Below are 53318 nucleotides of genomic sequence, written 5' to 3'. Positions count from 1 at the left end.
AGCCACTGGAAATACAGTCTCATGCCACTTCTTATCACTTCATAGTATCCTTTGAGGAATAATTTCTCAAAAAAAACCCAACCTGTGAGCCATGCTGCATTGCCAGAGCAGAGTGGTGTTACCTGTCTGCTTCTTTCATGGGAGCTGGACCACCAGCTCTGCAATGCTGTTTTCCCAATGGGAGCCGCTGAACAGGCAAGATGAGCAGCAAGCTGAGAGGATTATGCAAAATCATACAGTGACTTGCAGCCTGTTAAAGTGCTGCAAGTCACAGCAAACCCCATCCTGGCTAATTCTTTCTGAGATGCAAAGCTGGCAATAAACTTCATCACTAAGACTCCTTTCTCCTTACAGAAAGATCTGGAAAATTTTTCAGGACAGGGTATATCTACCTCAGGAAGGTAACTCACCTGCATTGGTCACTTGTTTCTCTCTGGGAAGCAGCGTGCAGGAAGAGGCATGAAGGCACATGGGAAACCAATGGGCAGCACAAGGATGAAGGCAGCTAACCCTACACTAAGGCCAAGACATATATTGTCCATGGGAGTTAAGACATCACACTGGGATATGCTCCTTAAAGTGTGGTGCCCATCACATTAGGCTCTATTGTAGTCAGATCCCTAAGACACAAAGTCAAATGGGAGTACCTTGGGCTGAGTTCACACCTCCTTTAACTTGGGATGCACAGAAGGGACAATCAAATGCCCATGTCTGAGGTTTTTCATCCCCATGAGCTCTAAACTCCAACATGTGGCTTAATAAACACATTCCCCCCAGGGCTTAGTATTATGACCTGCTATAGACCAAACAGGATGTAAGGGAGCGGGAGGGAGCAGAAGTACAAATAGAGTAAAGCCAAGGAAACTTTTTTCTTTTGGAAACAGATAAATGCCTAAGGGCAAAATCAGAATGAGGGCAGTTGGCTCAAGTTCTCTTAATCTTTGTTTTCCAAGTTCTTTTGGGCTCCTAAACACCTGTCTGAACCTGAACCACCACTAAAGTTACAGCCACCATTCCCTTGGATTATTTCCTCAATCCTGGAAAAAAATTAATATTACTAAAATAAAATTGCTAAGAGTTCCTGGTTTTACTCTTGGATTCCCAAAGGAAACAACAAATTTTGAGGGTCACACCTGGTCAAATCACATACTTGTTGATGTAACAAATTCTCCTAGGATAAATACAGAGTCTGGGCAGAGCAATGACACAAAATCAGCTCTGTTAGAGGTGACAGGTAATAATAAAAACCCCCATCTCCAACCTCCCAGTTCCTATTTCTACCTCCTGATCTCTTTTAGAACAGACCCCTGTTTCAATTAAAATCACTGTCACGGTCTATTTTAGGGCGAAAGCGTGAGCTAAGCAGCTACAGGTGAGCAGAGCCTTGCTCCTGAGTGGGAAGGGAACCTGGGCAGACAGAGCCAAGGAGCACCCATGCAACACCGAGCAGCGGAGCTGCAGTGTCGCCCGCTGGCCGCTCGCAGCATTGCCACCTGACAGCGCTCCGACCACAGCATCCCTCAGCTCCCACTGCCCTCTTCTCCTTCCTTCCTTCCTGCTCTCACTTGGAGGAAACGTGCCCAAACAGGCAGCCCTGAACGTTCAGCACCACAAAAAGCCCCTGCTCAGGAGCAGACCAGGGTACCACGGCGCTCCTGGAAGAAAACGAGCAGCCCTGGAGCTGGTGTGGCCCAAGTGGGGGTGCAGGTAGGACCGTGAAGTCCAGATCAAAATAAGAATCATCCCACATCCTTATCTTCTCTTCCTATTTCCCCCTGCCCATCTTCTGCCCTATGCAAATACTGATCTCAAAGGGAATCAATAACTTTCTCGGCAGGAACAGAAGTCACCTCAGCTAAGATAGCTGGACAATCACCCTGGGATACCAACATAGTAAACACATAGGCTCACCACCTGTTAATGAGGGGCTACTTCACAGCAGTTGATCAGTTCTTCTTTAGTTAGAAGCTCATACTTTAATTAGGACCTCTGCATTAATGAAGAAATTAGAGAGGCGTGCAGTTATATCTCAGCATCCAGATCTGGGAGGGGAGAGGTACATGCAAACATGACCCAAGGAACAAAAAGCAAAGCACAAAGCAATGCTATCCTGCTTGTGAAGGGCCCTCATTTCCCAAGCAGCAAGAGCTGGTAATACACACCTCCACAGGGCAGCTGTCACAGGCAGCTACCAGCCATCAAGAGAGCAGGTAAATCCAAATTTACCAGAAGCATACTCACCAGCTTACCATTTAGATTTGATTTTAGCAGTTCAGGAATTCCAGAAGAGAGCAAGACCTATTTAAGCAGGGTACATCTGCAGCTATTCCACAGACTGAGCGGCCCATTTCTCTCAGATGAGAGGCAGAGCAGTGACTTTCCTGAGGCACATGAGCCACAACCATGGCTCTCATATCACGGCACATCCCTGTGAAGTTTTGCTCCAGTAAAACACCTCATGCAGATGGTGCTGGAGTTTTGGACCTCTTCTACAGCTTTACTGAAAACAGCAGTCCCACCTCTCACCAAGTCGACTGCTCGGGAAGTTGAGGTGCTCTTTCCAAGCTGTCAGGTCTCCCCTGCCTCGACTGACCACACAGTGCCTCCCAGTGGAAACTCTGACCACTGCAGAGCAACCCACGGCCCCCAGAGCCCATTCTAGAGGCAGTACAGTACAACCACAGCACCACAGAAACCCCGCAAACACATCATGTTTTACCAACAAAGGCTGTCACATGATGGAGCAGCAGGCAGTCATCAGTACTCATGTGCTTCCATCACGATTTCCCAACTAAAGGCCTCACATTTTATAGTAAGAAATCTGCAGTATAATGGAAACTTTTTTTTTTTTAGCTTAGTATCTGCCATCCTTGCTCTGAAACCTTCTCCAAAGCACTCTCTTAAGGCAATGCACACATGTAGCCAATACCTCCTGAGCTCTCTCACCTCCACACAAGCTGGCAACTGGAATAGATCCCCCCCATCCACTTCACCCCTTTTCCTGGAGGTCCAAGCAGGACAGAGCTGTTTCTGGACATCCAATCAATGCAAGCTCCCCAGCACTTCCTTCTTGTTAAAGGGTTCCCTAACAAAGCAGTTCCTGGACCACACTTCATAAACCTGTGCAGGAAGGTAACCCAAAGTCTGGGGCAGCACCTTTATAAACTCACTGAGACAGGCAGCAGCTGTTTCTTCAGACAGCAGTGACATCCCCACAGCAGAAGCCAATCCCAAGCAGCTTCCACCCTACCTTCAGGTGAAGCAGAAGCCAACAGGAGAAACACTGTCTCCTGGAACTGTTCCAGCTATCCACTCATCAGCAGACAACCACCCCCAAGGGAGCAGGAACATCCTACCTGAAAATTCAAGGCAGTCTGGAGATGGCATCCAAAGAAATCTGGGACCAGCAATAGCAGAGCTCAGGGCAGCCAGCCTGACCAAGCTGGGAAGTCTGTACGTAGAGAGCACTGCTGTGGTCACGAAAGAAAAGTAGCAGCAAAAGTGAGAGAGCAGTTTCTAGAAGCCATGGGCTTGCTCGTAATCCTGCCCACACAAATGTGTGCAGAAAGCCATGATGGTGGTTTTTTTCAACATTCTCAAAAACTACTGCTAAGGAGAGCCACCCATTGCCACCTCAAGTCTGTCACACAGCTTTCCCCTGCTAAACAAGGTATGTGCATAGATGAATGTGCATCATCTCTCCCACAGAAGGTGGAACACAAGTCCCAGGGAATGACCTCATCACTGCTGGGAGGTCATGAGCACCATATGCACGTTGGTATGAATTACACTGGATACCTGAATACATGCACTTACTTCAGTAAGAGAAGTTTGCAGCACTTAATTGAAAAAAATAGTTCAGGAAACAAGTCTGGGGACTTCTGAGCCACAGGTGTTTTACATCTAGAAAAAAAGATCCTGCTTAGGTCCAGTTCTGGATCTAACTTTCAAACATGTCAGGCTCATTACTGACAATTACCATAGCTCATCACTACCAAAATCCATTTGAAGCTTAAGCTGGAGCAAGAAAAAGCAACCACTATGTAAACCTGCTTACTATTTTTCCTGCAGCAGCCACAATTACCAGGACTCCTATTTTCTGACCTCAATCAGGGGTGACTCGGAAATTATTAATTCAAACATCAGCTTCTCCTTCAAGACTGAGTGTTCCAGTTGTTCAACATCAGAATTTATTGGCTTTAGTAGATTAGGAACTTCAATGTACAGACATGGGAGCCTGCCACCAGCCCTAGGAAATCCCAGAGGTGCAAGCCAGAGTGCATTCAGGTGGACTGACCTCAAGATCTGCACACAACAGAACTCCACCACACCTATTGCCCATAGCTGGGGCTGGAAAATTATCAAGACAGTAAGAGATGGCAGCTGCTGCTCTTGTACCATTCCAACCCCTGCCCCCCATGGCAGTCACAGTGCTCTTTCATCCTCTTCATCCTGCAGTACAGACCCTACTCCTCTGAGCTCTCTCCAGCAGCAAATAGGAAGAGGCAGTGATATTTTCCATGTTCTCTCCTCCCCCCCTATTTCAGTCCATACCTCCACTCATGGAGCTCTACTCTATTCCTTAAGGCACAATCATGAAGGACAACTCAAGATGCACCAGGCTTCTTCCAGCTCTCCTCTGATTCACCTCAGCACATTTAAGCAACAAAGCATGCAATTAACTGGAAGGAAACTGGCTTTTAATGGCTTCATCAGTAACAAAGACCACTCAAGTACTGGATGCTGCTACTGTCTCTATAGTTATAATAAATACACTAAAGCAAGACAGAAATGACATTTTACAGGAAGATTAACATGATTCCACTCCATTATCACCTTTTTATTGTTAAAAAGACAGATCTTGTCAGAGAGGAAAAAAAAGGATGTTTCACAAGGATAACAGGATGCAGCTTCTACTGGTCCTTCAATTCCTTCAGTCTTCTGATTGCAGATTTCACTGTCACTGCAGAGGTGGTACTGCAAGAAGAAACACAGTCATCTGCACAAGGCAGTAGAAGAACAACCCGCACCAATGTTTTTGGAGAAAACACAAATCAAGTTGTTATTGCCTGACTGCACTAACAGGGAGCTGATTGCCCTTTGATTTTCACAAAAACACAGGCTGCTGTCCACAGAAGCACACTCAAGTTAATAATCCACATCTCATGCCCAATTATCCACTCATGTCTCAACTGCACACAAGCACCATGTGGGCTCAGATTCCTTCTGACTGTTACATGCGGGACAACTTTGCCTTCTACCAGAACTGTGGGGTGTTCTCTACCAGAGCACCATTGCACTAAGGATTATGATTCAGGGCTTTAAAAAAAAAAAAAAAAAAAAAAGGGGGAAATAATTTTTCCTAGGACTAAGCCTGGTTTTGCCCACTGTATCTGTGTTTCTGAACTAAAAAGGCTGGTGCAGTAACAACAAAAGAATGCTGCTTAGTCTTTGACACAAGATCTAAGAGTTCCGTTACACAATTAAGATTTTTATACACTTAAAAGAATCAAGGAAAAATAATCCCTAGGTCAGAGAGCCAATTTATTAGAAGATGTTAAAGCCCTTTTGAGAATAGGTTGGAGGGAGAGCTGTCAGGTGTCATCAGTATGGTTGATTCCACCCTACAGCTGAATGAACCAACCACCCTCTCTGCTCTTTTTGTTCCAACATCATGAAAAAACTGCCCCAAGTGCAGTAGCTCACGAAGCAACAACTGCAGTTTACATCTTCAGTAAGAAACACTGCTAAAGGCCGGGCAGAAAATACTTATAAAAGTGTTTCAGCATTTGCATGTTTCAATTTCTTTATCTGAAGCTTGGAAGATGCAGAGCTTGTGTTTCTGAAGAATAAAAGAGCTACTTTGAGAAAGCCCAGAGAAAGAAATTTTGGAGGGACCCACCAAAACCAGCAGCAGCAGTAATATGATGGATAAAGTACAATGTCCTCAGAAGCTGCACCAGCTGGGAAGATTAGCAATGAAATCCAATTTGATCCATTCCAATCAAATTTTAACACTGCAGGCAAAAAGCTCCCACATATCACTAATGTGAGACAGATCTACTTAATGGTTAGTAGACTGAAATTTAAAAACATTAAATAAAAACCTGTATTATGACTCAGCTCTATCAGAATAAATGCTGATAGAAGCTGCTTTATTTCCTTACTTGTAAGTCCAGGCACCACCTGCAACTGTCTTCATGCAGGATCCACAGTGCCAGATACCCACGGCCTTTCTCTTCATTTTGGTCTGTAAAAAAAAAGTAAAAACAAATTAATTAATATAAACCCTGGAATGCTACATCAGCTGAAAAAGCCAAGAGAACTTTTACTTTCATCCAACAACAAGCTTCAGGTGAGGATATCAGCCTCACACCACAGCATTACCTACAAGCCTAGTTAAGACAGGAAAAGACCAGGGAATATTTTAATGAGGATTCTTCAGAATAGGGAAAGTCCTTCTGAAACACCTAATAGGAGCCTAAAACATGCAATAAACTAAACTACAGTCATTGTCTCAAAACTAACTGAGTTACCTATTAAGCAGAAAAACTACCAAAGCATCACATTGCATCTCTAGCATCAGTAACAAAGTTATCAGACCACTTCAGGGAAGGAAGTTTCTCACCTTGCCACAGAAGGAGCAGGTATACTTGGCATGCTGGCTAATTTCAATCTTCTTCACCATCTTCCTAAGGGACGCACCATAACGGGTCCCATATTTACCCACAATCCCAACCTTCTTGGTGCGCTTAGCCTATGGGAAGGCAAACCAGAATAAGCTTAAACTTTACTGGGAACGCCATCTCCTCGACTGCCCCCCCCTCCTCTCCCGACACGACAGCAACCCGCTCAACGGCCCTACAGTCCCCCGAACAGTGATAGTTACCAAACGATGAGACACTGACGCCGCCTCCCAGCTGCAAATGGGGCCCTTCGGGCAGAGGGCCGTAGTCTGGCAGCCAAACGCGACCAAAGCTCCGTCTTTCTTCACGGGCAGCCGCTCTCCCACGGAACGCTGCCGCCAGCCGAGCCGCCCCCCAGGCCCCGCCACCCCCTTCCTTACCGCGGACTCCACTCTACACCCGAGCCCTGCCTCTCACCGGGACGTCTATTGCCTTCCACGGCCTCCCCGTCACCCTCCCCGGTCGCCGCTCCCCTAACTCGGGCCGCCTCCCACCGGCCGCCCAGGAGGGGCCCCTCTCGCCACCGCCTCCCGAAGAGGAGGCAGCGCCCACACGGGGCCCGGGGGCGGCTTTAAGAGCGCTCTGCCCTGACCCTCACCGCACCCCAGGACCCCAGCACGGCAGCTCGGGGGCGGATGGCGGCGGATGCACCGCGGTGCCCCAGCTTCGCTCACCATCTTCCTGCCCGGCGCCGACGTGGAGAGAGGAGCCCCAACTGCGCAGGCGCTACGAGCTGTGGCCGCCGGAAGTGAGGGGGAGGGAGGAGCGAGCCTGTCTGCACCGTGGTGGTGCTGAGCTCTATGGTCGCGCTGGGAATTCTGTATCTTTATCCCGGGATAACGGGGTTATCCTAAGCCGTAAAACAAACACAACGCGCGCAGTCACAGCCTGAGGCGGGAAGATCATAACACACCGTGTATCAGTGGGAAACGCAAGCGGTACCTCAGCCCCTGCCGCGCCGGGTGGGAGATGGGGGACAGGAGCTCTGATTCCTAGATTTCCACCCAAGGAGGAATAACCGGAGAGGAGGTGGAACAGTTAGATTCACGCACCTGTTTTTTTAAGGAGAATAAGCCAGGTAGATGTAAGAACTAAAAAAAGGAACAGCAAACCAGACCAGAGCTGCAGAAGGACTAAAATTTTAGGTGTGTGTATGCATATATATATATATGTGCGTGTGTGGAAATCAAGGAGGATGAATTCTCATTTTAAAACACACCAGCCGTAAATCAGAGGTTCCAAGAGAATCTAGATGGTCAGGTTATCCCAAGAGCTTTTTAATCACAGAGCTGGCTGCAGCTCAGCGCCTCCCGCCCAGCACACCCGGAGAAACCCTCCCCGGGTCATTTTCCAGGCTTTTTCCTTCCCTGGCTGCATTGCCCCACAACAGCTCTCACCCTTACTTGGGACCTGATTAAGTAACATGAATTAATAACTAAAGCTCTGCCTTGGCTGGGGTCTGCACTGTTGGAGATGTCCATGGGCAGACACCATAGTCCCCATGGCTCCATCTTTGAGGGTCTGAATGCTCACATTTTAATTTCCTGGTACCCACTCATTCCTGAAAGCTCTCCTCCCATCTGACTGGGTCCTTCCCAGCACTGGTGAGCCAGCCCTGTGTATATCCCTCTGCTGATTCAAAACTTAATTCAGTGCATCCTAGGAATCCTTCTGCCCTTTTCAGATCCTCATCATAATGATGAATCACAGGATACATCTCCAATACTAACATATTAGAAGAAAAAAAAATATTAAAAGTTCCCAAGCTCCTATGGCTGCTTTGTGACTATTTTCTTAAAAAACAAAAACAAAAAACCCCAAACACACACCACCACCACCACCCCAAAAAAAAACCAAACCCAAACTAAAATTGCCAGCCAAAATATCCAGGATAGAGTATCTACAGCTACTCTCTAGTCTGTCCCTACTGAGTTAAAGTTTGCCATAACACTACAGTCCCTGTATCTACCTGTATCTACCTACATCCTTCATCTACCAGTGCTACAGCTCTAACAACCAGTGCCCACACTGCCCAAGGAAAGGAACCTTTGCAGCTGACTGGAGGTGGATGGATGCAGACAGGTGAGCACAGCTCCGGAAGTCTCACAGCATCATTCCATCACCTGAAACTTCTGCATGCCCCAGGCTGGCCAGGTTCAGGTGCTTGAAGACATAGTCTGAAATGCTCTTGTTCATTGTTCTGGTTTTTTTACCTGTTGCTCCTGGCAAGAACATGGCTTTCTCTAACACGAGAGCACAGATGCAGGTGTACAACCAGACATCCAGTGACAGCAAGGCACTCAATAATCCAGCAAGATAGGTCCTTCTCTTTACTCAGCTGGGCTTTAGACAATGCCAGCAAGTTACAGCAATACCATCTTCATTGGGAAGGTGTGAGAGTCACCAAGAGCACTGCAGGTTCCTGAGCCTGCCTGTGGGCCTAAGTGGAAACCTGCACACTACCTTATGCCAACCCTCATCATAAGGGCTGAGCCTGCTGGCAGCTTCCCAACCACTTCGTAATTTTAAAGATGAACTAATGGTGTAATTGGGCTAAGGCCTGCACAGTCTTTCCAATCCCTTGATACAGTGACTGAAAGCACTTTCCTGCAAGATTCTTCTCCCCTTTTTCATCCAATAAGGATAAAGTGAATTTCAAGTGTACCTGAAGTGCCTTTAACGCTGCAGCAAACCAGTTAAGATTCCATAGGTCCTAACAAAGTGTACACCTAGCATTGCTCTCATTGCTCCCTGACAAGGTTGGGATTTATCAATATGCAGATAACATAAACAGTTTGTGAGAAGCTTTACCTTCTCCAAAGGTACTTTCAGCAGATTTCACAAAAATATTATTCTGAAGTAGCTGTTGCTTTTCGTGGAGGAAGAGAATTACTCCTATAGGGGATGGCTATCAGTATACAAATAATCTCTTTTAAAAAAAAAATAATTAAAAAAATCAGTTGACAGAAACATTTCTCACCCTTTACTCAGAACAACCCCCTCTCTGCAATTAGAAAGATCATGTGCCCTAGAAACAGATTCAATAATCTGTTAAAGAAGACAGACATTTAAAAATGTGTATCTCCTGACCAGCTGTTGGAGCAAGAGAAAAGATGTTTAGCACTTGGTCTCAAATCCAGAGCCAAAGCCTTTCCTCCAGTCAGAGAATTCTTGGTCCTGCCCCTCTTCAGATGTACACACTCCAAAGCACCTTCTGCAATCATGAATGAAGAGCAAGCCTCCATACAGCACAATTGTATACACAGCCCATAGGGCATTTCCATGACAACAACTTGCTGAAAATGGGATAATCAAATATTTTGATGCTGGGAAAAAATCTCACGGTTATTATCTGGCTGATGTTGTATCACCAACTTTTTCCTTCTTCACTGCATGTCTTTGTCTCCAGAAGCTACAAGTAAGCTTTCAGTTTGCTTTTCCCCCATCCTTCTCTGCAGATTATGGGTGTAAAACTGGTACCTCTGTGAAATTACATCTTCTCCTGTACTCCCTTAACACTAGCTCATTTCCAAGAGTAGTCTTGGAACTCTTCTAGTACCAAGAGAGAAGTGTGAAAGACATTAATTTGGGATCACACTACACCACACTGAAACAAAAAAAAGGAAGAACAGCCAAGCAGAGAGCCAAGCCAGCCTAAAAAGACTGGCTGTGATAAACAAAGACATTTGCCTCTACATCAAGCCCACATTAAAAGTGGCCTGTAGAGATTTTGCAGAGGCATCACTGCTGTGAAATGGAATCAGGCTGCCCATGGGACAGCAACTGTGTCACAGGCTCCAGGAAGGAACCAAAGAGCAGGTTTGCTCAGTGAAAGTCTCCCAGTTCATAGGGCTCAGAGCTTGATAAAGACTAACAAGATCAAAGCCAGGCCTTTTAATCACTGCATCAAGTAACAGTACTGCTGTTGGCATTCTCAGTGTAACCTGCACAGAGCTGTAATGGCCATAAGCAACAGGGCCTGGTATATCAGCCTAAATGTCTTACAGAAATAGTTTTTGGTTCATCCATAAGTATCATGAGAATTTCCCTTTTCAAAGTTGATGCATTCTAGAAAGCATAAAAGGAAGCATCCCCCAAAATACTTGTATTTCAGTGGTTGCAAATATATATTGAGAAGGCTAATACTTCCACTGCATCACATATTTCTCAAGCCTAGGGTCCAAATGGGAGATGTCTAAAATGGAAAAAGTACCAAAAGCTTGCAAACAACCTAAACCAACTTTTTATTTAAACAGCTCATTTCAGAATTGGTTTCTTACTGAAGTCCACACATGTGCCCCTCTCCTCAGTCATGTATGGAAATTAATCTCAAGTCGTGAAGAAGAAAAACCCTCTTCCTCCTTTGTGAGCAGCCAGGCTTAATTCCTGACAGCTAGCACAATCCACTGAAGCAAGAAGCACATGCCACGGAGCAGGTTCTAAGGTTTAGCAGATGAGGCCAGAGATCACTGTGCTCAGGCAGACAAGTGCCAAACAGGCAATAAACATCTCCTGGCAGACAGCTATACTACTTAATTTCAAGGTACTGACTGCTCTGCGCAAACAAAAGCCTGTGGCTCTCCCTCCTCTACCCCACCTCCACCAAAAGTCAGTATCTTTTGGTGACTGATACTGAAAAATCTGAATTTTTTCCTCACTGCCAAACTGAGTAACAGAGAGCCAGTTTGTGAGGGACCCAAGTAAGGGCCACGTTTGCCAGTGAACTGACTCCTATAAATAGAGACAAAATTCTTGGAGATGGAAAACTGATTGTTAAGTGCTCTGCAGCTGCTGAGAAGTTAAGATTTCACTACAGTTCAGCCTTGTGGACAGACAGCCATTATCTGCTTTTTAAACAAAACAACTGTGGAAGCTGACATGCTGAAACAAAGCAGTATGCTACTTGCCCACGGACACTCAAGTCATCAGCAAAACCAGGACTGCAAAACCTGCAGGCTACCAGGTGTGTGCTGCTCATCTTCCACACCAACCGACTGCCCTCTTGTTCTTTGAGATGAAGTACACTAGAGATACAGAAAACTGGAAGCCTTTTATTTTTGCAAACTCAAGAAAGAATACTTGATTGCTTTTGTTTTCTCTTGTTTAATAAAAAAACCAATCTCTTAGCTGCCTTTTGCTGCCACCATTACACTGTTAAAAACTCCTCATTACGCCGCTTTTTGGGAGGGCTCCCTGAACACATCTCTCCTTCTGTGTCTTGCAAGGCACTGCCAGAATCAAACTCACTGCAAGCATCAACCGCCTCCAAAAGCAAAGCTTCATCACTGTCACCTTCTTTCTCAGAGAAGGTCCTCTGGAAAAGGTCATAGATGGTCTTCTGCTTTGGATCTGCCTGAGAAATCAGAACAGACAGAATGTGCATACACATTGCCATATAAAAACACACAGTCAGAGGGCACTCCCCAGGACAATGTACATGTGTGTGTACCTCCTATAATATCCCATCCGTACATACATATATATATATACACACACATGCTCTGGAGGTTAACATGTCTCCTTGCATGTAGCAGGTTTGGGAACTCTCTGTCAAGAGACCAAGCCAAGGTGTGGATCTTGGGAGGAGTTGGAGAATCTTGGCATTAAATGCAGAACAGGCATAAACTCAGCTCAGCCATCACCTGCCAATCTAAATGTACACAAACCAAAGCCCATTCAGCCTCTCCTAGGGACCATCAATATTCTTTCAAGTCAATTACCTTAGGGAAGTAATTAGTAGATTCAGCTGTATCAGAGAAATTGGTTTCAGAAAGACCAGCTTCCCCCAGTACTTTAATTTTCTCTTGAATCATTGGCCTAGGAGAGATAAACAGATAATACTGAAAGGAAGAAAATATGCAAGGACACTGTGACATTTACTGTGCATAAATGAAAAAAAAATACAACAGGTATAAAGATGGCTTTTCTACCAAAGCTTGTTAGTTCCTTAACCTGTCCTGCTTTTGTTTATGATGACTATATGCTGTCTTGAGATATCACAGAATGGTTTGGATTGGAAGGGGCCTTTAAAAGTTAACTACTCCAACCTCTTACCAATATCAGTCAATCCAATTTAAATAAGTATTAATCCAATTTACATAACAAAAAGAGGATTTCAGGCTGTATTTTGAGAATGCACGTATCCAACAGGGAAACCACTGACTCGATCTCTGAGGTCCTTTCCAACCCAGCCAATTCTATGATTCTATGACTGAAGCTGCACCAAAGGTATGAAGTCAGAACAAGATGCTGCTAGAGAGGCCCAACAGCCCCTGCATTCAGTCTTCAGGGCAGGCAATAGTAATTCCCATTAATAAAACAGCATTTCTAGGGTACCTCCCAATGCAGAAGGAAGAATCCATCACTGGTCCTAAAGGTCCCAACTGCACCTGCAGCATGGACACTTTGAAAGAACCCAAAGGCCACAGCAAAATTAAATGCACTTTCCAAATAGCCTTTTCTCCTTGTTCTTTTTCTTGCCTTTAAAAATGATGCCACTGTCCTCTGAAGAGCCATATTTCCTTCCCATTAAGCATTAATGACTGCATGGACAGCATTTCACAAATAAAGGCAGAATTACTGTCATTAACTTCCCATGAAACGTGGGTGATGCATCACGTTTCTAGATCCCTGCATTGTAGGGTTATAATTATTTGCCATCATGATATTCTGGGAAGTGCACAAGTTCACTTAGTTCATTCGTTCCTTTAAACGAGGTAATAAAGATGTAATTTAGGACTTTCAATTAACCAGCTGGTGGATAATTTCTACTCATCATTTGCAGGTCAGTTCCCTTGCAGCACTAAGGATTCCTCAGACCCTGCCTTCCCCTGGATGTCAGATTCTCCAGCTTTGAGGACCAGTGTCCATGACAGCTCTCACTGGAACCAAAAAACCTCAGACCACAACTATCCACTCAGCAGCCAGACTGCTCCTCAGACCTGGCCCACAATACATTGAACCATCTCCAGTATTTGTTGACTTTGCTTGAACATACTTAAGCACTTTACCTTACCCCAGCACATGAATGCTCTGGGCTGTATCTAACGCAATTCCTTCTCCTTATATAGAGGCTGTGAAGTTTTTAGATGCATCAGCTCTCCCAGAATTTCTCTCAACAGCCCTCTCTTTGTCAGATAACTACTTTTATTCCTCCTGCTTCTCATCCACTTAGTTATGGTCCACTGTGGCCAGGCTGTGTCATCAGCTCACAGCAGCCCAGTTGGCAGCTACTGCTTCTCCCCTTGCAAGCTGTGGAAATCAGCATTAACATTAAGCACCTAGGATCACATATGTGACAAACAGTAAAAACAGGTGACAGGAGAGCCAAAGTGTCTTTCTCACTTCATACCATAAGTAGTCATCTGCTGTGCCTCTGGCCACCAGGTAGTGAACATTAACAGAGCTGGTCTGTCCAATTCGATGTGCCCGATCTTCTGCTTGGATCAAAATCTTTATGTAAAAACATGACAAAGAAGAAGTGAGAGTTGCAACATCTAAGAAAAAGCATAAGAACCAGAGAACAGAGAGACTGCTCTTGTACTTAGTGACTATTTCTCCTTTTAACATCTTCCTCAAACACAGACTAAGCCCAGATGTAATCTGGTGCACCAAGTTCCCAAAAGCCACTGAGCACTTTTCAGAGCTGAAGGGTCAGCACTGATGACAGTGATGACATTTCAGCTCTTGGCTGGGTAAGCTGTTGAGAGCTCTGCCAAGTTAAGAAATAGGAACACGTTTCCCTTTCACACCATCTTCTTCGGCCAGCAAGCCGTGTAACCATCCCCACTGGTTCAAGCCCAGGCACCTCAGGATGCACAGACAAGCAGCCATCAGAGAAGGTAATAAAAGTTCTACAGAAAGTGTCCTGACCATTACATCTTCTCCCAAGCACCAACATTTCTGCTCTCCAGGACCCCCGTTCCCTCCAGGACACATACCCCTGGATTCCAGAAGAGCTCTGCAAATACCACCAGGTCTGCAGCAGACAATGTCAGGCCCATGTTTGCAGCAGTGAGGGACAGGACAGCCACAACCTGCTTCTCTGAGAACTGGAACTTCTGGCACAGAGACTGCCGCTCTGCTGAAGGTGTGGCCCCATCAATGCGAATGTATTCAACGTGCTGTGAAAAGGTAGAACATACTTTTCAGAGGCCTTGTGTTCCCATTCTCATATCCTCCCTGTTGTAATGGATTCTGTTTCCCTTGCCCCTGGAAGAACCATGAAAGTAAAAAGGCAACAGGTGTATTTTTAAGACCTGTCCTCATATCTAAGACAGAGGCAGAGTAGCTCAGCATACAGGGTACCCCCTCTTTGTTTACAATGCATGACTTGCTCAAATGTCTGTTGCTGTCTCATCAGGCCAGAGCAACAGGAAAGACAGCAACAAGCTGGCAACTCAGGCACAGTGCAAAAGCAACTGGCTTAATATGAAGCTGAACAATACCTGTGTGCTGACATTACAGCTGATACAACCTCAGCCTCCTTAAGTCTTCCCCTAATTGAGATGGGAAAAGATGGGACCCAACACATCTCAGTTGCTCTGTGGTAGGCTCAGGAGAACCACAACAAACCTGGGTGATGCAGGGCCGTAACTCTGCAGTGTCCAAGCTCCTTGCTCTAAAGGAAGAGGCTGCCACAGAGGCAGCAAAATATCACTACTGCTGTGGTTTATAGTTTGGAATATTAACTTAAACCATCCTTGGCACTGCTCCTCAGCATGACCCAGAACTCTTCATGGAAGTCTTTTGTGAATGATTAGCCAAACACTTCTGAAGTCAGAAGAATTATTAGAGGTTCTATCATGTTGCATTACACAGTTTCCCTGTTCAAAGATGTGAAAGCATCAGAGACAAAGGAAGGCAGACATAGCTGGACTAGTTACATTCTCCCTCTCCAAGAAAGGCCTGAAGAACAAAGCAGAGATGGCCACACTGAGTACCACTCCTCTACAAATTCACAAGCTCAAGGGCAGATGATAAAGATTAAAGAACATAAAATAGTAAAAAAGCTAACACAAAGTGCATCTGTGCAGCATTCACCCTGACAGTTCAGCTCCCTCAGTGAAGGACACGTTCAGAAGCACAAGTAGAAATTCTCTGCCACTAACTTCCATAAACTCTCTGACCAGCCATAACTCTGGGGAGCTCTTAAACAGCTTTGAAGCTGCAACAGTGATACAGTTAAGACAACTCAGTCAATTACTTACTTTCTTGTCCAGCTCTGCAACTATTGCATCCAGCACTATCTTGTGATGAGCAAACACCAGGAATTTATCATTCCCACTTTCCAGTAATTCCAGGATGTATTCTCTACATGAAAGAGGAAAAAAACCCCCACAACTCTTAAGTTATGTGTTGATAGAATACAGGCTTGCTCACAACAAATTTCAAAGATACTGCTCATCTCTAAACAGAAACTAGGAAATAGGCTAGCATAAATAATTGTCAGTAAAATGCAAGTAGCAAATCAAGCCTCCTAAAGATTAAAAGACATTGCAGGAAATTAATTCTTCTTTGCTGTAGCTGGACAGCTGCCTACATTTATTTTTGCATCAATCAAATATAACATCCCAGTCTAATCAAGTGGACATCATCTACACCTACTTGACAATTTCATTCACCTTACTGTATTTCTAACTTTTGCACAATCACAATACAGTAGGCTAATCTGTATATAGCTATTCCTTCTATGTAAAGTTAGAATTGGTTTTATTTTAGAAGAAAATGTCTCTAAACACTTGCATCGGGTTATCCTAAAAGTAGCTTTTCTTTAAAGGGTTCACATTGACCATTTACTATAGCTTAACAATCTAAATATTTCAGTCAAAGCAATGGAAGACACTGTCATCAAGGGTGAGACACGGGAGGTGCTGATGATCAAAGAACAGTACCGTTAACTAGATGGTACTGTACATTAGCAGCTTTTAATAAGTGGTATTTTAAATGCTACTCAACTGCAGTGAAAAAAAATGGACTAGCTCCTACCAGAGAGTCAAGTAAACAGTATTTCATGGTTTTATATTCAGTTCACACTTGCAACTGAACATAAAAGGAAGAATGTCTTCTAACTGTTCGCCAACATAAAAAGAAAACTCTTCCACGAGCGCTGGGACTCTGAAGTGCAGTCCTGTACCAAACAGGCAGATTCTGCAGCAAGGTCTGAGACTATGAAATCACACAGCACACATCAGCTGGTCCTTACATTCAGAAGGCTGTGGAAAAGTAAACTCTTTCTGTGTTATTAGCAATCCCAGCAAGAGGTCAAGGATGAAAGGACATGGAAAGCCACAGAAGAAAGTTATTCCTAGGGAAGACCGAGTTAAAAGCACACCTGTGATAGAAAACTTTCGCTACTGAGGTCCCATGTGAGCTCTGTGGAAGAGTCAAGAACTTCAATAGGGGCTGTGACATCATTAAAGCATGCTACAACTAGAACTTGGCTCATCTCGTAAGCCTTTTGGCTCAGGGTTCCTGCTGCAGCAGGACTGCAGCATTTTTTTTTCTTGAATTTTGTTGCTGCTTTTAGTTTCACTACTCCCCCCCAACCTTAAATTGAAATAAGGTCCATACCAGGGAACGTGATACAAGTCCCAAACACCGAGTAATTTTAGATGGTTCAAATGACAGTTCAGATCCATATCTGGACTGAAATCAGAAGGCTTACTCAGCCTAAGAACTCAGAAGCAAATGTTACTGTATTGTAATTAAAATAATTTTTTTCTAAGCTGGCTTGAGGCTATGCTTCATGTCCCTGCACTGTTACCTCTAAGGCACCATTTACCCATTCTCAGTGGAAAAAAATCACATTTTACTAGGCAAGAATGAAGCAATGACATGCAGCTTACACAACTGAATGAATTTTAGCTTCTGCTGTTCGGTTGTAGAAGAGGAGCAGAGCTTCCTTCTCCTGTTGCTTCTGCAGAGAAAAGATAAGTAAGTGTGAATCTCGGAAATATCTTTTTCTCATTCTTGCTTACAGATCAAGGTGTCTGAGGCTGACAATAAACAGTTTGCTAGAAAAAAAAAACCCTATAATGCACAACAAAAGGAGATGGGAGGGGGAAGTCTCCTACTTGCCTCTGGGCATAACAGATACTCACACTCCTAATTCTGACACCTCTCTACTGTCTAAGTCCTACAAGTTGGATGACAACCATATAACGAAGGTAGTTTTAGTTGAGAAAGCATTTTCCAGCTAAAATAGTCACAGGAAAACTCTTAAGTCCTTACAGAACTGTACTGGCAACTTAAAAGCTTAGAACATGCATTTTCCATCCATACAAGAAAAACAATGAAAAAAGCAAAAATACACAGTTCGCATTTTTTGTCTACTGCTGTGTTCAAAACACAGCTCAACAAGGCTTAATGGCATTACAAGGCAAGACAGAATGTAGCAAGACGAACCTCTTTTAGGACCCAGAGATTCAAAGTCCAACAGGTTTTCCAGCAGAACTGCACGAAAAAGGGCCCTGAGTCTGCTGCCACAGGACTGGTTAGCCTGGCTCGGTGCTACTGCTCCAGAAGCAACTGACCTCTCTGCTGGCTTGCTCTGGAGTGAGCTGAGCCTGTGCTTCAAGCTTCACCTTTTATTGGCCCCCCAGTCCTGCTCATGCGCAGTTGGGGCCCTGCCTTAATCAGGCACAGGTGGGCTTAACACAAGCTCATGCCCACTACCTGGTAATCAGTGGCACCTGGTTGCCTCATTTCACTACAGCCCTCCACTATGCCTTCACATGAAGTGTGGCTCTGACCTTTCCTTGAACTCAGGGAACTGTTTTTCCACTGATGTTTTTAAATAAAGGTACCTGAAACACCAGTGGCTCACAACAAAAACAGTGTTTGACTTACACTTCCATAACCTTTGGCCATCTTCTTTGCTTCAGCTGCCAAGGCAGCTTTGGTCTTTGCACTAATGCCTTCAGGAGCCACCACAACCATTTTGCGTTGCTTTGCTGGAAGCTGGGAAAGCACATCTGATTTCAGACGTCGGATCATGATTGACTCTTCCAGCAAAATTTTCAGCTCAATTAAATTGGATGATCCTGAGTAGTCCCAACCCCATGGCATCTGCAAAAGATCAAAGCAGTTATCAGTGTCAAACAAGAGAGTGACACTTCTGGTCTGTAGGAAATCCAAGAGTAGAATAAACTTAGAGGGAAACTGGACAAGGCCATTAGGAAAAGAGATTTGACAAAAATGGCAGTAAGAGACAAGTGTAAAAAGGAATCTATCCAACATGAGAAGTGTATTTATAGATTTTTCTTTTTCCTACCTACAAGTGGCACAGAGGTGTAGGGAAGAGCACTACATGGAACAGTAGGGATCCCTACCACAGGACTTGTCATCCTCACACAGCAAAGGCATTTCTGCTCTCCATTTGCAGCTTTGGGCAACCTGACAGAACTCACTGCAGTTCGGCACACACATATTTACCTCAGCTTTAAGTAGAAAGACACACAAAAGTCTTCTCTTAACAGCATAAGGACAAGCATGCTTAACCCAAACACTTTCACAGAGACTTTATGCTTCTCTGATATGCCCAGTAAAATGCTAGGTCAAAATTGCCTGTTTTCCACTGTGACTGTCTCGTGGTCTGCTTCCTGACACATTCTGTTTCTGCCATTACTATGTTTGTCACAGTCTCAACTAAATCATAAATAAATTGTGGCCCAAAATACATGACTCCAAGTATTGTATCTTCAAAGTACCATCACTTCAAGACTCCCCTGAGCAAACCCTTCATTTCTTCTTAAAGCACTCACCTCTGAACCTGCTCTATCCTCCAAGATCCTGTGTGCACACTATACCTATGCTCAGTTAGCTGAGCTCATCACTTCTACTTGTAACTCCACAGCCTATCATTTGTTCTCCAGGAAAGAACAAGTAAGCTGACAAAGGCTGCAGCAAAGTTGGTACATTCCCCAAAAGAAACATCTTTAAACAACTTTCTTTTGAACAGGAGACCAATAATTTTTTTTATGCTGACTGAAAGGATGAGATGCTTTTCTCCTGAAAAAGAGGACAAACATGCTTAAGCTAAAAACCTTCATAGAGAAACCTTCTGCTACACATAACTGAAAGTAAAATACAAAAAAAGCTCCAAAGTATTCATTGCACCTTCCACCCCCCTGTAGAGTGCATAAGAAAAAAAAAATCATTCCAGCCATGAGGTTAGTAACATTACTAAGGAATGGTGCTTTGACAGGACAGGAATGAGAACATACTGCAAGACAGGAAGAGGAGGGATCAAAGAGCTTATAAGCAATTAAGACCTCTCTGATATTTCCAAGTGAGCATTCCTACTTTGGGTTGAGGCATAACAGGACAATCTGCAGTTCTATTGCTACGTTGCACTGATGCTAATATGCTGTGTTGCACCATTACAGGACTTAAGATTCATTTGAATTAATCTGTGCCCACATAGTTACAGCACTGTCTGATTATTCATAATTCGTTCATTAAAGCAGGAAGCAATTCAAAACCTAGATACAGAGCCAGTTTGGATCCTGTAGAGTTAAAACTTTGGCTCTGTCACCAGCACAGTAGTGCACAGCTAGAGGCAGTAGGTCCACCCAAATCTAAGCAAGCCCTCAAAAAGCCACCATGGGTATTTCTGCCTCTGCCTCCCTGAAACCAGGAATGCAATGCAGATGCATACCTCAGGTCTGTGAAAAGCTGGCTCACATCTAGCTGGGTTTATTAGTTTCAGGTATGCTGGATGAAAGCTGGAAGCACTGAGCCCCAGTCTTTGTGCACCCTTTCTGAATTTCTTCAGGCTTTGTGGATGTAGCAGAACAGATGTGCAGAACACACTCAGACCTACCTGGTGTTGCTCCCAGCCTCCTAAGCCCCCTGCCCACACTGCTCAGTGCACTGGTAGCAAAGTAGCAGGGGTCAACACTCATGAGGCTGCCGAGCAAGACCTGCTAAAGGGCCTGAAAGCTCTCCTCAGGCTGCTTCCTTCTACTATGCAGCCCCTCTTTTTTCACTTTCAACTTCCATAACAAGCGATACATACGTTTTGTGTCCATGTAGCACAACTCTATTTCAGAAGACTAAAATCATCAAAACTGAAAGAACAAGGCACATAGCCAATGTATTATCTATTGTCATATTAAAAAGCATATACAGGCAGAATGTCCGGATTACCATATTTCTTTTATGGTGACTGTTGCCAAGACAATCTGCCAACCAGGAAACATGCTACTTCTGTTCTATACCAAGCTACTGATAAAAAGAAGATATTTTCAGAATTATTAAAATATAGTTTAGTATATGCTATTATGGGAGAGAAAAAAAGAGGGATATTTATTTTGCCAAAATACACATCTGGCTTTGATCCATAACATTCCAGAACAAATGCATCCAACTGTGATTTTCTTACCAAAGTGTTACAGCATCTTACATGAGTCAGTAAACTTATTACAGTCTTAGCAGAAGCTGCCAAACTCTTACAAATTCAGAGCATGTGCTCAGATAGAAATTATTTAATATTTGCCAACATCACCCTGTTTGAAAAATGAATTCACAGCATGTATTTTGAGAAATTGTCTTGAGGTATTTTGTAAATAAGCAAGTGACATTTCACTTGCTGCATTTTTAAGAGATGATGCAAGGCTAAATTAGAAAATTACAAACTTTTATTTTATACCTTTTCTAATCATATCTGCCAGATACTTGCAATTTTCTGTCACAAAATTTATTACCTGCAAGCAGAAAGTTGTCAGATTTTAGTTTTAAGTTGAATAGTTCAGGTTTATCAATTTTTCTTTCATCTTATAATGCAAACAGATTTATTATTAATACCAAAAACATTTTTACATAGCACCTTTCATCCTGACAGACCTCCAAAAGCCTTGCAACAGCTCTCTGGTTCTCTGCAATTACATTCCCCCACTTACAATGCTGCCCCTTTCAGGACAGAAAGAATCTATTTAACTAATGACAGCATAAGTATCACAACAGCTCTTAAGAGAGGATATAACTCCTAACACAATCTGAGGTTAAAGATGCAAAAAGGAACAAGAGGGACATACTACAGTCATGACGGAACAGCTACAATCATCTAAATACCTTTTAATTTACTTACAGCTGAGTGGACCTATGGCAACCCAATAGTCATCAGTCTCATTTTTCCTCCAATACTATCCACATCTCTTAATTTCCAGCAGCCCTACTTCTTTAAATAACCAAATTCTTCCTAGGTTCACATTTATGACATTCACTGTAGCAAAATGTCACCGGAGAGCACTGAGAAGACCAGTAATGTTCAACTGTCTAGTAGAGAAAGGGCAAACAGCAACAAAATCTTACTGGAAACCCTGCAGAGGTTTTAAAAGAGAGCTGATACAGACTGTAACCTCCATGCTGAGTTTCACTGTAGGGTGAAAACTCATTTACTCAGAATACACTGTTAGAACCTGAATCATGCAAAACAATTTTATTTCTTTTATCCAATTCAACATCTTACCTGAGGTCCATATGCCTGGTAATTGAGGCAACAGCTAGTCATGCAGAACTTTACTCTCAAAGGGTTTATGAAACTCCAAACCTATTTAGACTCACACACTGCAATTCAACTTTCCTTTTTACTGCAGAAAACCAACAAGATTAAACTGCATCTCTTCATTTCCCTCTGGGAAGCTTTCTGGACAGTGCTCAGACAGGAATCTTTCAACAAAGATAATAAAGCTCAGCAGATGTGACTCTCACTCCGTATGATTCCTCCTATGGATGGAGGAACAGCAAGTTTATCCTCTGTCAGAAAAGCAGAGTTTTGCTAACATGAATGCTGTCATCTTCCAGAACTCAACTTCTATGATTCTGCATGCTTAATGGCCTTGCTCTAATCAATGGCATCAGCATACAAATACCAAAGCCCAACGAATTACTCATCTATCCTGCACATTTGGACATACACAGAACACTACAGCAGCTATGAAAGTAAAAGTGGACATTCAGATCTACGAAAAAGGAAACTTGAAAGCTTTATACAAGACTGCAGTATAAATCTTCATGATGGCAACCTGGCATATGTAGCTACCTAAAAAGAGAAAAAAGCTCTACAAATAGCTATAACTATTTTTATGGATATACTGATGATGTTCAATTCCTTTGCAAGTATTTCTGAGCACTGAAATGGTCATTTGATGTTGTTTTCAACCACTCTGCTGCCATTCTTAGAGAAAATGAGGCACAAGAAGTGAAATGGAATGCTCAAGAAGAGCAAGCAAATTCATGCACTTATTCTAGGTCCACGCTCACGCTGCCAAGCCATTCTGTAACACGTTAACTGCTAAATGCTTGTCCTGGAGGAACTGGAGGGCAAGCTAAATTAGAGAGCTCTCATACCAAATCAGAACTCAGGGTTCTCCTTTTTGCATCTGTGCAACCAACACAGAAGATCCTATGATCCTCCTTGTACAACAGGCAGCAACAAAAGTTCTTCTCTCAGCATTGTGCATTCCAACACACACAGCAGCCCTAGAGATGTCAAATCAAAGCACATTTGAATTGCCAATATTGAGGGCAAAAAACAGACACTAGCCACCATAGCTGCAAATGCTGGCTTCCTGCAAAGCCTAGATCTTGCAGCGGTTGGACTCAATGACTCTGCTGAAACTATTGCTAAGCAGATGGCAGAGACAAGAGACGTTAACTTATTGTCAATATATGCTAAGGATCACATACATTTTCTGAATTAAAGCATGGTGGAATATAAAAATGACCTATAAATCTTAATTTTTTACTTACCTGGAGGTATAAAATCCAAAAATCACAAGCAACAGAGACCTTATTTCTTTAAACAGTCACTAAATCAGACTAGAAACTAGCCCCACAGTGAACTCTGCCCATTTAAAATGGTCTGGGGGCAAAATCTTATTAGAATATACTCCTTTCCCCAGCTATGGCCATTTATTTATTTATTAAAGCTTTTTACTTTGGTGGCCTTTGGAGCAGATTTAACATTAGCATCATTTAGCAAAAAGCATTACTAACTCCACATCCCCCACTGCAGCACCTAAAGTTTCTCAGGTTGAGAGCTTCGAAAACGTTACTCTGGAGTGAAAGTTTCTCAAAAAAGATGCAGTATGAGACAGAAGAAAGGAAAGAAAAAGCCCCACATCTTGGTCAAGTGTGCAGTCCCTGTCTGCAGCCTCCCCCCCCCCCCCGAAGTACCTTCCTGGCATCACAGTAGCGCAGCCCAAAGGAGTGGAACTGTGGGAAGAAGGTTGGCTGGACAGCCGCGATCTGCGTGTAGAGCTCTGCAGGACGTGACATGGCAGGGGTTCCTGAAAGCAAGATCACCCTCCTGGCAGCCTGGGAAAGCAAAATGGAGCATTGTTATTATACTGCTTACAATATAAGCAGTCTGCTAAAAAGTCATCCTCAGTCCTGAAAGAAAATCCTAGAGCCACTGGGCAAGCACCCAAGATGGCAGAGTACTTCATCTTTCAAAGATCCTTTCAGCCTTCAGTATATGAACATGCTCAAGGACAGTGCTTAAAATTATTATGAAGCAGGGCAAATAATGTTGTTTCTTATTCATCAGCCACATGTTGTAAGGGAAGGGGACAAATTTTTATGACGCTACTTTCTGAACTGGCATTTACCCACTAGACACATTAATATGCCTGGCTCAACATTGCATTTGGCATCAGATGTCATAGGAAAATGACACACCCTCTCAGGTACATCCTCACCACCAAAATAAATTTTTTTGTAACAAACCTGCCACAGCAAGTCAAACAGACTGTCTTCCTCAGGATTTTTGTCTTTTTAGGGTGAAAGTTGATTTGTTTTGTTTTAAATTCTACTATCCAGGAGAGAAAGGTGAAGCTATGTCATGGCTTAGCAGTTTGGTCTGACCAAAAACCAGAGGACAGCAGGACCGAAGATGCCCACTTGACAGCCCTGGTAAGTCTAGGCACAGCTGGCTGGATGGCAGAACAAGAGTTAATAAACACAAATCATGTACAATTTGTAAAAACCTGTAAAACGTGTTGTAGAGAAGGCAGGAAGGGGTAGGGTAGGAAACCTCTATGTAAAGTTGATGCTCCCAAAAAGTCAGGAAAAAATTACAGTGCAGCCATAGAAGCCTCCAAGATGCAATTCTACCCTCATACCTCCATTGTGATCTAATTCTATTATTAGATGAGAGCTATGAGTTTCTACTGCTGCAAATTCATATATAGTAGTTGAATTACAAATACCTTATAATTTCCTGGATGGTTTAATGCAGGTTCATTAAAATAACAAAAAGATTCTTGAGTGACATCTGTACCAACAGCTCATTCACATTTAAATGAAAAGGAAAATGAAATTCTTTTATCATTTCACTGTGATCTACCAGTCACCCAAATCTATTCAGCTATAATTCATCCACTCGCCAGCCAAATCTGGTGGAAAAAAAGAGTTCACAGATCAGCTACCGGAAATTAATTTCAGGCCTCTTTATCAGATATTTATGTACAGGTTGTAATCAAGGTGGGACTTACCTTCTCTCTCAAGTCTCTATTAAACAGATCAGAAGGAAATGCAATCACCACCATAAGCATTTAAAAAAAGAAGGATATTATTGAACTAAATAAAAGGAGATGTCAAACCTTTGGACGTGCCAGAAGGTGATTTAGTTCACAGAAGACAGTGGTGCCTATCCTACTCAGAAGAAAAGATACCAGATCCCACAAGGAAACAAGGGTACAAAGCAGAAATTAGGTCAGTTTTTAGATTTCAGGTAACAGCAGAAGAAAACTGAGTAGAGACTTGACAATATTTGATACCCTGCAGAAACCTTTAAGGAACTCACTGACACCACCCTGAGAAATCTGCTGAAATGCACAGGGCAGTCCTACATGTGCAAGAAACCTCCAAATGAAACCTTTTCCTCCTGCACTAACAGAAGGCCACTGCTATGAAAAGATAACATGGAGGTCATGGAATTACCAGCAATTCATTTAAAATAACTGGATCAAGCTAAACCAAGAAAATTTCACTGAAAACAAACCAAGGACACATTAAATAAAACACAGATCCAACTGTGTTGAAAAGTTTTATGCCATTCTCCAGGGTCCTCCTCTATAGAGGGTGCATCCCAGGAGCTACACAAGACAATGCTGATTCCCCAGGAGTCAGAACATTTGAGCTCTTTCCCCAATCCCTAAATAGAAATCAAAAGAAAGAATTCAAAATTACAGATTATTTGAATTCTAAACTTTTCCAGCTGGTACTGTGCACAATTTAATTTTGAACAGATAGGGTATTTAACCACTGAAATCTCTTACCCTGTGATACATATTCTACAAAGTAATAATTTTAAATTACTTGAGAAATAAAAAACCAAGAACAACAACAATAACAAAACCCCAACAAAACTAACAACAAAGAACTAAATCCACAAAAGCTGTGAAGAGCTCAAAGAAATTTATTCCAGAAAATTGTGTAGAACATTGGTGGTCTAACTTACTATCCCAAGGACTCCTTTCAGTTTGAGAACCAAAGACAGAGGGAGCCCAAGAGAAAAAAAGAAGAAAAAAAAAAATCCTAGGAAAGACAAGTTTCCAAGTGCTGAAGGCTTACTTAAATCCTGGATGAGGAAAATGGCTTTGCTTCACATCTCTTTCTAATGGCAACACATTTTGAGTAGATGCCAATAGAGATTTGCTCCTGCACAGAAGTCTCTGCTTAGTTCTTGTTTCCTGCTGAACCCTCTGTGCTGTCAAGACTGAGAGCTTATCCTCTTTTTTCTGAGGGCTGTAAGAATAAAATGGAACACCTGAAAGGATGTTTTACCAGATCTGTAATGAGCTGATACATATTTCCACATAGAACATCTACATGTAGGCATGAAATTTAGTCTTTCCCAGGTGCAGTTCTCACTTATATCTCCTTGTGACTGTTCTCCAGCTACTTTCTTGTGCAGTTCCTTAAGAGAACTTTGACAATGACTCGACTAGTAGAGACATGCTCTGTAGCCCACATTTACTGAGTAATGTAAGACAACTGTGGCTTTGCAGCAGGACCCTTGCACACACATTACACCAGCAATAATTAATTCCACAGCTATGACAACACATACAAAAGTCTCTTTTGAAAGTCAAAGAATATTTTATGAAATGGCATAAAATGGTTTAGAGGTCAAAATGCAACACGATTGATTTGAAAGAGAGTAGGTGAGGAGAGGGGCTATGCCACACAGAATTAATTGAACATGCAAAGACCCTCATTAACATACAATGACTGTCTCTATATTAAATGAATTTCACAGCATGAGCTCTGCCATAGCTAACTTATTTAAATAAGCCATAACTGACTTATTTAAATAAGTGTGGCTGGTTCTTGCTATACAATTATTTGTGTCCCTAGTTTTTGCTTACACTGTCACTTTGAACTGCTTAAAATAAAAATACCTTATCCTGTGAAATCTAAAAATCTGAGAGTGCCCATCATATAGCAATAATCTGATAAGATAAAAAATTAGATAAAGGGAAAGGGCTGCAGATGTTTTGAGGAGTCTGTTTCTGTACTTGGGTAAAACAGGGCTTTTCATTTCATAAGATGATCATACAGTGTTTTTTCCAAGAAACGTAGATTCCTTTCCCTGTTCTTAAATGGCATCCAGACAGGGAGTGTGTTGAAATAGCAATGATCAGCCATCACTGAAGCAAATTACACTGCCTCTTTATTTTGAGAAGGAAGGGAAATTGGAAGGTAAGAGCAGATTTGAAGATGCAGCCTTGAATACTCACAACTTCTCCAATTTTAAGATTAAGTTCCTTCTCTCAGCAGGTGACAGCAAAAAAAGGCTTATTTACCCAAACCATATGGATTTGTAATGCCTAAAGATATCTAGTATTTAATTCCCACTGGAAAGGGAGATTTTTGTGTTCCCTCCTCACCTTTTGCCATCAGCACTGACCTGTTTCCCTCTATTATTTTTAAGCATCTCTTGATTAAAACAAGCAGAAAGAGTATTAGATTCCAGCCACACAATGTATTTGGACTTCCCTAAAAGAAACAAAGACCTTTAATCCTGCAAACATCAGGATGTGCATGATGCTGTTAACCTGAACAGCAGCTCAATAGGAACAATCACATTAGTAACATTACCCAAATGTTGGGCAGCAAAGCCCATAAAGACCACAACAAGAATAAGACTATTTTATGCCACTAGAATCTCTGATTAGATACTACTTTCTATTTTTCTGTTTCTAACCCAGTTCTTCACTAAGAAGTTACTAACATGCTTCCAAAAAAACTCATCCATGTTCCATTGGCACCTTCCCCACTTTCCACTGCCTTGCAATACTCCATGCAACTACAGAAGAAGAAAGACCATGCAGCACTTTGGCTGGCCAAAGAATACAGAATCTCCTTCACTCCAGTCCCCAAGAGATCCTACCACAGATGAGTGAAAAACTTCTGGTTTTTTGTTTCTTCTTCATCTACACTCCTGGGGCTTTGCCATTTTATGGATACCGGCAGCATGTATACTCCCTCTCCAACGTTCATGTCTCTGAGCCAGTCTAATCCTGAAAGGAAAAAGCCAAAATTGCTACAAAGGGTGTAATACCATGACACTTTCTGCCTCTGCAGGCGGCAGATGCAGGGCACAGGCAAAGGGAACAACCAGTATTGTCAGTATGCCCAGGAAAACTTAGTCCCCATCACAAGACTAAACAAAAACAGCAAAGTGGCAAGTAGGTCTTATTACTGATTGACACAGCTCTGGATTAGAACAAGCAACAGGCCTGAAAATAGTGGCTCAACCAAAGCCCAACAGCATGAGGCTATTCACATTCTGATGAGTGTGGAAACAAAAGGACCACTTTGAACACAGGAACTTCTAACCCTCTAGAGTATCGTGAGAGATGCTGAAGGTGTGGGGCAGATCTCACACAGATGCTGGCACAGACTGGCCAGTGCAAAAGCAGGAATTTTACCACATGCCAAACCAAAGAACCGTTGTTCTTTTAATCCATCTGCCTCCATAATTTTGCTGGGATGCATAAAGACTGTGTACAAACTCTGCTTCATACACCTGCATGGAACCAGGTGGCATTCTCCCCCATGTACAGATCTGCACACCCACAAGTTTACACATCCGCTGGGAATGTGAAGGGAATAAGAAATTTGGCCTTAAAATTTTGCTGCTACAATTTTAGCTTACAATTACATAAACAGTGAGATAATGTAAGTTCCTCTCAGAGTTTTGTCCCAACAATAAATTGGGCACAACACTTCTAAATAGCTACTCTGAAGCAGCAAACATTGTCATCCCATATATCCAGCCATTATAAAAGTCAGCAAAAAGTCTTTCTGGTCCCACTTTGCACTGTCACAAGCAAAATGTTCCTAGATCTCTGTCAGGGCAGTGTCTAAGTATGTCACAAAAGACAACAAATACCACACACAAATGAACAATGCACACACAGAGTTTGTGTGTTTTTTTTAATATTAAAAAATCTCTAGAAGTTCCCAACTGACAAACTTAGGCTACATGCTTAATACACAGTTCTGCCTGATAATTCCATACCACAGCTGCTGCTCTGCAATATATGCAAGAGAGCAGGAAAAGATGAATTATTACTGAGTAGTAGTGGTAGTAAAATACCACTTTATTTTGAAAACTGGTCAATGTCAGATACTACACCTACGATGAGGCTCTAAATGCTGCAACTGGTTTAAATATTTCAGAGGTGGAGATTCAGCTTTCTTGTCTAACAAGGCAGATTAAAAAATAGTATCCAAAGTAATGGTTATTAGGAATGTATTTATTTAATCCGATATTATGCAGTTCTGTCTTAACACACGTAACAATTTTTGTATTTTTCTTGCTATTAAAATGGAGAAGTCACAGGTCAGGTTCTATCAAGATAAAAAGAAAACATGACGTAAGGATGGAAGTGACAGAAACATTTCAAGCTCAAACATTTAAATTTGGATCTGTCCAGTGTCATTATGGAGTTGTAAATCTTTGTAGCACCTAAGGGACAAAGGATCACATTTGTGATGTGTTTTTCTTTCTCTTCTGTCCCCAAAAGTAAGTTCAAGGCTAAGCTTTCATGCTTCAGGATGTTGAGAACCTTGTAGGAAATACAAGCAACTATAGCAATTTCAGAAATTTTAAAGTAGTAATGGAAGTGGAACAGTGGAAGTGGTAATGCTTAAAAGCTAGCACAAGGCACATGAAGGCTCCAGGAGCCCTGGTTACAGCACTGCCATGGCTTTACACTGCGACCTGAAGGGAGGGACTGAGGTACACTGCTAAAAGCAGTGTATCTATCAAGGACTTACCCACTGATAGATTTATTTTGTCTCTAAGAGCCCCAGTACTGCTTTAATTCTTTTAACATAAAGCAGGCAAGAGCATAATATTATCTTCCGCAGCGTATTTATCTATGCCTCTTATTCAATAGTCTCAAATAATCATGTAAAATACTCCCATTTTTACCCCACTGAGTATTTACGATAACGATGATAGAGTGCAGTGGTTACATCCAGTATTCAAGTGCTGAAAACTCATATTTTGGCAGTTCTGCCAAATATGAAAGCATTGCTGTGATGTCAGTAGTGAACAGCATCACTCACAAGTAGTTCAAGAAAAAGCTGCCAAAGGGGCTATTTTTAGAGCAAAATGGCTCCGATGGAAAGCAAAAAGGGCAGAAGAGTGGCTATTAAAGCAAATACTTGCTTTAGAAGTTATAGATTGCAAGGAGAAGAATAAAATTTATCTGAAATATCTAACACAAAACATCTGGTACTGTATGCTGTTTGCAGGTGAGATAATGCCTGCTATGAACATGAAACTCTTAATGCTTTCAAAAGACAAACTTAAGTTTCAGAAGCACCAGTTTTCAAATCTTTAGAACCAGTGATGTGACAGAGTAAAACTGTAAATTCTTGTTAAGCTCATACAGGCAATTAACCTCCACTTAACAGCTACCATATTTCACTCTCATATCTTGCAGCCTGCAAATACTTTTGACAAGCTGATGCTCCAACTAGGAAAGAATTAGACTGCTTTTCAAGTATTCTGCAATGGGATAAATTTGTTGTTTTCCACTGTTTTCAGATATCCCCCCTTATTGTTGTACTTCAAACTGCTCATGAAACTGGACCTCCTGTTTAAGTTTCCAAACATTAAAAGCCTGAAGTGATTTGAAAGGCATGAGAAGAGCCAAGCCTTTAAAGACAACAATAAAGTTATCCAAAAGCAACCACCTTCAGCTTGCCATTAAGAATCTTCCATATGGTAGTTCCTATAAAGCCATCACAGATCAAATCTTTTTATACCCACTTTCTGAACAGGAAACCATATTTACCTTGTTCTAACATACAGACTTGACAATGCCCTGAAACTACTCATAACTTTAATCTGCTGTAAACTACCAGGGAGTTTGATTCTTTGATCCCAGGACAACAGACATACATTTAAATTTACGTTTCTGTGGGCCTCTTGCCTTGGTAACCTAACATTCTGCCATTTCCTACTAGTTCTGTACATTTAACCAGGAGGAATGCTCCTGAACCCCAGCCACACATATACATTGGAAGTTTGCATTAACATGGTAGAATCCAAAACCAAAGCCAAGGAATGGACCTAGGTAATGCTGTTTTGATATACAGCAGGTATTTGTGTGCCAAGAAGTAACTGATAATAATTATTTTCATTAAACAAGCTGCAATGACACTACTATATTCTTTCTACTCTTCCTGAATACATTAAGTTTTGACATGACTTTTTTCCCATTACCATGAAACTCATCCATGGCAGTACAATTACATCAAGGGAGCTTCTGGAGTTCCCTTGTTAGGTCTCACCATCTAATATTTGCATGGAAACAAGTGGCTAAGCCAGATAAATAATTTTGCTCTTGGATCTGCAGCGTTATCTGGATTTCCACTTGCACAACAGAATTCAGCTGCTTGCTCCTAAACCTGGTAAATGGAGCAACATTGAGTTAGAAACCTGACCTTAGCTGCTGAAGGCTTGGCACCCAGCATACACACCTTGAGAAGAGGCATGGCAGCTCGGCATCTTGCAGTTTTTATGTTCTTGAGGTAATGAGATTCATCCTGAAACAAAACAAGCATGAAAGGGAGGACAGTTCTGATCCAGAGTCCAATAGTGGCAGGCTATAGAACAAACTCCCAGTATCTAATATTACAAGCCTATCATCTTGGAGGATATCTGAAACACTGGGACAGTCACATCTAATTCTAAATGAAGAGACACCATGGAGAGTAGCAGGTTTCCTCCACTCACCCCTGCAGCTGCAAGCAAATGGAACAAAAATCAAAACTTGAAGCCATGAATCTCAAATGACTGCAACCAAGCAAGCAGAGGGGGCTGGAGAGGGAAAGAGGAACATTATTTCCAGCACCGATACTCATTTGTCCCAGTGTGTCCCTTAAATGCAGCAAACCCAGGAGGCCTATACAGTGCCACTTCCCTAAATAAGGGGTTAATGAAAACAATAAGGAAAGAAAGAAATCTAATTAGGATCCAACTGTTCTGCTGATCAGGCTCACCAGGTGGATAATAACCTCCAACCTGAGACATCACCCCTACACAGGTTTCATTTCTACTGCTGTGGCAAGGCAGAACTTTGACACAAAAAGTAATCAACAGCCTCAAAAGGTACATTCTCATTTTTCCATGTGTGGATGAGCAAGCAACTGTGCATGCAAAGCCAATACAACTGCTTAGCCTCACAGGCACAGCCTTGTCCCTTCCTGATAAACAAGTAAGGTACAATAATGTTTCCAGCCATCTAAACAAGACTGGGAGAAAAAGGGAAGCTCATCACTCAGTAGGACTACTGTCATCTGTAACAACATATACAGATTCTAAATTTCAACATATAAATACACAGAAAGAACATCTGCCAAGTAAAAGCTGGTAAAAGGTTCCAGTAGCTCCAGAGCCCAAGTACCTTTACTCTAAGCACCAACATATGAAAGTACACAATATTTCTACCCTGATAGAATTCCTTGTCAGAGAAGAAAATAAAAATAAATAAATGCAAAAAAATCAGTTCTCCCATGAGTAGTCTCCAAAGAACTCCATCTATTCTCACATTCCCATCTAATAGTGAGAAACAACAGGATTATTTATGTTCCAATTGTCATTTCTCAGGGACAGGTACATGTGTGCTGACAGCTAGACTGAGAACATCAAACACTAGTAGTAAGCTACATAGGCTCTTTAGGTCTCTATTGATCCAAGCTGCATTTGAAACACTAGATGCTTTGAATTTTAATAACTGAAATATAGAAAAATGCCTTTTACCATGGTTCTGTAAAAGGTTAAAAATGGATTTTTGAAGTCACTTACAAAAGAAATTACACAAGTTATCAAAGGCAGCTTAATGGAGATTGTTAGTGAAACATAAGCAAATGGAGATTTTTTTTTTTTGCTTTACCCACATACTTTATGTTGAGAGGTTACCTACTTTACTAGATAAACACAGGAATTAAACTCTGAAACTTTTTGAGCTAACTAGTAGAGAAACCACCTGCTTCTTCCCATGAGAAGAGCTATGATTACAGTCACAATTACAAAACAGTTTCATCCCTAAAAATGGTTCACTTCAATTCTCTGCTGTGCACTACAAGTTACCCCATTTGCAGTTTACAATTAACTTAAAAATTTTAGTGTACCACTTACAATAATAACTACTTGGAAAGTGCTTGTAAGTTTCTTGTCCATCTTGCTGAGGAGGTCAAAGCTGATGATGTTGATCAAGCTTCCTCTGAGACTGTCTTTGCCAGTTACTATGACATTGGTGCTATCTGGAGTCAAGGATGGAAGCCACCTGTGAAATGCCTGGAGGAGGAGGAAAATGATTAATTGCATTCAGGTGCTTCTGCCCTTTGTCAGGATCCCAAAGCACTTCACAGAGCATCTTGATGAATGCTCAGAATATGTAGCCACCCCACCTGCCACTAGACATCAGCTAGAAGCACAATAAGAGCAAGAAGCCTTCCCAAAGCAACAACCCTAGTAACGGGACAAACAAGAGAACTCAAGCTACAGGCCAAATCTTCCCTGCCATGGGCAGGGACACCTTCCACTAGACCAGGTTGCTCACAGCCCCATCCAACCTGGCCCTGAACACTGCCAGGGATGGGGAGCCACAGCTTCTCTGGGCAACCTGTGCCAGTGTCCTTTGCTTGTTCTGCTCTGCATTAAGAGTATGGCTTGCTGCTATTTTTGCATCCTCTTCTTGGTCAAATTGTCCACCTTGATTTGAGCCAATTCCAGAAAATATGGTTTAATACACTAAAAAATTTCTAAGCCATGCTTTATCTGAAGTCAAGACCTCCATTTTATCTGACATTATGGCACCAGTTGTCTTTCCAATGATACCCATTTTGTCTTCCTACTCTTAGAAACTATTTCTACATCACAGAAGAGAGATACTTCATCTAGCCTTCAGCAAGCTTGTTGGGTACCAAAAGCAGTGTAACAAAGAAAACTCTTGTATTGGCTCATTTTAATGCCCTCTAAAACTACCTTAAAGGACTCTGGAGTAAGGTAGGGGTTGGTCTCTTCTCCCAAGTAACAAGCAATAGAACAAGAGGAAATGACCAAGTTCAAGGGGAGGTCCAGATTGGGTAGCAGGAATATATTCCTCAGTGAAAGGGATGTCAAGCACTGGATCAGTAATTTTAGCAGTAGTAGAAATGTGCATAACTTCCTGGTAGTATTACCTGCTATACTCAGATCAAGAGAACAAAGCGACCACTACTGGCAGGAAAAATTTAGTTATCCCACTCAACAGGAAACCTCAGCCTGTGTAATATAAGGACTTCTAAGCAGTAAAGATCTCTAAAGTAAAAATGCTTACTGCACAGGGAGGATGAAGTACAATTCATCCAGATCAATAAAAACTCTTCCACTACCTCTCCTTCTTAAAAAGTCTACAAAAAGACCAAAACCAACAAGCCAAACAAAATGAAAATATCGAGTTGAGAACACACCAGCTGCTCCATGACAACAGCTGAAGTGCATGTTGTGATAGTGATTCAAAGCAACCTCTTGAAATGCTCCACACACCAGAGCAAGATATCCTCCCCCAACCCCATCTGTTAGCTAGTGAACACCCACCATTTCCCTTGTAATTGTGTCCTCAACACCACCAGCTTCTCCTCAGCATTTAAGTTCTGCTGATGTTGCTCTGCAGAGAACTGGCTAGGGCCTTAGCAATCAAGATCTGTTCCTTACAGAATGTTATCCAAGGAGCAATCATGAGAAATGGAATCTGTCTTCACTTCTAGAAAGTCCCCAAGCATCATTGCTCTGTTCAGTAACCACACACAGCAGCCCAAGGAGTTAAATGAGATCTTCTCACATTTATCAGTTTATGAGAAATAATTAGCTATCTTTCATCGCTTACTGTAAGCAACACACCAAAATGGGCCAACAGGCAGGCAAGGTTAGATCCCAACCACAAAAGTATTTGACTGATACTAAGCCAAAACTTAGACAAAGTTGGTAGCAGTGAAAAAGGATCTGGCCGCTTCGAGCTGTACTGCCCTTTCTTTTTAATAAACACAACTAATTCACACAGTAAAAGTGATCCTGTATTTCTCACTTGTTGCTGACCTTTGTCCAAAAGTGCTCTGAAGCTGCCCTGACCATTAATTAAGTTTCAATGCTGAACACCAAATGCACATGGATGCATTACTTCTCACCCGAGTACCCTGCATGTTCCTACTAGCTTCCTATGGTACTTTGAATATAAAGGCACTCTGTGTCCTGAGCCCAAAAGCCATATTAAAATGCTGATAACTCAGACAATTTCTGACCATTCAGCTCTGGAGACACCACAAAAGCTTCTTCCATGACAGTAAAATATCTGTGCAAGAACAAACTGAGTAAATTAGAGACCATAATAAACTCCACCTTCTTTCACTTTCTGTGACATGCTTTCCTATGACATGCATCCTTCACATACCTGCAAAGCAATCCAGATTATTCTACAACAAATGCCCTAACAAAGTATCTCTCACAACAGCCTCTTGGGGAGTTGGGAACAGGGCAAGGAAGAGGAAATCTAGCACTCATGAGAAAAAAAAAATTCAAAACTGAAAAAGAACAAACCTCATATCCTCAAATCTCTTGAAGCAGATGTAGGAGTTTAACTGCAGATGCCCAGCACTTCAAGAGACCAAGCACCAAATTGTTCCCAGTAGGTATCATCTCCCCAGAAACCATGGATTCAGGTTAGGTATTGACCAGAGGTCAAAGGTTCTTTGAAATATCAGATATGATGATAATCAACCCCTTGTTCAGTAAAGAATATTTCTTTTCGTACCACCCAACATTTTGTTACACTACTGGACATGAAAATACAAGCCAAGATGCTGCAACAACCTCGTTATAGCACAAAAACAGCAAATCACAACCAATATACTTCTCATCATTGCAACATTCCAGGGAAAGCTAAACTCCCACCCTCTCCTGATCAGGCATGAAATTAGTCACCTAAAACCTTGGCTCATCTTTTCCTCACACAGTGAACATTTCACTAGCCCTGAGGCCACCGAACAGCCTCAGTATACAAGACTAGAGAGCGATTTATTTCAAGATCTAATTCCCAACCATACAAGGTTTCTTTGGCTTCTGATCAAAATTAATGAAGGACTCAGAGGAATAAGCAGAATATAGTGGACAGGCCAAAAGATGTATTATGACAAACACCTAATGATGATAACAGGGCCTCTTGAATAGAGCAGAGAACCCCAGCATCTGGGTTTCTATTCCAGCCAAGGACTAGGCAAATGCTGCTATGAAGGCCTTTAATACAAGAGACAATTGCTTGAATGCAACTATTGTCTTTGACACTGATGGGTAAAACGCCCCCTTGGAGCCAGATGACTTGCAGGAACAAAGTTAACATAGGGTCAGTGGTGATATTTTCTCTAGATTTCCCTCTTTCCAACAGAACAGCTGGACACAGAAAGAAAATTGGCCAAAAGAAGAAAACAGACATATATCACAGAGTTAATGCCAAGCAATTCCCCCACTCAAGCTTGTAAATGAGTAAAAATTTTCATTTCTTCCACTTAACATAACTTCCATAAATATTAGCTTGTATAGAATGCAACACAGCATAAGCATCACACATACCCTCTATTGGCCACCAGCACATGCTCAAGCTCACAGTACCTCTGCCCATGTAAACCTCACAGAAGAAGGAGTCACCACGAGCAAGGGCCATTCCTGTTGGTAATAGGCAGCAATGCAGATGGCCTGGATGGTCTTGCCCAAGCCCATGTCATCCGCAAGAAGTAAGCGTCCGTTTCTTAAAATTGCAAAACTAGGACAAAGAGAGAGGAGACGTAAGTAAAAGTCAATAAATCACTTACTATCTGTCCAGGCAGCCAAGATGAGCACAACTCATCACCCAGCCTATCATGTGGATCACCTTGAAGTGATGTGGGTTCTTCAATAAACCTGGATCTTCTTCACTTTAACATAAGAGAGCAACTCTCACAAACATCTCAAAGTTTGGAAGCTCCTGAACAGAGTGGTTCTGCCCAGTCCTCAAAGACTTTGATTTCATATGAGGAGTAGTCTAAAGAACTTACAAGTAATTAAAGTGTGTTCTTTCTATGATATCACTCACATTCTGTTCCATAGTCCATCCTGGCTGAGCTAGGAAAATATTACTAGCAACAATACCATTTTAACACCAGTAAGAACAGACTTGCCTGGACTGCATCTTGAAGTCATTAACTAATGACCATATATGATAGAGACAGGGAGATGTAAAAGTTCATCTCTGTGTTCAATCAGTAATTTTAAATCTTTCAGGGTCTGGGCCCCATTTCCTAGCACTTTCCCATGTGTAGTTAAAACAACAACAACAAAACACTTGAGAAAAAAAATGACCTTACAAAATAAAAAAATCATATGACAATTAGGCACATACTGAATCACAAGACAGACACCAGAGATGTATCATTTGAAGACTTTTATAAGAGTAGCAAAATTGCTACTTTCCTCCTGACTCACAATGAAGAATTCTAGCTGGAAACAGATGTGTCACTCAAAAAAAAAAACCAACCCAAAAAACCACCAAAACCAAAAATCCACAAACCCCCTCCATACCATACCAAACAATCAAGAGCTCATAGTGCCAGTGTAACAGTTCAAGACTGTGGAGAAATGTGGAGCCCTCTCTGCAAAAGAATGCAGCCTGGGCACCAATATAAAGTACAAAATTCTAAGTAGGGAGGGGGTCTTAGCAGCATGCAAAAAGGACATACTTCACACCTTCCCGCTGAAAAGGCATGAGACTTGTCACAATTTTGGAGTCCACTACTGAAAGGTCAGCATCAGGAACGTCTGTCTGGGATGTAGATCTCTGTATTTGAGCAGCAAAGGTTTGCACTACTGCCTCAGGAAGTGGCTCCACTTCTACTGACACAAGGCTCTGCAACACTTCCACTGCAAAGAACAGAGCAGTTTATTATCAGAAGGGGCAACATACACACAACTTACATTATGGGTGTCAGGGCACAACTGTTGACCTCATCAAGAGTATCATTTCGTGTCCTGAAACAGCTCAAGAAAACACTGCATCATGCACAGGTGTTTGCCTGGCCTCCTCCCTAAAGTTTATTTCAGAACCACATGATGAATCACATCTCCTCCCCTTGTATTTAGACTTGGTTATAAAAAACCTGAAAGTCTGATGCCATCATTCAGAGATGATTGCTACTAGCACAGCTGAAGCTGGATTATTCATGCTGGGGGCATTTTAGGGCACATTTTACTCACAAATAAAAGCTTGGATTTGAACAAAAGAGCCCCTGAAGCCTAGAAGATAGGGGCATCTTTACCTTGACTTTGGTATACTGCATTAAACTCCTCTGAGGTCTCCACCATCCCCGAGACATCAGGAGTGACCCCAGACACAGTGACCTACAGAATAACATCTCCAATTTTGAAAATTCTTGTCACCTCCTGTTTCCCCAAATCACTCAGGTTTGGCTGTCTTCACTTTACCATACCTAGCTTACTATGTTTGGATAAGAAAACAGGAAGCACCTCAAGACTGAGAAACTACTTACCACCATCAGCCTTACTACTTACCACCTCTGTCAGCCATCATTCAGGGATGTGGCACTAACAGCTACTCCCTGCTCAACTGGTGTCCGCTGCTATTCTTCTGGACAGAAGCAGCTTGTGGGAAAGAACTAGCTCACAGGCAGCCACTTGAGTCCCTTACCACTACTGTTGTTTCACCTGTGAAGCCCCTCAACTTCACCTGCAGCATAAAACCTTACCAGTCAAACTAAAGTGATTCCCAGCCTTCAGTAATGACAGGGATATACTAGGGATATACTACAGAGCCCAATGGAGGGCTACAAGGATGATCAAGGGACTGGAACACATCTTATGATGAAAGGCTGAGACCTGACACTTACTCTGGAGTAGACTGAGAATGGATCTTATTAATGTTTACAAATACCTGAAAGGTGTCAAGAAGAGGGTCAAGAAGAGGGGGCCCATCTCTTTTCAGTGGTGCCCTGTGATAGGGTGAGGGGCAACCAACACAAAACTGGAACACAGGAGGTTCCACTTCAACATGAGGAATACTATAAGGGTGAGAGAGAACAGGAACAGGCTGCCCATGGAGGTGGTTTTGGAGTCTCCTTCTCTCAAGACTTTGAAGACCTGTCTGGATGCATTTCTGTGTGACCTGCCCTAGGTGATCCTGCTTTGGCAGGGAGGTTGGACTCTTATGATTTCCAGAGGTCCCTTCCAGCCCCTAACATTCTATGAGTCTATGATTATGCTATGACCCCAGGGCCTTCATCTTTTTAACCCATGCATCACAACAAACAAAGTGGCTGGGCAATGGCCCTCCTAGACAACCTTATTTCAGTCCCCTCCAGCAACCTCCCTATTCCATTCCAAAAAGGCAGATGAGTTTCTTTTGAATCCAACAGTTAATTTATATGAAAAAAAATGTAGTTTAAAACATGCAGCAAACTGGGGTAAGGAAAACATTTTAAATAATCAGGTTTTGACCAATCCCTTATTGCAGGAGACAACTTGTATTTTTATTTTATGGTTGGTTTGCATATGAAGTCAGGAAAACATAAAACAATTCTGTTTGCAAAAATAACTGAAATAAGAACTCACTTTACCAGCAGCAAGTGAACCTCCAGAATTCAATTAGGTATTCTTATTTCAGTTATCTCCGGGAGGAAAGCAGAAGGATGGACCCCTGCCATATGAAGGGGGAAAGCAATTTCAAGAAATATACATATGAAAAGATTTCCATTTGTGGTTGGGAAATGACCAAACTTTCTAAACTCTCCAGTTTAATTCATACTTCTTCAATAGCAGAAACTCTCTCCACCTGAAGTATAGCACAAGCTTGTTATTACACTCACAAACTGAACTATGTGTTAGGATAATTGCTACAATTTGCTCACTGATAATTCTGTTGCTATTGTTCTGTACATGAGCTGGGAAAATGATTAAGATATATCTGACACCAGCATGATTCATCCAACAGACATTTTTTACTGAAGTGACCTTTATAGATAGATGACTGAGCAACTAGGCAAAGAGACATTAACCTCTACAAATAGTTTCCAGCTAATAGATATCTCTGCTGGAAATGGAAATGGCAACCAGGCTTTTACATTTCTTTTTTTTTTTAAATTTTATTTTGACATAGGTAAGGGAATAGGCACAAAGCAAATGCTGGTCCTCAAAAAGGCATATGCTAGAAGCCTCAAATGCCCTCACAAATTACACCCTGCAAGAACATTTACAATTTTTTTTTCTTTCCTCAAATTTGTGGTATTCTAGACAATTCATGTGATGTACACAACTGGCAGCCAGTAAGGCTGAGAGTCACAGACTGGGACATGTTTGCTCAGGCTGCCTAGCATACACTACAGGATCAAGCCCTTTGCACATACAAAAAGACCCTTTTTGCAAGCTGTGTGAGATCACCACCTCTCACTGAAATCAGGGGCTGTCAGCATCCTAATCCTGGAGTTTCATAATAGACTCCACCAAGATACAGTCACTTGTTTTCAAGATTTGGCATCCCTACAAGGCCCCACAAGGTGGCTTTCAGCCCTACAACCACTAATAATGTTATTCAGACATGCCTCATAGGAGCATGTAGATACTCAATTATTAAACAAGCTTTAGTATACCATGGAAGAAGGAGCCCATGCTGGAAAAAAACCTACTCCGATCAACAGCATTTCAGCTCTGAAACACTCAGTCACATTTTCTAAGGCTGTGTGTAGAACAACACCCTGCTTATTATCTTTCTGAAACCAGCCCCAATCAAATTCCACAGTCATGTACCCTTACATGAATACCAAGGCAAACACAGCAGGCCAACAAGGATGATAAATAATAATTATAATACTTAGGACTTGAGAAATGCTATTCATCCTAGAGCACTCTGCAAACTTAACATAAAACATGAAGAAGCAGATGTGCTAGGATCATGCTGCTGATACTGCATTATTCTGCAAAGTGACATCAATTTTTAGGAAAAAACAACAAAAGAAATCATAGTTCTACATTTCAGTTCAGGAAGTCACATATTCGCTAGCATTACACACATGCATAAAGTGAGGAGTCTACTGGTCAACTTCTACCAAGGAGCAAACCTTGTAATAACACGGTGTGCTAGATTCCACTTGCAAGGGAAAATATGCTATCTTGAGGATGTTTTTGCTAAGCTCTCTTTTAAGCATCCACCAACCAGCACTATAACATTTTAGTAAAGTATGAAACTGTTTCAAGAGAATGCTTCTGCTTCAAGGAGATCTGCACAATTCTGCAAGAGAAACAAGCAGCTCTTCTTGTTTGCAGCGAAATCAACTCAGCTATGGAAACAAACTATTCTAGCCTGCCTCACACATCAACTAAAAAACTAAAAGTTGTGTGCTGCCTGCAAAGCCATCATTACCAGCAATAACACAAGGCTGAATAAAATCAACTAGATAGCATCCAGACTAACTGTGGATGAACTGCTTGGTACAGAAATCATCAGTTGGTCTAAAACCTAACTGTCCTGAAAAACAAAATCTACTGAGTGTGGAATGAAATAGCACAACGCTACAACACTGTGCACAGTACCTAAAGAACTAGAAATATTTGCTTAGAAGTACATGTTTCTTTTCTAAGCAAGGGGTGACTGTGCCAGTTTATTAGCTGACTTCTGCTCACACAAAAGGGAGCAAGGTGTGCTGGCACTGAGGATAAGGGGAGAGCAGCTAAAATGCATCAGTAAGACTGAATTTTTCTAGGTACAGAAAGGCTTGGCAGCCACCATGCTGAACTCTTCAAATTTGGGAAGTGGGAAAACAGGAGTCCATTCTCCTGCAACTCCTTAGTTCAAGTAGAGCTGCTGTACATTACAAGCAATAAAAATAACTGTGATAGTAGATACATCTGTGTGCTCTAAGAAACAGCACAGAAATTCAGTGCAGAATCTGACAAAACTGAGCTACTCTACTGATGGGCCCCTAAGGGACTGACATGAATAACATACATTTTTAAAGTTCTGATTTTGGACAAACAGTGTAAATGTCTGACAAAACAGGATAGCTGCTTCCTTGTCTGACAAAACAGGATACCTTATTTCTCCCGGGTGAAAGGGCTTATCCCAAGAGATGAAGTTAGAATTAATTTGCCTCCCCAAAAAACAGCCCCAGACAGGAACACACAGCTACTCACTTAGTCTGGGATAGTCCTGCAGCAGGAAATTCCATTTTCTGGTGTTCATATCTGCAATAGTTACAAACGCTGTCATAAGTGTCTTTTAAAAAAGTAAATCCTCTGTCCATAAGAACATGACTATCCATCCATATCCTCTGCATTTCAGAAATAGTTTATAAGAATTCTTACCTTATTCAGCAGTTTTCCTCTGCTTGCTTTCACATTAAAAGCAGTTTAAAGAAGACTTAGAAGTATGAGATTTAGAAGTGGTGGTATCACCAGAGCAAGCCACAGCCAGCTACCCTAATGAACCATTTTAATGGACCCACCTGCCCAAACTTTTTGGCAATCACTTTCTCTTCATTACAAAGAGGGATTAAGAATATGCTTGAGTGTTCTTCTTTATTAACCAATACACTTTAACCAGTCAGTAACACAATCACTTTCAATTGTACCATCTGTACCCTACAGATGATGGGCTTAGGAAGTCCAGAGAAAACCCACCAATTCATCAATACCCAAAATGTAACACAAATGCAAGAGTTGTCATTAGTGAAACTGGTGGTAAACTCTTACCTGCTCAGCCAGTTGCAACCATCATATACAATAAAGTAGGAGAAATATGAGACTGTCCAGCTATATTTGATAATAAAGAACTTATGTACCATCTCCATATTTCTGGCAAACTATCACCACATTCCACCTCACAGTAAACGAAATCATGCGAAGTCCTCCCAAAATATCACCTTGGCTAACAGGCCTGGAAGAGGACATGTTCTGGCACGGGGTAGAGTGGAGGACACAGGTACAGCACTACACCAGAACTACAGGAGCTCTCAAAATCTTCACCAAAGCACACCCTCTCACACTCTTTCAGAGGGATGTGCTCTCACAGTCTCCCTCCTCTGAAGCATACATAGCACTCCAAGAGCAACCCCAACAACATCACTAGAATAAAGCAGAGAAAAGCAGAGACTCACCATAATTTCTGGAATCCATCTGTTTGAACACTGCAATCACTTCTGCAGAATACCCAATATCAACTTCAAACCGCAAGCGAGAGATCAGCACGCACTTCCCTTTGACAAGGGCTGAGGGTTTCTTCCATTTCTTACACATCTTCAAAAGGGAGTTCACATCAACTCTGCTGCCAACAAAATGAGAGCTTGATGCAAAGCCAGCTACATTTTCTCCTTCCAGTGGTACCAGAATTACTGACGAAAGCTGATTTGCTGCTTCCACTAAAGAGAAAAGAATGAGAAAAAAATTATTCTCAAAGAACATGGATTAATTAAAGATACACAGGATGCTTTGGGAAGAGAAAAACAAGAGGATGAAAAACAAATCCTGCACCTCCAAGTTCAAAAGAAATAATGATCCCCTGCTTTCACTTACAGTGACAAAGAACAGAGAGAATGATGGCCTGGAAGAGCATGTTGATCAGAGATTCCACAGAGAATATAGTAGAGGCAGAGGGATTATGTGACAGTAGGTGAGCCTGTCCAGTACTGTGACTGCATTAGACTTCCTCTCAATCAGAAATCCCAAAACTTGGCTCACTAGGCCAGGGCAACAAATCTGCAGAACCACAATCAGCAGTAAACTGCACACATCCATAAAGCATTTTACAGTTGCTCAGACAGGGAGGGATATGGTGATCAATAGTGTACACCTAAAAAAATTGAGAAGGTGCTTCTCTGTCACCATGCCAGGGCACAGGGAGAGAAGGGAGACAGCATTTTACAGTTGTCAACCTGAGACCACAGCTATCCACGCTAATGAACAAAAATTCCACTTTTCCCTGTGTCTCTGCCAATCAATACCTGTACCTTGCCTTTAATATTAGAGCTGACCTGTGATGGTTAAGGAACAGGAACAATTTTTTATTTTATTTTTACAGCACCAAAATAGTGATGTTCACCCACTAGACTCCAACTCATAGGCACTTCAGTAACACAACAATCCATCAACATCTCCGAAGTCAATTAGACTCCCGTACAGGTGACTACTAAGCACATTCTGCCATCATGTATTTGCAGAGAGGCAGCCTCCCCTAGACAGTGGCTGTTCAGAGTAAATTCATGTGAATCCAGACCTTTAAGGAGGGAGCTCCACATCAGGATTTACTCTGCTTCTTTTTAAATATTCCAGCTCACTGATATGCAACAAAAATACACAAAATTTAAGTTCAGCAGTTAAGATTTAGAAAGAGAAGGGAAAAAAAAGAAACTGACATCTTCTTCATAACCAGTTAATAAATAAAGCATTTGGATTTCATCCAACTTTGTTTTTAAAATAAGTGGCTTCTAGAATAAACTCAAGCATTTGAGATTTCTACTGCAAGGAAAAAGTTTAAGAGCATCAAGTGATAGGAATTTTTGAAGTAGAAGACAAGGAAACCACTGATTTAGACTTTCTCCTCCCAATGCAAGCAAAAGATTTAGATGGTGCTTTGGCATTGCATAGTTAGATCGCACCTCCATAACAAAAACTGAAAGAAATTGGAAAAAAAAACAACAAACAACATATTTTACTCTTATTTCAATGTCTGTTCCTAGGCTTGGCTGCATATTTAATTTGTAGCATGAAGAAATGTAATACAAGACAACATTATTCTGAAGAACAAAATTAACAGTGGGAAGTTTTAAAATAATTGCTTCTACACTTAAGACTTCAATCGTGGCCCTTTGAAGTCAGTTCATTTTCTCCCCGATGTTGCTGCCTGATGTTGATCAGGTATTGTCTTTGCTTGTCAACAGGAACTTTCCACAGAGAACTCATATATTTGATAGCCTTAAGGAAAAAAGCCCAATTTCTAATAACTGTCCTCCTCATTTGCAAGCTTCTTGGTGCTGAGACTCAGCTCTCATCTGTACTTGATACACTTCAAACAAACCAGCAGCATTTAAATTATAAATGTGTGGCAACCCACATGGGAAGCTAAAATACCAGCACTCAACTGTGGGTTTTTCAAAGTGCTCAACACAGGCCTAATTCTGTTCCCACTGAAATCAATAGTGATTTATCACTCACTTCAATACAATGTGCTTTTGAAAAGCTTACCTGAAGTGTTTGCCTCTATCATCTCTCAATCTTCCCAGAACAAAATGACAAGAGAGGAAAAAAAAAGATAAAACCGTACTTGTTATGCAAAAAAAGGCAAATCCATTTTGAGTCTCACTCAAAGCTCTAGAGAATTACCCTTTTTCCTTTTCCGACACTCAAAATTAATAGGGGGAAAAAGAGAAAAAGAAAAAGAAGATGATTAAAAAGAAAATACATGAACAAACTTAGAAATTAAGCATTAGCCAGTGCAACACACTCAGTTCTCAATACAGATTCATATGAAGCACTTGCATGGCAGATGTTTTTCTATTATCAGGATTGCTGGTCACTAAGAAATTCATCAATGGCAGAAATAGTTAAGCCTATGCCTGGCTTTTAGACTACATGAAAAACTAAGTTACTTCTAATCAATCACAAAGTGTGAAAAAAATGTTACGAGCTAGATGCCTAAAAGATGGGCATTATGTTTGAGTAGTGCTAATTCTATTACTCCAGAGAATAAAAAAGGTAAATAATAACTATAGAAGACAAGGGGATGGCGGTGTCAAGATTTGGATTCTTCATGATTGAACAGCCCATTACTTACTGAAACTGCTGTAATCTTCCAAGCTGAAATTCCATTTTTTCATAGCAGGATCTAAAATAGGCAGAATATGAATCATTTGGGGTAGAAAAATATGGTGCAAAATGTTCAGATGAGGTAAGAGAGAATTCGGTCTACTCATGGAAACTTCAACACAGTGTATGCCCAAGTTTACAGCTACATTACACCAAAGAAGCCATAAGGCACATCAACACTGAGACAAGAAGAATGAAGCTGTCATTCACAGGGAACAGCAACATATTGGCATAAATAGAAGTAAAATATAACAAATAAAGGCACAGAGAAAAGATCAGAAGAAAACAAAAAAAAAAAGGCAGAGACTCCACTGCTCTCAATAACCCAGCTAACAGAATTAGCTCACCAGTTCTGAACTACAGCTGAAGTGGCCCATTTTCCCACAGCAAATCATGAATAACTTCTCTTCCTTCACTCCCAAAAGACTCTGACCAGATGTCATCACCAAACTCTTAGAGCACTGTTCATAAAACAGGACTTATGATTTCTTAGCTAAATCCAAGATCAAGCTACTTATGATCACAATTTCTTTGCAATTTCAACTGTCTCTACTTTTTCAGTCCCCCATTAACACCACATATTCCACCCCACAACAGCTGCACTGCAAGGAGCTTATAGCAACCACAATTCCAGCTGATGCTGAAACTTCAACATAAAACAAAGAGAACAACAAACAACCAGTACTTACCATAGCTTCTGCTTGGCATCTTTTTAAATACAGCAATGAGTTCAGCATTATACCCTATTTCGACCTGGAATCGATCTTCTCCATATTTCACACATTTTCCTTTTGTAACAGTACTTGCTTTTTTGCAAGAGGCAGCTTCAAAGGCAGAGCCTGCACCAGCAGAGCTTGTCAGCTTCTGCATCCTGCCACTGGCCTGAGAGGCACCACCTCCCCCCTCTCTTTCTGTTGGTCTGTTTGTTTTTATCAGCACTTCTGAATCACCTGGGGTGGCACTGCTTGGTGGTGAAACATATTTTACAGCTGATCTGTTCCGACTTTGTAAATCTTTACTACTATCAGGATGCCTATTGTCAATTAATGTAGGATGAGATGGTTCTGCAGGGTTTTTGAAAGCTGAGTGGCATTTAGGCTGCTGGAATGTACCAAGATTAATTAAAGCTTGTTGTCCATGTTCCTGATGACCAGCATCAAAGTAATGTTTATGGGAATAACTCAGAGAATTTGGGATGACTGTAGGGAACTGCTTAATGCCACTTGCTTGTTCTGAGTCCTCTGAACTGTTCTTCTGTTGCCCTCCATGTGAGACAACCATCTGCTGGTTTGCAGTGTAACAATTATCATCTTTCGGAAGACAGCTCTTCTGCTCCGCAGGACTCTTTGAATTCTGTTGGTGCTGGCTGGTAAGCCTGACATGATTGTTTTCTTTCTTCAAGGTTCCCCAATTACGTGGGCTCTGTTCTTTCACCTGAGGTCCAGCAATTCCCACTTGCCCACCCCCCTGGGCTGCTAGCCTCTCTGCTCTCCTAGCCAAAGCCTTCTGGCGATTCTCCTCAATTCTTCTCTTTTGTTCCTCTGTAAGGCCTGATGACATCTTCAACAACAAGGAATTTACCACTCATGCATCTGCTTCTTTACAGGAATGGAGGCCAGCCTACCCAAAAAAAGAAAAATTAACCAGCAAAACAAGACAAAGTTTCAACTCAGCTCCCCCCCAAGACGTTTATTGTGTTCAGAACTTGGCATCATTAATGACTATTACTGTAACTGATCCTACACAAAAACCTGGTAGTACATCAGAGCTGTTAGACCAGAGCTGAGCCATTCTGTCAGCAAGCAGATGCTGACAACTACTGCTGAGGCTTTGCATGCCAGTCCCACATAGACAAAACATAAAGAAAAAGGAGAACTACCCCTATTCCGGTAGTTCTGAGCACTCTTCTGTGCAAATCCCAGCAAAACTGATAAAATAGCTAAGCCCAGGGACACCATGCACTGCAGAGCCAGCCCTGCAAAGGGAAATGCAGGCAAAGCTTCCAGTACTCGGGTACTGAACAGCATCTAGCAGATACATGCCCCCCAAAGGTCAAGCACCTTCTGACGAAAGCGAGGTCCTGGCTCATCTCTGCTCCCAGGGCAAGGCCTCACTCCCCCCACTCCCCGCCTCAGGCCTCGGGGGCGGCCCGCCTCACTCACCACTCAGACACCACACTACTTTCTTCACCACCCTATAAGAGTGGCTGACTCCCTGCCCCGCTCCTCTCCCAGGCACCTGGCTCCCCTGACCCAAACTCCAAAATCAGTCCTCGCAAGCTGTGGTCCCCCACCATCCTCAAGGACCACCCACTACCTCACAGGGGCCCAACACTTCCGCACCCCACAGGGGCCCAGAGCCCACGCCGCAGGCCTCGGTCCCTTCCTTTCCCTCGGCGGCTCCGCTGCATCCCACCCTGGGCTCATCCCCGGCGGAGTCGCCTTCCCCCCCGCCACAGGCCCACACACCCACCAGCCGGCTGAGGCCCGATACGCCGCTCAAGTGCGCGCAGCCTCGCAGACTACAACTCCCGGCAGACCCCGCGCTACCGCCCGGCGGCATCCAGCAGCAGCGCTGTGCGGTATACCGGGAAATACGTGACGTAGCGCGATGCGCTCGGCACGCTGGGAAGCGTAGTCTTCCCTTGGCGACGCCATCTTAAGAACGCCGGGAGGTGGGCGGGCGAGTGGTTGGAGACTCCGGGAGGGAGGCAATGAGGCAGTTCCCGCCACCCACTCGTGGGAGTGTGGGTGGGAGTGTGGATCAGGCCCACTTGTGGGGTGCAGGCCTCTGGCGAGAGCCATGGGGTGAGGCTTTGCCCCAGACGGTACCTAATGCTGCACGTAATGGGGCAGGGCTGCCCCGCCGGCTGCCTCCGGTCTGTGGGGCCTGGCATGCCATGGTGTGTGGCTCTGAAATGGTAACCATGAGAGGGCAATAAAAGATAGAGGTGATGTGTAAGGAGGGGTGAAAACAGTGTTGTCAGCTGTGAGGGAAGAATCTACCCCAGGGTGTTAGGAGCAGCATCTGACATTGGGGCAGGGCCTGTGATCTTTGGAAAGTTCAGAAAATGAGCGGATGTCCCTGATGAATGGAGGAGGACAAATGTCACTTAGCTACAAGAAGGGCCCGACAAGGACCCAGAAAACTTCAGGCCCCTTAGTCTTACACCAGGGAAAGTAGTGAAGTGAGTCTTCTAGAAGCTCCCAAAGCAAATGAAGTGGGTGAGTGGGAAAATCCAGCACAGATTTACTGAGGGCAGAGGAACCTGATCACCTACTACAATAGGGTAACATTTTCTGTCTCCGTGGGGAGATCGGTGGATGTTGTTTATCTGGAGTTCAGCGAAGTGGCGGACCCTATTTCCCACAGCTTCCTTCTGGACTAGAAGGCTGGTCTGTGAGATGGGTAGGACATTGGCTCACAGTCACTCGTGACAAGCTGTGATCAGTGGGTTTTACTCAGGCTGGCAACCTGTCACAAGTAGATTCCTCAGGGACTGATACTGAGCCCCACACTGTCCAGCAAGTTGTACCAAAGAAGTTCCATCTTGATGCAAGAAAGAAACTTTTTGCAGTGAGAACAATTAATCACTGGAATAACCACCTCAGAGACATGGTAGGGTCTCTGTCACTGGAAGTTTTCAAGATACAATTGGGCAGAGTGCTAGAAAATCTCATCTAAGCTCCCTTTCCCGCAAAAGATTGGACCAGGTGATGATCTGAGATCCCTTTCACAGAATCACAGAATTATCCAGATTGGAAAGGACCTCTGAGATCATCAAGTCCAACCCTTGATCCACTATCACTGTGGTTCCCAGCCCATGGCACTCAGTGCCACATCAGTCACTTCTTGAAAACATCCAGGGACGGAGAATCCACCACCTCCCTGGGCAGCCCATTCCAATGCCTGATCACCCTCTCTGTAAATAATTTGTTCCTAATATCCAACCTAAACCTCCCCTGGCAGAGCTTAAGTCCATGCTGTGCTATGTTTCTATGAGTCACAGAATCATCAGAGTTGGAAGGGTCCTATAGAGGTCATATAGTGGAACCCCTCTTCTAAAGCAGGATTGCCTAGAGCACATTACACTAGCACATTGCATCCAGGTGGCTTTTCAACGTCTCCAGAGAGGTTCCACAACTTCTTTGGGCAGCCTGTTCCAGTGCTTTGTCACCTTCACAGTAAAGATTTTTCTCATGTTTAGATTGGACTCCCCGTGTTCCAGCTTGTGCCCATTAACCCTTGTTCTTACACTTGCCCTTTAGATATTTAACCCATTGCTAAGGTCTCTGCTCAGTTTTCTACAGTTCAGGTCAAAGATGCTCCAGTCCCTCAGACATCTTTATTGCCCTTGGTTGGACTTGGTCCAGCAGTTTCCTGTTTCTCTTGAACTGGGGGACACAGAATTGGACACAATACTCCAGACGTAGCCCCACTAGAGAAGAACAGAGGGGAAATATGGCCTCCCTTCGCCTTCTAGGCACATTTCTTCCTGAAGCACCCAAGGATACCATTGACCTTGGCCACAAGGGCACAATGCTGGCTCATGGTTAACTTATCTACTAGGACTTCAGGGTCCTTCAGGGCTGCTTTCCAGCAGGTCAGCCTCTAACCTATACTGATGCATGGGGTTGTTCTGCCCCAGATGCAAGACCTTATATTTGCCCTTGTTGAACCTCATTAGGTTTCTCTCTGCCCAATTCCTAAGCCTGTCCAGGTCACACTGGGTGGCAGCACAGCCCTCTGGTGTGCTGGCCATTCCTCCCAGTTAGGCATCATCAGTGAACTTGCTGAGGGTTTGCTCTGTCCCTTCATCTGGGTGACTGCTGAACAAGGCCCCATGTATAACCCTGGGGCCTCCATCACAACCCTGCACTGTTAATCACGACCCTCTGAGCTCTGTCACTCAACCAGCTTTCAATACACCTTACTATCCACTCATCTAACACATTTTCTGAGTTTTCGGTGGGGATGTTATGAGAAACAGTGTCAAAAGCCTTGCTGACGTCAACGCCTTCACAATAAAGTGATCAGTCACATTTCCATCGAAGTTCTGAGTAAAGGAGTCTCTCAGGGTTTTAACTGTATGTGGAACCTGATTATACACATCAACCTGCTCTTCCTGGACTGCTGTGGTCCCCGTGTGCATGACCAGAGCAATACCTGGGGAGATAGCAGAGATAAGATCCTGGGGAGAACCATAGCCCCCTACCATCTCTTTCATTACTCTGCCCAGCATTACTTCTGCCAGGTCTGGAGCTGCCATCCCTGGTCCCAGATGCTATTTTCTTCCACCTGACAGACCCCTTGGCTGGGGACGCTGAAGCCAGCTGGCTGTTTCACAGTTTATTCATTCTTCTCTCTGCTGGTTAATTAGAAAAGGTTATCCTTAAATTGCCTCCTGATTAAGCAGCAGTGACTGCCATTAGTCAGAAGCTCGTCAGCCTGAGAAAAACAAGGCAGGCAGCAAGGATGAGGTGCGGCTCGACACAGAGCACAGCACTGGCACTGATGTTACCTGAGAATCACTCATGCACAGACGTGAGCACGCTATGTGCACATAGGTTCTCTTAAGAAGAAGAGTAAAAGCTGAACTTCTTTCCAGATTCCAGGCCCCCTAACTGCAGAGAGGATTTGCTAGGGAAGGATGCTCAGCCCATGGTCTCTGTTCAGATCCTCTGCCATTGCCCTTTCTTCCCCTGCAAGCCAGCGACTCCAGCTGGCTACACAGCAGAGAGAAAAAAGAATGGATGAGAGACCTTTTTTTTCTCTTTCTTGTCACACTCTTAACTGCCCAAAGCTAAACCAGTTCCCAGTGTCACATATGGGAGAGAGAGAGGACATACAGAGAATAACCCTGCAACTGTTTCCAGCCACCTTCTGCCTCCCAGCAGCCTTACAGTTTTTGAGTCTTTGTTGAGGCTTCTTACACTTTGGGAGATCTGGGGAAAAAAATATAAGCTTGGAAAAAGTGGAGAAAAGACCCTACTGGGGTCTGTCCCCAACTCATGAAAATTTAAGTGTGAAGCATTGTATGCAGAGAGCTCTTGGGTTGCGTGGTCAGGCAGACACACAGACAGACGTTGAAGCATTTGGTCCATATGGCACAACTTCAGTGAGGCACAAGAACAGCCCAGCCATGCAGAGAACAGACCTACAAATGAGAGGCCGTTTGTGAGCAGTTTTCTGGTAGCACTCCAGGTGTTCTTTCAGTCATAACATGCTTCCAGCAGTGGCTTGGACTCGCCTTCCACATACTGGGTCAGGGAGCAGAGATGCAGCATGAAAATTCTGGGAGGGTTAGCACACCCCAGCTCTGCTGCAGAGGAAATGGCCCACTTGCTTCTGAAGAAATGCTCCCGTAACTGAATAAACAGAAGGAAATGGGGTCTCAGTACTTTTCTTACCAGGATCTTCCCATCACTTGGATGGAACTCTAAATATCCTCTCATGGGCTGGGATGACTGGTCCTGATTTCCTCCCAAATGAGGACAGAACTGCCTGTGTTGTATATCTTGTATAAGCAACAGCTAATATCCAAAATACAAGTGGCCCAAGACCCCAGAGCTATTCTGAAACCTCATGGATTGTCCTCTGAGGGATTTTGAACTTCACTTTGGTGGTCCTACTGTTATCATATTGAATGTATTTTCCCCACTCCACCACCTTGCCAAAAAAACTTTAGTGGTTCTCTACATAGACAGAGTTGGCTGCCTTCATCCTGGATGTGTGGCCACCCTGCACTCTCTACTAGGGCTGAAATTGTATGCAGAGCTACTATATGTAGCAAGACAGCAGGTAACTGAAAATCAGTCCAGGCTAATGGCCCTCAGATGCCCCAGCTTCTTGAAAGGTTTTAGTAGCCCAGTCTCACCTCAGAGACATCATTAGCAATGCCCAAATATGCCAGTCTTGACCAGCTGTGGAGAACTTGTAGTTGTACCTTCAAAACTAAATTGATCCCTTGCTCATGATCTATATCATTTCATTTCCAACAAAAAGTAGTCAAGTGACTGGACTGGGAACATGCAAGTCAGCTCTTCAGTGAAGGTCTTGGGGCATGAGAATCAGAGAAAGGCCCCTGGACTGGCAGAGTTCCATCTGGTCAGAGAAACCTTTCCTTGTGATCTGCTGGCATCTGGCCTGAATACTTTTTACAGCTCTTGTCCTCTGTAAGCTGCAGGGCTGTTCTTCCTCTGCTTTGGTTTGGGGTTCTCAGC

At 42.8% G+C, this 53318-nt stretch overlaps 2 protein-coding genes across 2 annotated transcripts; both read right to left on the bottom strand.

Moving 5' to 3' along the window:
• Positions 1 to 4792: 4792 nt before the first annotated feature.
• On the bottom strand, positions 4793 to 7463 carry RPL37A (ribosomal protein L37a). Its single transcript, XM_008496989.2, has 4 exons — positions 7361 to 7463; positions 6629 to 6757; positions 6168 to 6250; positions 4793 to 4977 (listed from the first exon to the last, which is right to left on the bottom strand). The coding sequence occupies exons 1-4, from the start codon at positions 7361 to 7363 to the stop codon at positions 4914 to 4916; spliced, it is 279 nt and encodes a 92-aa protein (XP_008495211.1). The 5' UTR covers positions 7364 to 7463; the 3' UTR covers positions 4793 to 4913.
• Positions 7464 to 11726: 4263 nt separating this feature from the next.
• On the bottom strand, positions 11727 to 48637 carry SMARCAL1 (SWI/SNF related, matrix associated, actin dependent regulator of chromatin, subfamily a like 1). The gene is made up of 17 exons (XM_008496990.2): positions 48568 to 48637; positions 46785 to 47715; positions 46064 to 46114; positions 43392 to 43652; positions 42430 to 42480; positions 37971 to 38151; positions 36868 to 37018; positions 33361 to 33519; positions 31701 to 31766; positions 23868 to 24008; positions 18537 to 18755; positions 17534 to 17604; positions 15896 to 15998; positions 14627 to 14809; positions 14038 to 14138; positions 12407 to 12503; positions 11727 to 12039 (listed from the first exon to the last, which is right to left on the bottom strand). The coding sequence occupies exons 2-17, from the start codon at positions 47653 to 47655 to the stop codon at positions 11833 to 11835; spliced, it is 2913 nt and encodes a 970-aa protein (XP_008495212.1). The 5' UTR covers positions 47656 to 47715; positions 48568 to 48637; the 3' UTR covers positions 11727 to 11832.
• Positions 48638 to 53318: the final 4681 nt, after the last annotated feature.

This window comes from Calypte anna, chromosome 7 (assembly GCF_003957555.1).
Source record: "Calypte anna isolate BGI_N300 chromosome 7, bCalAnn1_v1.p, whole genome shotgun sequence".
Classification (NCBI taxonomy): Eukaryota; Metazoa; Chordata; class Aves; order Apodiformes; family Trochilidae; genus Calypte; species Calypte anna.
The sequence above is the reverse complement of the archived record's forward strand: the minus strand, read 5'-3'. Positions and strand labels throughout refer to the sequence as shown.

Coding starts and splice junctions, on each gene's coding strand:
- RPL37A (XM_008496989.2), bottom strand. Junction 6,251..6,628: donor CCTGCTCCTTCTGTGGCAAG/GTGAGAAACTTC, acceptor TTTTTTTTACAG/ACCAAAATGAAGAGAAAGGC. Junction 4,978..6,167: donor GGTGGTGCCTGGACTTACAA/GTAAGGAAATAA, acceptor TTCTTCTTGCAG/TACCACCTCTGCAGTGACAG.
- SMARCAL1 (XM_008496990.2), bottom strand. CDS start 47,655: ATGTCATCAGGCCTTACAGAGGAACAAAAGAGAAGAATTGAGGAGAAT. Junction 38,152..42,429: donor GCAGGACTATCCCAGACTAA/GTGAGTAGCTGT, acceptor TGTTCTTTGCAG/TGGAAGTGTTGCAGAGCCTT. Junction 31,767..33,360: donor CTTTCCAAGTAGTTATTATT/GTAAGTGGTACA, acceptor GTTTTGTTTCAG/GATGAATCTCATTACCTCAA.